General features: G+C 40.5%; 5 protein-coding genes and 1 pseudogene across 13 annotated transcripts in view; 3 read left to right on the forward strand and 3 right to left on the reverse strand.

Moving 5' to 3' along the window:
- Positions 1-1,194: 1,194 nt before the first annotated feature.
- On the reverse strand, positions 1,195-6,306 carry PIH1D2 (PIH1 domain containing 2). 2 transcript variants are annotated; one of them, XM_020989769.2, is made up of 6 exons: positions 5,876-6,306; positions 4,912-5,115; positions 3,620-3,743; positions 3,010-3,255; positions 2,519-2,784; positions 1,195-2,425 (listed from the first exon to the last, which is right to left on the reverse strand). In XM_020989769.2, exons 2-6 carry the CDS (start codon positions 5,086-5,088, stop codon positions 2,288-2,290), a joined length of 951 nt encoding a protein of 316 aa, XP_020845428.1. In that variant the 5' UTR covers positions 5,089-5,115; positions 5,876-6,306; the 3' UTR covers positions 1,195-2,287. The 2 variants fall into 2 exon arrangements, with proteins under 2 accessions (XP_020845428.1, XP_078012982.1); XM_078156856.1 differs by lacking the exon at positions 5,876-6,306 and having other exon boundaries at positions 4,912-5,136.
- On the forward strand, positions 6,212-16,265 carry NKAPD1 (NKAP domain containing 1). 4 transcript variants are annotated; one of them, XM_020989760.2, is made up of 6 exons: positions 6,212-6,299; positions 7,546-7,622; positions 10,692-10,792; positions 11,844-11,993; positions 12,737-12,790; positions 13,281-16,265. In XM_020989760.2, the coding sequence occupies exons 2-6, from the start codon at positions 7,554-7,556 to the stop codon at positions 13,786-13,788; spliced, it is 882 nt and encodes a 293-aa protein (XP_020845419.1). In that variant the 5' UTR covers positions 6,212-6,299; positions 7,546-7,553; the 3' UTR covers positions 13,789-16,265. The 4 variants fall into 4 exon arrangements, with proteins under 4 accessions (XP_020845419.1, XP_020845420.1, XP_020845421.1 ...); XM_020989761.2 differs by lacking the exon at positions 6,212-6,299 and adding an exon at positions 6,316-6,654; XM_020989762.2 differs by lacking the exon at positions 6,212-6,299 and adding an exon at positions 6,694-6,825.
- TIMM8B (translocase of inner mitochondrial membrane 8 homolog B) lies at positions 16,182-18,120 on the reverse strand. The gene is given in 3 exon segments (XM_020989766.2): positions 16,182-16,601; positions 17,952-18,068; positions 18,070-18,120. Coding segments are annotated over 3 exon segments (321 nt in total). The 5' UTR covers positions 18,106-18,120; the 3' UTR covers positions 16,182-16,433.
- A 15-nt stretch (positions 18,121-18,135) lies between these two features.
- Positions 18,136-25,064, forward strand: SDHD (succinate dehydrogenase complex subunit D). Of its 2 annotated transcripts, XM_020989764.2 has the most exons (5): positions 18,136-18,303; positions 18,614-18,780; positions 19,318-19,413; positions 20,711-20,855; positions 24,463-24,608. In XM_020989764.2, the coding sequence occupies exons 1-5, from the start codon at positions 18,240-18,242 to the stop codon at positions 24,510-24,512; spliced, it is 522 nt and encodes a 173-aa protein (XP_020845423.1). In that variant the 5' UTR covers positions 18,136-18,239; the 3' UTR covers positions 24,513-24,608. The 2 variants fall into 2 exon arrangements, with proteins under 2 accessions (XP_020845423.1, XP_020845424.1); XM_020989765.2 differs by lacking the exon at positions 19,318-19,413 and having other exon boundaries at positions 18,137-18,303; positions 18,614-18,721; positions 24,463-25,064.
- A 16,075-nt stretch (positions 25,065-41,139) lies between these two features.
- Positions 41,140-42,635, forward strand: LOC110210732 (glucose-6-phosphate exchanger SLC37A2 pseudogene; annotated as a pseudogene).
- Positions 42,636-61,353: 18,718 nt separating this feature from the next.
- Positions 61,354-70,246, reverse strand: part of LOC110210675 (interleukin-18) — a 12,689-nt gene continuing 3,796 nt past the window's right edge. For 2 of the 4 annotated variants that reach the window (XM_020989757.2, XM_020989759.2), the window contains exons 2-6: positions 67,282-67,380; positions 66,255-66,266; positions 64,758-64,898; positions 63,717-63,853; positions 61,354-63,244 (exon numbers count right to left, since the gene is read on the reverse strand). In XM_020989757.2, the coding sequence (XP_020845416.1) occupies positions 63,026-63,244; positions 63,717-63,853; positions 64,758-64,898; positions 66,255-66,266; positions 67,282-67,369 (597 nt within the window). In that variant the 5' untranslated portion in view covers positions 67,370-67,380 and the 3' untranslated portion in view covers positions 61,354-63,025. Of the gene's footprint in view, positions 63,245-63,716; positions 63,854-64,757; positions 64,899-66,254; positions 66,267-67,281; positions 67,381-68,023; positions 68,142-70,246 lie in introns of all 4 variants that reach the window. The other 2 variants (XM_020989758.2, XM_078156858.1) reach the window with 2 other exon arrangements.

Consider the following 70,246-nt stretch of genomic DNA (forward strand, 5'->3'; position numbering starts at 1 on the left):
ATACAAGTTCCCATTGTGCTTTTTGTTTGGCTTCTTAAAATAAATTCAACACACTTGGATTTGGTAAAGCAAAAACAATGCCCTGAATGCTCTTAGCATCACCGGTGTGGAAGGGATTTCAGAAGTCTCCTAGTCCAGCCCTTTCATTTTACAGATAAAGAAATAGGCTTGAGAAGTGACCTGCATTTGATCCCAGGACCTCTGAATGACTGTTCAAAAATGCATCTGGTCATGAACTTCAGGTTAAAGATGCTTGCTAAAGACATTGACTATTGTCAAAACAGCTGTCAAGTGCAGAGGATTCTCGGTGAATAGAATGGTCCTGTAGATCAGTGGTTATCAAACTCAAACAGAAATGACTATACATAAGGATCCCTCCCAGGCTACATACTGATTTAGAAAACTGCATATTAACACCTATGTTCTAATGTATCTTTATTTGGTTAAATAGTTCCCAAATGCATTTTAATCATGTTCTAGCCACATTTGGGCAATGGTTGCCTCAAGCTCTAGAACACTCCTGGAGGAGATAAAACACTAGAAAGACTTGGTCTATCCACATGCTCGCTGGATAAAACATGCCTATTAGCCAGACCAATATAAAGTTTGTTTATCAGCATCTATATCTTGGATAAGATAGTACTGAATTAATAACAAAAATGTATAAATGAATGAGTTTGGCTTAAAATTAAATAGAACGAATTGGATTGCCAAAGGGAAATTGCAGAGTTCCTTTTAATGTCCCTAAAGTCAGTGAAAGTAAGATCTATCTTTTTAGTACTCCTATCAATTGTATGGTTGTTAAGTCATAGAATACTATACAGTCTGAAGAATTAATCAAATAGATAGCAATGGAAGGAATTTGGTGTGTGTGAGCAGGCTGAAATACATGGTAAAGGATGTCATCAATGATATGTGTGATTAAAAAAGATGACCTGGTCATATGTCAAGAGTAAGGATAACTGAGAAATAGCTTGAGTGCTAAGTTGGTATCCACGTATGTCAAGAGAAAGCAAGAAAGAACCCTTTCCCACTCCTACCCCCCAGGTGGGTACAGCCTCTAGAGTTTCAGGGGGGTCTCAACTTGGATGGGACAAATAATTATATCTTTATTCTCACCTTTAGCTGAGATGTAGCATTTTTTCAATTATGAATTTAAAAAACATTTTGTAATCTTTATTGAACTACAAAACGGTTCCACGACAAAAAAGCTGAGAATCCTTACCAAGCACCAAACTTAGATGATGAGAGCATTGATAAATGTTGGATAGGATGGGTATTGTTGGAGGGAGGGATCATCCATATCAGTCAATTAAGGATGCATTTGAGTACTAATGCAAGGTATTATTTTATTTAGGAAAATATAATGAATTTGCATCAAAAGACCCAGTAAATATGTAGCAATATACTAACAGGTACAGATTAATAACAAATTGTATTTACAAGTGCCATGAAAATGCAGAGTAAAGGTATAATCTAATTGTGTATAATTAGGAAAAGTTTCTAAAAGGAGGTGAATTTTGAGCAATATTTGAAGGAGAAGAATGAAGACAGAAGGGCATTGTGGATTTTTTTTAAATTGGCAACTGGGGTTAAGTGACTTGCCCAGGGTCACACAGCTAGTAAATGTCAAGTGTTTGGTCTGAGGCCGGATTTGAACTCAGGTCCTCCTGACTTCAGGGCCAGTGCTCTATCCACTGAGCCACCAAGCTGCCCCAGCATTGTGGATTTTAAGCTTAAGCAGAGTGCAGGTATTTATAAATCACACTTAAAAGCAAATATATTGGAGTTAAAAGCTTGTTGATTCAAGCTGAACAAATTCCTTATACATTTATCCACAAAGAATTATCATTTTCAATTCTGTGAGAAACCCAGATGAGAACATAAAATATGGCTAGCACAACTGAAGTGTTTGGTCTGAGGCCGAATTTGAACTCAGGTCTTCCTGACTTAAGGGCTCATGCTCTATCCACTGCACCACCTAGCTGCCCCTCATTTTATTTTCCCAACTAGTATTTGTACTTGTGATTGCTGTCAATGTCAAAGGAAACATGCTATAGCATCTAAGGTTTCAGTTGTCTAAAATAGGGGCCAGGCCATTTGTGGGTAAAGGAACAACAGAGTAGAGGAAATATGTTAAAATCTGAAGAGAGATGCAAATGCTATAAAAACTTATGAAATCTGAAATTAGTATTTAATATCACCCCTTCTTACCTATGATACAAAAGCCTTTAATGTCTTCATGGGAGCTCAGTGGTAGAACAATAAAAGCCTAACACCTGCTCTTTTACTGCAGGACTGGCATGGTGATGATTAATGTAGCTTTCCCTGTGACAAATTTTGCTGTAGTTGTTGCAGTGTCAACCGCTTCTGGAAGATCTACCTGTAATCGGTACTTCTCAGAGACCTCAATCACTAAGTCATCCTAAGAGAGAATCACATCAATTGAATACATTTGTTTTTGCAATCTAGAAATAGAATCTATTTCTGTTTTTGCATTGTTATTTCTTCATCTTACCTTAGAAACACTAAGGTCACAGTCACAGACAGAGCTAAGACCAGGAAGTTCAACTTTCATCTCAATTCTCAGTGGTCTTCCATTCTGATCCTCCACAACTGTCAGCTTATAATTTGGAGTCTTCAGCTCAACTTGGAGCTCACTACTGGAAATTTCCTCAATCAGACACCCTTGTTTGCTTGGAATATGGTCCTTTGGCAGTAAAAGTTGTGGAATGTCATCTTGGTTATTCACACTACAGTTTCTCAACTGCTCAAGTGTTAGTTCTTGATGCACAAAAGGGATATATTTCAGATTATAATAATTAAAATGCAGTAAAGTACTGTAAAAAAACCTGCATGTAGGCTGCATGTCAACATTATCTATGTTGTATTTTTATTTGTTTTGTTCAACCTGCTCTTTTCCATCTGTTCTTGTTTTACAAATACAATTTAAGTCTAATTTTCACTTGTCAACTTGCATACATTAGTGTTTACTAAAAATTTCCTTACCTTTCTTCATTTTCTCACTTAAATCTGTTGAGTCAGTTTGGATTCCCATCAAATTCTTTTTCATCCTTTGGAGGCTTCCTTTCTTCCTGGTTTTTGTAATGTGATAGGAATGGGAAAGAGTAAATTGATATCGATCCTCAATGCATTTCATTGTAAGGTGAATCAGTTGATCAATTTCCATTTCATCATCTTTTGCTGCTTTGAGAACAGCAGGGTTGTAGGCAACATCGATAACTGTGTATGATTCTAGGCAGTTCAAACAGTGTTGAATTAACAAAGAGTTATTTCTCTAATGGTACTGTCAGGTAACAGTGTTAACCCAATAGCCTGAATTAAGCTACATCGCCCCAAAAGTAGAATTTCCACCATAGTACTACTGCATTAAAAAATTCCCACTAGAACTTATTGTCAGAACAGTAATTGCCCGAGTATGTAAGAAAATTAAACTAACAGCTTACGTATATTCAGTTAACACTGGAGATAACTCTCCAGTATGTTTGTTAGAAGTACAAAAATTATACCTTAAATACACTTTTGCTGCTAAAATCTATTGAGTGTTAGTTGCTTGCTAAGAAAATAATAAAAAGCCTAGCTGTGAGACTTTATATACCTGACGTCTCAGATGCATCTTCTGGCTTGCCAACACTCAAAGGTACAGGCTCTGCCTTTGACTGGGGTGCTGGGATCCTTGTCCACTGACAAAGGTTGATGAATAAAACTTTTTCTTCTGGTTTCTAGGAAACAAAACATTTCCTTATTACTTTTATTATTTTGCACACTGCTGAAGAGGCTGCGGTCAACTAGCATTTATCAAGCCCCTCTGAAGTGTTCCTCATATTGTCTTGGTAGTGCTTGGGGCTGATTCTGTGTAGTTGATTTGCATGATGTGCCCCTATAATTCATGAGAATGAAGGGAGAACAAATTGAGTTGGCTTAGTGGCCCTTAGAAAACTTGAGTGTGATCAACTGAGGAAGGAAACCTTACTTTTCCCTCGAGATTGGAAGTACTACAAATATGAAGTGAAGGATCTCTAAACTAAATCAGAATATTTTCACTCTTTCTCCAAGATTGGGTAAGAAGAAAGTTTCTAGAAGAAAGGGTTATTCTATTTTTTGATAAGGAGCCTTCTTTTTCTTTGAATTTCTGTAATCTGGGTGCAGAAACAGGTGAGAACTTCAGAGTGTAGACAAGAAAAGTCATAGAGGAGAGCTGAATGTAAAGCAGAAGACAATAAGAGAAGAAGTCCAGTGGATAATACTGTCACAATAGGCATAGTGCAAGAGAATCCTAGCTTTTGTGCAAGTTGGTATACTGGAAAGAGGATTGGACTTGAATTCATTGAGATTGGGTTCAAACCCTTCCTCTGACTCTTCTGAGCTGTTATGTGGGAAAGTTACCTAGCCCTGCTGAGCTTCATTTTCCTTATCTGTAAAATGGGGGTGTCAGGAGTATGTTTGACTTACTTAGACCTTAGACCAATGGAAATGTTCAAACAGACTGGATATTGTACAAATACTTGTACATACTTAAGGTGGGAGTTAGATAATCTAGTATTCTGGAATTCTGTGGTTCAGTGTGTCTTGTTCCAAATGAGAATAAAGTATCTGGTTTCTTCCCCATATGTAGGAACCAATCCTACTTATGGTTCTTTCCCAGATATTTAATGGAATTTGACTTGGATAAAAGGAACTACATGGAGAAAATCCCCTGGATGCACTTGCTTTTTTCCATTCAATTATTTGGGAACTCCTGATCAGTACCATCTTTGGCATCAACATTTAGTTTCTTATTCTGGAGCTATAGTTCCCTTGAAATACTACTTTGTGGTAGAAATAAACATGTGAGCCACAGAAACATTTCATCTGAAACCTCCCCATCCTCAGCCTCCCCTTTCTACGAACCAAGATCTTGGTCTGCAAACAGAGCTGTGGCTCAGGGGCAGCACAGTGTTTCTCCCCTTCTTTCAGCTGCTGTTGAATGAACTTCTCATAACTTTCAGGGTCACTTTCAGCTAGGTCGTCTAGGAGGTTCCAGAGTTGAGTCACTTGGGTAAGCAAACCTTTTGGTGATGATTCCATGACCTGGAAGCGAGTGGGCTTACCAAACTGCGGAAAAGACATACCCTCCCTGAGGAAAGGTTACTTGGAAGATGCTAATTCATTTGTATGGGTTAGGCAAGGTTTTAAAATGGAACCCTTGTCCATTTGAAAACTGCACAGCACATTCCCCTTGTGTTACTATATACCACAAGTTGTGAGCCTTTAACTGTAACATTTTATTTCCCTGATACGGAGCTGAGTGAAATTTCCTAGCGTTAAAAAAGGTGCATTTATAAAAATGAATATTAAAAAAGTATTCATTGCAATTCCCCCTTCTCAGTCACCTCGATACTCCCTACAGCGCCTATCTTGCCTACTCCTAGTCCCATCTGTGACTGTCATTTGATTCCAAGGAACAGCAAGTCCCTGCTACCACCTCCTTCTCTCTTGGTCTGGGGGAGGAGTAGGGCAGGGACTGACCATTTGGCACGACCAGCATTCTCCGTAACGCCCCTCCACCCTTTCTCAACTCCGCCCCGCCTCCGCCCTAAGTTCTTCTTATGGTCCCCTCTATGCGGGGGTCTCCTCATCCTGAGGCCCCACCCCCCAAGTCCAAAGTCAGAGGGGACACTCGCTCCCATCATCTCTATGCCCGCCCTAATGGAGTCAGAGCTGTCTCCAGCTCCTGCCTCAGTTTCTCTTACCCCCCCCCCACCGCTCCCTCATTTCTGCCTCCCCTTTCTTGTCAAGACTTCCTGGAAAGAGAGAAAGGGAAGGGTTTGGAGCGCCTGACCCACCACCTCGTCTAACTCCTGGGGAAACAGACCTCCAGCCTGCTCAGACCCACTCACGGTCCGATGCCAGTGCCCCCGCGGCCGCGGTTACCAGGGCAACCTGCCGCGGTGCGACGCCTAACTGGGCCCGGAGACCTCCCAGCGTCCCCGAGCTCCTCGCACTCGGTTCCGGGGCCAACTTCGGCCCATACTAGGTTGGGGACCTCTCCGATTAGCACCGGCTTTGCTTCTCTGGGGTAGCTATCATACCGATGCCCCTAGAGCAATATTTTCTCGCCCTTGGCCCGGGGAGAGTCCCGGGAACTCTCGTGGGCGGGGTGGAGGGGGGGTTACAGCGCTTCCGAAGGGGAAGTATTTCTCGGTACACTCGGGAAGCACTTCCTACTTCCGGCAAGGACTGGAAGGTGGCCCAAGGCTTTTCCCTCCCCTGTCTGCCCCGGGACGCCGGAGCTCACGGTACGGGGGCGGGTGTGGGCGCGGGCCGGCGTTGCCCGGATCCCGGCCACTGAGCTGCGGTGTACCAGCCGCTTTTCGACGGAGGGATCTCAAAGCATCCTACGGAGCTCGGCGGAGTTTGGGGGGAAAAGGAAGGGGTCGGAGCTCCGGTGGGGGAGGGACCCCGTGAGTGGGCGGTGACCCTCTCCCCCACGCCCCCAAGGCTGCCGAGGGAGGGGCGACGCGTTTGGAGAGTAGGGCCGGCATTCGGGCAGCTGGGGTGGACTGTCGACCCCTGGGCGTCTCCGGGGCTGCCAGGCCCTGACCCCATTGTGTAGACGCACTAACTGAGGCCCAGAGGAGGGAAGTCGTTAAGGTCTGAAGTGCGGGTGGGGTCGTAAGTGGTGGGGTCGTAAGTGGAAGGGTCGGGATTCGAACCAGGTCCCAGATTAGAGAGGCTTAGCTCTTGCTGCTGCCTCTGACCCCGGGTACTCTTCACGTGTTTTCGGAAAGTTTTCAGGACCGAGATTCTGCGTTTCCTCCAAGTGTAGGAGTGATTTCTTCGGGGTTGGCGGGTTGGAAGGGAGGAGGAGCGGTGTGTGGTGGTGGAATCGGGCCTCAAGGCCCTACTATCCTTTGCGAACTTTGAACTTGTCCGTTAGTGTTTTGGGGTCTGCTTATACCATAGGCAATGAAAATTTTCCTGAAGGGAAAACAGTGGGCTCCAGCTGATTGATATGCTTAAGGGGTGTCAGATGTTACAGCTGCTGTTGACCACTTACCCCAACTCTTGCTGATTAGAGTATTTGGTGCCCAGCAAGACCAGATGGCAAGTAAGAAGGAGTGGGTTCTGGTCTTGGCGTTGGCGCTGATTTATTTACCTTGGGCAGACAATTAAATCTGTGGAATCCACATTCTTGAATTGTCAGATGGAATATCTGTTCCTTATTTCACGGACTTGCAGTTTGTTAGAACTAAAAACTTTAAAGGTTAAATCAGTTCCTCCAACTGTAAAATGAGGCGGTTGGACTAGAAAATATATATGTTTCCTTTCAGTTCTAAATCTTGTGATCTTAATTTGAATCTAATCCAATTCCCTCATCATAGATGAGGAAACTGAGGCCCAGAAAGGGAAAGTTACTTGCCCACCTCAGAGAGTTGTTGTGAGACTCAGGTGAAATGATGGATGTGATACATTTGAAAAACATGCAAGTGTAATGTATTGCAGGAGATATTATTCTTATGATGGTATTTCTACACATTTCAGGTTAAAGAATGTCCCGGATCCCTCTGGGGAAAGTCCTTTTGAGAAATGTTATTCGGCACACAGATGCTCACAATAAGGTAGGAAGACAGTGTTGCAGTCCCTGACAGGGCTTCCTTTAGGACTCTGTGTTTTGATTTAATGTAGGACTCTTAGATTCGTGATATATTGTTTTATAATCTAAAAGGCTGTTAAAAGAGGTATATAAGCAACAGCAGGGAATGTGACTGTGTGACTAGCCTGAGAGTAGGAGTAAATCTGGCGTCATGCCAGCCCTGATCCTCTTGGGGGCTGAATTTAGAGCCTTCCTCTCCTAAGAAACTGCTTTAACAATGACACTCAGGCATTTATTTTGGCACCTCCTCCTCCCTGCTCTGTGACCAAAGCTTTCATTATCATGAGCCTGGCATCGGTGAAGGCAGAAGCAGGTTGCCTCTGACACCAGGGCTCTCTCTTTCTCAAGGACTTACTATTCCCTTCTTCACCATTACATGTGGAGAGCACCATCTAATCAGCCCTGCATAGCAAGTGCCTGAACTCCAGGTCTTTGTCATTATAGTCATATCCAGAACCAAAACCTTAGATACCAGGCATGACCAGGAGTCATGTGCATGCTGTATATGCAGGGTATCTTCTGGGTGTGCATCATGGCCTGACATGTTGGGATGAGGCAAAGAAACTGGTGCTGATTGTGGTTACATAGTCAGGCCCCTTGGGACCTCATCACCAGGTATTTACCAGCCCAGTTTCCTTACTGTCTTCTTTTATGATTTTTGAAAGAATAAAGCCCGTAGTTATCTTCCATAATCAAAGGACCATAGTGGAAGAGAGCCCTAGTCATTTGTTTCCCCCAGCCTATGGCTAGCAAAACTCCCTAATAGCTGTAATTTCTGCCAAGTTGAAAAGCCCTTTGTCTTCTGCCATTCATTTCAGTCTCATCACTATCCAGCTGAGCCTGATCCTTCCCCAGTTCCTGTCATTCTCTGCCTTTCTCTTCCATACAATTATTAGCCAACTTCCCTTCATTCCAGACTTCTCTCTTCACTCTCTTCCCATATTCTTGCACTTAGAGAATTTGGGCGTCTTCTGGAAGACACTACACCCCTGGTAACTTCCAGGACTGGTGCTCTTTCTCTTGTGCCCCTCAGTACACGAGGCTATGAGGAGGATGGGCACACTACTTGTTCTTTGTGACTACTTTGTCTTTCTTTCACCATCATTCAGTAGGTTCTCTCCTTTCAGGGTCACTCCCTCCAGTTACAAGATACAATGTGAGGTAGCAGCATGATTCAATGGAAAGAATACTGGATTTGTAGTCACCTGAATTCAAATCCTAACTCTGCTACACTTCCCATCTTACCCTGGGCAATCACTTCATTTCTCTCCCTTAGGCTCCTCATTTGTAAAATGATGGGGTGAGGCTCAGCCTCTGAGGTTCACACTAGCCCTAAATTTATGATCCTGTGATCTCTAATAGAGACCTAATTAAGGTCTCTTCAACTTTAAAGCTGTGATCCTGAATTCTGAAGATCTGTTTCAGATCTTTGTTGCAGTTATCTGCTAGTCTCCAGTTATTTTCCCATTTTTTAAAGTTGTCACTCCATCTAGTTATGACACACTGGATAACGTGACGCAGTGCTGTACAATGGAAAGAATGCTGGATTTGGAGTCAAGAAGACCTGCCTAGCTATATGACCCCAGACAAGTCACTTTACCTCTGGGCCCCAGTTTATTCATCTGTAAAATGAGGGAGTTGGATTCTGTGGCCTTTAAGGTGTCTTCCAGCTCTAAATCTATCATCATTGTTTACTATGATCATACATTACATTCAATATAAGTTCATTATTTGGCTCAAATTCTAGTTCTCTTCCTCAAAGTCTTCACTATATACGTATAGATATTTATATATCACTATATCCTCAAATACCATGGCTTCTTAGTTCATCAGTTTCCTCAGTTCCTGTGACCTGTATTTTTACTTCACCTCAGAATGATTAAAGCTCTTGTCGTCATCCATAAATGTACAATATTAACGATCTTGAACTCTTGCATTCTACCTCAGTCTAACGACGTGTTCTTCTATTCTCCCCTTCTTTCATTCCTCCTAAATCTCTTGTAAGATACCATCATGACCTCCATTCCTTTCATTCCTCCCTGATCTCCCAGCCTGTCACTCTTCTCTCACATTCTTGACCTGTAATTAACTATACACTATCCTTTCCCCTTTCACCTTTTGCTTTTTTGTCTGATTGCTGCTCCCATTTTGCCAGGCCCTGTGCCTGGGTTGTCTCCATCTTCTGCTGAATGTTGCTGGGGAAAGTCATGCAAATGTAAGTTTGAAAATTTCTTCAAGGTTCTTAATCCTGAGTCAGGATACTTTTCTTCTTCCCTGATTAACTCTGTATCTCTTGTGTCATCTTAGAGGCTTCCTACACTTGCCTTCCTTTGTCTATGGAGAGAGGGCCTTAACTCCTACTTAACTGAGAAAATTAAAGCCATTTGCTGTGAATTTCCTTTTGTCTTTTCCAAGTCTCACAACTTCACTGTATCACCTTTAGCCCATCCTCCTTTACTCTCATCTCGAAGGAAGAAAGGCTTCTTCTCACCAAAGCCATTACCTTTATAGGTACCCTTGATCCCATCCCTTTCCCCCTCTCTTTGGCAACTTGTCCATTTAGTCGTTCTCTCTCTCTGTGCAGTTTTTTGGGGGAGGCTGTCTCTGGCAGCCATTTTTATTTTCTAGAAGCAGCATAGCATAGGAATCAGGTGCAGGACTTATAACCATAACTCCCTGTGTTCAAATCCTGTCTCTGACACCAGCTCTGAAGCTTGTTAGCTGTGTGATCCTGGCAAGTCACCTTACCTCCGTGCCTTAGGCAATACATATTCTACTGCAGGGTCAAAAGGTCTCACTAGGCCTTTGGTCTTTCTCTGTCTGTAGTTGACCAGCTGCCCTGGAAGTAAGCCAGGCTATATATTATAGCGTAATACACTATAATTGTGGTGTTTTTCACTAACATTTGTCTTCATAAGAGAAAATAACAGATATTCTCTCTTGGTGTATCTGTTCCCTTTAATTATAACACTGTGTTATAGTGTTGTTTCTGTCAGTAACATTTTTATTTGCTGCTTTTCTGGATCATTTTCAGATTCAGGAGGAGACAGATATGTGGAAGATAAGAGAACTGGAGAAACAGATGGAAGATGCTTATCGAGGGACACAAAGGAGAATATTACCCAGGAGTTCGAGGTGGATTTACAGCTTCAAGAACTAAAATAATGCTCAAGAAGGTTTTGAAAATCACCCACTTGTGTTTGAAAACATCTTAGTTTCCTCAGGCTAGTAGGCAGAATTCCATAGGCAGTTCTTTTTAGTCACTGAGCATTCTGTATGTTATGAATCCAGACACATGCATAGATTTAGTGACTTGTAACTATGGCTTCATTTACCTGCAGAATCCTTAACATCTTTGTATGTTGGAAAAGTTGAGAATTTCTCCATAAACATGGGCAGAGTCTTAGGGTTCTGCAGTCTTCATCTTTATATTTGTATCTTTAGTTGGCTCATCACTAACAATTTGTAATTGTCTCTTATGGGCCCCTTCTTTCATCTGCTTCATCTATTCTTGAATCATCAAGTCATACATGGTCTCAGCCTTATTCACTTAGAATACGATTGTATAGAGTTGTGTGAATGTAGGGGGTCCACCAATCCTTAATTGTTTGGCTGTGTGGGAATGGTGATTAATCCCATAGATAAGTTATCCACTTACTAAAATTATGTACAGGAAGTCCACACTAGAACCAGGCTTTAATAAATATAAAAAACAAATTGCTTTGGCTTGTTTATTAAAAGAGATTCTGTTTAAATTTGGCAGTCTACTAGTTACACATTTAGTAGTACTGTCCTTTTTCCTTTTTTTATTTAATTACTCAATTCAAAATGGCATTTCTAGTTACATAATATATTATGTCTCTTTTAAATGTGAGCACTCTATATTGATATTGATCACTAGTGAAAGAGGTCTGTATTCTGACTGGTTGTTAGCGAAGGTTGGGTGAAACTGGCAGTAGTCCAGAAGTGACCCAATTTCTTGTTCCTGGGCTCTGGAATAGAGTAGAACAAGTAATAATAACCCAGAGAGATAAAACAGATGATGCCTTTCACAAAAATAATTCTTAACAAATACTAGGTCAGTGAGGGCTTCTCTCTGCTTGTTCTGTAAACCCTGTATCCTGTCCCCTAAAGGAGCTATATAAATTATTTCTAAATCTAAATGTGGGCCTGTTTTCTACCCTAGCCGAATGCGAAGTGATGGTTTCGATGAAGAAAGCCATCGAGTCTACTGGAGGACAAAGCAAGAAATTCCAGGGACATTTGAAGACGATTTGCTTAGGACCCGATCCTGGAACAGAAAGCTATATAATTATGAGGCCAGCATGCCAGACAGGTTTGTGACCAAAGTACTGTCTCAATAATTTTGCTCTTAAAGTTCCATTGTGCCATTGTAGTTGTTGTAGATCCACAAGAGGTCATCTAGGTCACTCATTTCATTTGAGAGATGAGGAAATTTCAGGCAATAGAGGTGATTTGTGACTTGTCAGAGGTCACACAGCCATTAAATGCAAGATGTGGAGCCCAAATGCAGAGGTTTTGATTTCTAAGGTGATGTTACTTTTACTTCATGAGACAGAGTTCCATTTTTGAAAGCATCCTTTATGTCTTGTGAACTTACTGAATCACTCCAAGGTTCTGTCCCTGAGTTGGTGCTATCAAAGAGTCATTTAATGTTCTTTTGGCTTGAGGACTGGACAAAGGGACAAAAGAGCCCAGCATCTGTAAATGTTTTCTCCTGGTGCTTCAAAAAAAATGCAGCTAATTTACTAATAAGCATGGCATGGTAGAGTGGAAAGCTCACTAGATTGGGAATTAGGAGACCTAAGTTTTAGTCCCAGCTTTACCACTAATTTGCTGTAAGACTTTGAGGAACTTCTTCCCCAACTCTAGACTTCTTATATCTTCATTTTTGTGTTTGACTGTCTCTCTTAAATTCCTTCCATCTCTGTAGTCTGTGATTCCATGAATCGGTACTATCAAACTTTATTTTTTCTTTTAATCTCAGTGTTCTTTTGTTATTTCATTTCTGAACATCTAGTGCATTTCTCTAACAGATTTCACTCTATTATTTTACAGATGGGGTCACAGTGGATATAAAGAACTATATCCCGAGGAATTTGACACAGATAGGTAAGGCCTGTAGGTTTACTAAGAAAAAAAAGAAAAGCAAGTCAGCCTATGTTGACTTATAAATTGTGTTGCGGATGTGGTTTTGTTTTTTGAATAAAGGATATATGAAATCATTTGTCTTTGTCCCCGTGACCGGAAACACTGGTGACTACTTCAGGAGGAGGAAGGCAATGTGTTTTACTGGCTACTGCTTTTTGGTGTTTCCAAATGGCTCTGCAATTATTATGACTTATTCCTTATAATAGTCAGTGAAATAGGGTAGTTATTATTACCCTTATTTTATAGGTGATAAAACTAAAGGCCTCAAAGGGAAAGTATATCACTGTCACTTAGCAACCCTTTGGCAAGTTGGAATTGAAAGCTAAGCCTTAGGCTCAACTCTCACTTAGGCTATTAACCAGTGCTATTTCTCAAGTCTCAAACAGGCTATTAAAAGCATAAATAAAATGCTCTTTCTATGACCTTTATCCTTTCTTTGCTGTGTTCATAGTGATCAGCAAGAGGCTATTAATGGAAGAAACACACCTCCCCAGGAAAAGTCATCTGCTCATGAGTCCCATAAACGTAAGAGGTCAAAGAAATCCCACAAAAAAAAGCAAAAAAAACGATCACACAAAAAACAAAAGAAAAGCAAGAAAGAAGCCACAGATAGAGCTGCAGATTCCTCCAGTGAATGCTCAGGAGAAACTCAGGTTTCCAGTGCTAGGAAAGGCAAACAATCACATAAGCGAAAGAAAAAATCAAGGAAAAAGGCTCCCAAGAAACCTGCTTCTTTCTCAGAGTCAGAAAGTGATTCTTCTCACCCAGATGATTCAGCATCCAGTAGTTCTGAGGAAAGCGAGGAAAAAGATGCCAAGAAAACCAAAAGGAAAAAGGATCAGAAAGGTCACATCACCCCAACGAAGAGGAAGAGTGAGGTACAAGAGAGGACCAGCAAGCGGAAGAACTGGAAGGTGGCTACAGATGAAAAGACGGATGAGAGCTCCGATGAGGATTAAATCGAGGGAGGCTTCACCCTCCATTTTCCAGGTGACCCCTTGGACTCAACGGGTGTGGCAGAGACTCTCTCTTGTTAGAATAAGTGGTCCAAGTGGTGAGAGCTGTCTTGTGCCATCCAAATCCTAACTGATGGGATTTTCTCCTATTTGAGCCTGTTAAACTTGATCCCCTTTTATTGGTAATGGGGAAACTGTTGTTAGTTTTTGTAATGAAGGTTTCTTGAAGAGATTATTTTTTGCAATTAGCCACACTGTCTCATGCACACTATTCCCCAAATCAGAGGAAACAGAAGCCAGTAATCTGGGAACTCCCACTAAAGTGCTCAGTTTGGGGAAAGCAAGCGTTAGGCCCAAGAGGACAGTGTGGAGAGATGACTTTCCTTTGTTGACTATCCCCATGTGCAGGTGGTATGACCCCAAAGAACTCAACAAGGAAATCATTGTGGGGCCTTATTATTTAAACACTCCAGATCATCTTCCTCTGACCTTCTTACAGCAGGTGTCATACCTGGCTTTTCATTCTCAGCCTTGGTGCCTTTGATCATTAGATATGTATATCTAGACCCCAGTTTGATTTAATATTGAACTTTTTAGTCCTATTCTGGCTGGCCCAGTGTACTTGAGGAAATGGGCACAGGAACAAGCCTTTTTTCCCTTGCAATAAGAACTACAGGCAGCTGTTACCAGAAGGGAGTGGGGCTTTCTTGGTATGTTTTCCCCACTGGGTAGGGTCCATAAACATGTATTCTTTATAGCCCCTGAGCCTAAGTCTGAATCAGGCAGTAGAAGTCTCCCAGCATACTGCTAAATTTTGCCTGAGTTTAATTGTATGTGAAATTTTTTTTTTGTTTTTTTAAGATGGTCCTAGTTGATATGGGGTCAAATTAGAATCTGACCATGCTGTCCATTTGTGTGCCCTGAACTGGATTCAGGACACTGGTTACAGATATCATTTAAATAGTCTGTCTTTCCTTGTTTTTGTCTCCAAGTCTGTAAATGAATTCCAGATTCCACCTCTAACTAGAGAGTCAGGTCAGCTCCAAAATAATACAGGTCTCTCAGGGACATATTTGCCTCTTCCCAGCCTTCATGGGACTCAAAATATACCCCCACCCCAGCAAAGAAAGTTGGGTTATTTAATTTTGTTCAATTGGGACCTAGGGGTATTTCAAATAGGGTCCCAAGGTTTCCTTGGAGGTATGGTTAGGAGCAGGGGTCATGTGGAATATAGTTTCCATCCCCAAAATTCTGTGATTTAATGGATATAGCTAAACTTTGCCCCACTTAGAAGAGAACAAATACTTCAGACTTACAGTGTTACATATAATTATGTAGCTGTTACTTGATGGTCTGAGAACTAAAAACAGCCTAATTCTGGCTCTGCCATTATTGACTATATTTGTGAGGTCCTAAACAAGTCATTTAACCTCATGCCTCATTTTCCCCATCCCTAAAATGGGAATAACACTGACCTCATTGGGAGTATCATAGACAACAAAGGGCAAAGTAATGGGAGACACCTTATAACAATGGAATATAATTAGGTTTACACATAAATACCTAAGATTCTGTAGTTATGAATTACTTCTCAAGGCCTCTGTACAACAGAGGGATTCTACAGTCTACAGAATTAACCTTCAAATACATCTTTGGGCAAAGGCCCTCCATCCACTGGTTAACCAGTAGGTGCTACCCTTTTTTGGACATCTATATGACTTACTAACTCTTCTGGCTCCGGTTTATGTACTCTTAGCCAACTACCACTAAATGCCAGTTTTTACCAGGAATTTTTTTGAAGAGAAGGCCTCTTACTTGGTAGAGATTTTAGAGATAGAAGAGATTCTAAAATGACAATCCCCTAACTTAAAGCAAACAGTATTTTCTGTGGTCCTCTAGGAAATAGGATCCTAACTGGATTGTTTTTCATTTTTCTTTCAACATTGTCTTTTGCACCAAGTTTCTTCTAGGCACTTGACAGGTTAGGGGAGTCTCTAGAAGTTTGTACTGTTATGTGAGCCAAGAGCCTTTTCTCATACTAGCAGCTCTGCCTCCTTTTCTAGTCAATGTGTCTTTGCTGCAGCCAGGTTTTTATTTTTGGTCATGTTTACTCTAATTACTTGTATGTGGTCATATGGGAGCAAAAGGACTGTCCGCTCTCAACTGCCTTCTAAACTCCAAACTTTAGTTTTCTAAGCCTTATTTGGCTTCTAAAGTTCTTCCAGTTCCTGAGTGAAAGGCTCAGGGTGGCTTTTAAATCCAGTGTCTCCCATTTGCACTACCAGCATTGGAACCCATTTTTTTCTTTGATTAGTGTTTTAGGATTTTCAAACAGTCAGGGATCTCTAAACCCTGAGGTAGGATTTTTTTTTTTAATAAAGTAATAAAGACCAGGGTTGGGGGAGTCATATTTATCAAATAAATGATGTAATACAATCTGGAATTCCAAAATTCCAAATAAAGAAATTTCACTTTTTGAATATCTCTTGTTATTTTTTAAATAGGTTTGGCCATAGCCCATAGTTGATTTGGTCATAGTTTCTTCACCCTTTCACGAAGACCTTAGCCACGGTATATCAACTGTCCAGTTACAGATCTTTTTGTTCTTCCATTCATTTCCCTCACTTAGGATGGGGATAAGGGTTAGCCTACTGGCTCCCTTTCTGCACAATCTGAGCAAATCGGCTTGTGATGGTAAGAGTGGTATCGATGAATCGGTCCACACAACTGGTAAGGCAATTTTCAGTTCGAGAATCTAGACGGCTTCCTGGTTTTTCAACACATTTATCCCAGCACAAATCCATGAAGTGGTGTACCTAAGGAGGAAGATAGTCATTATAGAGAGGGGTAGAGGGGCAGGTAGTACTTTTCTTTCCTCTCTGGTTTTCCCTTTTCCTATCATTTGCCCCCCCTTTACCAGACTGAACTTTAAGTCATCTTTGATACTTCCCTCTCCTTTGCCTTCTGTATTTCCTATCAGTTCTTCAAAATATCTCAGACTCATATCTGTGTTTACATAGCCACTTATCTTGCCTATAATAGGTGGCTATGAAAATGCAGGTATGAGTCTGAGATCCTTGTCACTTTAAGCTTAAATTACTAATACAGGTTTATATCTCCCTACTCACAATGTCTTTTTCACACTCATGCCAGATTATTCCAAGATCTTGTTTCTCTCTTCACCCTTTGTTCAAGTATCTCTAAGGGCAATTACCCACTGGAAGCATGATGTAGATATATAGCATCTGGGAAGGAAACTTGGTTTTGAATCCAAGCTTTGGCACTTACTATTATGTGACCTTGGGTGGTTACAACTTTTCTGGGCTTTAGTTCAGGTCCATAAAAGAAGAAGCTAGTCATTTCTAGTTCTAAATCTGTGAACCTAAGTCCAAATTCCCTGGCTCTCCTGTACCTATCCAGCCCACGTCCACTACTTCCAACATTTATTAAACGGCACGTTAATGCCCCATACCTACGCTATCCTTGTGATAATTATCATTCTTTCTGCTCGCCTATCCAAATCATTCGAGTCTCAATTTAAGTGTCAGCCTCATGAAAGCTTTCTTGGTTACAGTCATTGACCGGCTACCTAGTGTCTCTACTATTATCTTAACTCCAAAAATACCTAAGGTCTGCACCACAGACCACACAGCTCAACAGTTTTGCCACAGGGTTTTGGGGGTGGGCTGCAGGTAGGAATATCTCTTCTCCCCCTGGACCCCCCCCATCCCCCGCCAGCAGCCAGCACACCGTGGTGGCAGCACCGTGAGCTCTTCTCAACTGATTCTCCAAGAAACCAGAGACCTCTTTCCTCTCTTTTAAAATATCTAACCTTTACGGGGTTGTGAAAGACGTCCCTTTCGACTCCAAATCTTAAAATGACAGTTCTACTTATTACCTGTGTGACCCTGGACAAGACACTGCCCCTCTCGGGCCTCATCTCAGCGGAGCTGGGGTTGGGTTGGATTAGATCACCTCTAAAACGCCTACAGAGAGAGGGGTGAGCTACGACTCCCACCTCCTCCCTCCCCCATTCCGGAGGGCCCCTTTCTCCCGCCCTTAGACGCGGCAGTCTGTCGGCCGGTAGCCCGGACACTGCAGCATTTGCACCTCCCCCCTCCCCCCGCCGGAGCCCTCCTTTATTCCCTAGTCCTAAATCTCGGCACCTGGGCAGTGAACTGCGCCTTCTGCTGTTCCGCCGCCACCAGGCGCTGCAGTTCGGCCTCATCGGCCTCGGCCAATTCCGCCATGTCCGCCCTTCCGATGGCAGTCCCACTTCCTTCCCCGAGCAGGGTACGCCGACACCAGCTTCCGGTTCATCCGGGTTCTCCTTCCCGACTCCCTCGTTCTTACTCTCCCAGGTTCCGGTTCACACCGGCTTCCGGAGCCGGGGCGCGGGAGGTGGTCCTAACCGCACCCGGGTCACCGAGTGACCTTGAGAGCTTTGGGCGGACATGGCGCTGGCGGCGGCTGCGGCGCTGCGGCGCCTGAACCTTCTGAGCTGTGCCCGGGGCCGAGGTGAGGGGGCGGGCCGGGGGGGCTCCGACCGTTATCTCTCCCGCCATGGGGCGGAGGGGTCAGCACGCCAGCGCTCTTTGGGGCCCCAACGCCCCGAGGTGACGGGCTTCCGCCCCTCGGTGGCACTGGGCTAGTGACCCTAGTGAGGACCCAGGGCAGCCGCTCGGCCCCTTCTCCTCCCCCCTGGGCATGCCGGGCCCGGAGCCGTTCCTGGGGCTGGGGCACCGAGGCGACTGGCCCAGAGCCAACGGGACAGGGGCCCCGCGCCGCAGCCTGCCCCCCAGCAGTGACCGTCTGCCTTTCTCCCCAGCTCTGCTCCTGGGCGCCCGCGTGATCAGACCCGGCTTCGCTTCAGCATCTCTGCCGGATCGGCCTGCCCCGGGAGGACGGCACATCCACCTGTCTGCCCGCCGCAGCTGTACGTCCTGCCCCCGGCCCCGCTGCCGGACCCCTGTGTTCATTACACTTCGTCCTCTGGTCGGCCAGGCTTCGATCCCCGTAGAGACAGGCCCTCGACGGTCCCGGACAAATCATCTAGTTAGGCCCCTTCATTTATGAATGAGAGAGGAGACTGAGGCATAAAGCTATGAAGTGACATGTTCAAAAATGACTTAGGTAGTTTGGGGTAGACCCACAGGTCTTCAAACTCTCAGACTCTTCCTGTTACCGTTTTGCCTCCCCTAGTGTCAACATAGGGAAACGTCTGATTTTGAAAAATTAAATATCGAAGCCTAAGGCTTTCTTTTTCAGAGACTCATTCTTTGCAGAGGAGTCATCCTTTAATATTAGGTAATACAGAGGAGTCAAAACGGTAATAATCCAAAACAGCAGATAATTTAAAACTATTTTGGGTGCATGGTGTACCATAATTTAGGTTGCTATTGAAATCATTTGGCAGTTTCTAATAAGCAATTACATTTTTTTAATTTTACATAATCAATACATTGATAATTGAGGTTTTTTTTCATGTTACCATCTCCACATGTGGAAAGATTTAATGTCTTGTTTTTACAGAAGTTCAAGTCAACAAGTCAGCAAACATTAAGTGCCTCCTATGTGCCAAGCACTACTAAGTGCTGGAGATATCCAGAGAACCATTTCTGCTCTCAGGTATCTCACAGCAGATAACTATGTACAAGCAACTATATACAAACTATATACAGAATAAGTAAAAGGTAATCAACAGAGAGGAAGGCGCTAGCATTAAAGTTCAGATTTCAGGTTATAAGTTTAGAGCCAAAAGAGACTGTAGATCTAGGCCAACCACTGTATTTTATCGGTGAGAAATTGAAGATGGGGTGGAGTGTTAACTTGCCCAAGCTCACACAGGTAGTAAATGCCAGAGCCAGGACTCAATTCAGATGCTTTTAATTCAAACTTTGAGCTGCCTCCATTCTACCACCTTTAGGCTTTTTGCTCTTAGGCCAATGTCTTATTAGATCTGGATTGCTTTGAGCCCTCTGTGAGACTACAGAAGTAGAGTGAGACTAGTTGTAGTATAGTAGAAAAGGTGTTTGGCTTTGAATGAAAAGACTTGAGTTTGAGTCCTGGCTCACCACTGTATAACTAAGCTGTATAACTAAGCAAATCATTTAGTTTCTCTAGTCTTTAGTTTTCTCATAGCATATCACATCCTTCCAGTGACTGTGGGCAGGTCACTTAACCTTGAATCCAGTTTCCTAATCTAAAATAGGTACAATATTTACTTGTTTTTAAGAACCGCACTTTGTAAATTGTGAAGTACTCTACAAACATATGAACTGTTGGGTTTTTTTTAAGCTTTTTTTCCCCTCCAAATTGAAGTTTAGACCTGATTTTGAGTCTTGATTAAACTGAGATGGTTATGGTGCCCCTCAAAAAATACTTAAGCCAAAAGTATTTGTAGCTTGTTTTAAAGTTGTTTACAAGTCATAGGATATAAAGTAGACCACAAAGTCTGCAAGTGGTATATAGACTTTGCTAGTCTCTTTGAGTTGGTTGGTTTTGAAAGAAAATTTTGTTTAAGACCTTTGGGGAGGAGGGGAGTGTGAATAATGCATGTGGTTTCTTTTCTGGGCTGCAGAAGTATATCAATAGAAAAGAGATGTTTAAAATGAGCATGCCAAATATTCATCTCCATTTACAAGGTCTGCAACAACTGGTCTCTTCTCCAGTGATCGTTTCATACCTTGCAAATACATAGGATGTTCTCTCCCCAAAAAGCAGGAGTCTTTTCTTTTGTGAGAAAATGAAAAAACCTCCAGTTTCTGTCATTTATTTCTAAGCTCCCGTTCTTCTCATGTTCTTTGTTAAATCTTCTATGCCTTTTGTTAGCTTCATAAATTGACTACTTGTGTTAACAGATTCATGTTGAGAATGTGTCCTAAACCCCCTCCCTCATGTCACATGGTTCTGGTCCTTTTTGTAGCAACCTCTAAGGCTGCGTCTCTGCACTGGACTAGTGAGAGAGCCGTCAGTGTCTTGCTGCTGGGCCTGCTCCCAGCTGCCTATCTGTACCCGAGTTCTGTGGTGGACTACTCACTGGCTGCAGTCCTTACCCTCCACAGTCACTGGTAAGCACAGTATTCCTTCTGTATTATGGGTGTACTCTGAGCCTGCTGTGTTTCAGTTGGGGGTGCACTGATTCCCCACGCATTGAAATGGTTCAGCTATTCATCCCAGTAAAATGGAATTACAAAAGCTAGACTTGGGCAATTCCCCTGCTCATATGCTGTCCTTCCCTTTTTCTCCCCTCTGTCCCATAAGAGATGGGTGGTAGAATTGTTTCTTTAATGACAAAATGGGGAGAAATTCAGAAGCTCTGTCAGTTGTGGAAAAGGGGTTGCCCTACCACTTCCTTCCTTTGTCATTGGAAACTTCATTCCTCACTTCCTTCTGCTTTTAAGTTTCACTTTTCCTGCCTGGATTTTGAGAACGATGGCCATCTAGTCAAGAAAACTTGTTTTTAATCTCATCTCAAACACGGAATAGCTATTTCACCAAGGCAGATTCATGTGACCTGAGTCTCTGCATCCTTATCTATAAAATCAGAATAATAATCTGTTTTGTCAGGCCCAACTGAGAAAATGTACACGAAGTGTTTTAAGTGTGCTATATTTATCGGTTTTTACTATTGGGAAAGACTTGTTTAAATTAACATGAAGTCAGCTATAAAATGTTTAAAGAAATGCAACTTTATTACTTTGAAATATGTAGGTTAATTAGAATATAGCTATCAAAGGTTTGGGATTTGCTTTAATTATTGGATAAAAATGAATTGCAATGAACATAACATTTGTTTGTAAATGGGTGCTTTTGAAGTGCTTGAATTAGTACATTTTGGGGGAATTTAAACTTTTTTGTCCTGGTCTCTTGTTCTACCCTTAACAAATATTTCTTCATTTACTATAAAATAGTGACAAAGCTAATAAATGGCAAAGGTAATGAGAATAGATCTAAAATTTCTACTCTAGCAGTTCTTCATCTTCTTGAAAAATGCCTACTAAAGCATTAGAGAGGCTATAAAAAGCTATGTTTTTGAGAGAAATTCTGAGAGAAAATGGTTTGCAAGTGGTTGAAAGCTGGAGTTTGGCTATAGGAATTTATTTGTTTTCATTTTGGGTTTAAGATGTGGGGCTCAAGAACACTTTATTCCTGGGGAATGAGGGTCCCCTCCCTCCTCTTCCCTAACACGCAACTACTCCCTGGTTGATGCTGCTGCTGTCTTTTCTGGTTTGGAGGTTTACTAGGAGAATCAACAATTCTATAGTTTTAGTTTGGGGTAGAAGGATAAGAAGGGATTGAGAAGTGGGAAGATTAAGGTTGAAAAATGGATAGCAGAAGGGGCAGCTAGGTGGTGTGGTGGAAAGAGCACTGGCTCTGGAGTCAGGAGGACCTGAGTTCAAATCCAACCTCAGACACATAACACTCACTAGCTGTGTGACCTTGGACAGGTCACTTAACCCCATTGCCTAGCGCCCCCCCCAAAAAAAAATAAAAAAAGAATAGTAGAAATGGGAGGAGTATTATTTAATTATTTTTCCCCCTGCATTAACCAGTTGTAAATGGCTGACTATGCAATTCATATTGTTGGTTCTGAGATTTAGAATTCTTTTACACTGAGTCTTGTTTGGTCACAGCATTCCTCTCCTTGGAACTCTTCATTGACTCTGTTGCTGAATAAAGTTAGATTCCTTAGCCAGGAATACAAATACAGTATGCACAGTATGGTGCCATCCAACTTTTTCCTGTTTGTGCCCCAGCCAAACCTGATAGCTCACTGCTCTCTGTACATGTCCTGCCTTCTTGCCTTTTTTTACATTATACTTTGTATGCCCTTCTCTGCCTGCTGAGTTCCTGCCTATGCCATTTCTTTCATGAAAACTTTCTCGACCTCCCTAGTTAGCAATGTTCTCACCTAACCCTGAGATCTCCTCTGACATTTTGTTTGTACCTCTTAGGTATTTATCCTGTATTATCGCTACATTTATATGTGTTATATACCTTTCCTAAACAGTGAGGGCAAGGAAACATCTTTGAATCCAGCCTGCTTCAATATTCTGCACACAAAAGAGGTGCTTAGTAAATGTGTATTGATTGAATAGTCCACATTTCCTGTGGCTCGTGGAGTATATTAACTGAAATAGTTAGAAACGCTATTGGTGCCTGCTGGTTTAGTTTCCCTACTATTGACTGGCATTTTAAAATGCAGTAAAAGCATAATTATGATTTTAATAATTTATTCAACCCTTTTGTTACATAAATGAGGAAACTGAACTGTGAAAAGTTAAATAAGTCCTTTAATTTAAAATTGTGTATTCTGGTAAGGAATTTCTTCCACTTAGAAAAGCCTCTGTTTAGCAGCATAACTGCTATTTCAAAATAAGTGTAAAAAAATAGGAGGAAGCAGGAGTTTGGAGCTTTTTTTTGGTTGGGGGGTGTCTAGACCTTCGATTTCCCTGGTGTAGGGAGTGCTTGGGTGCAGCAACTCCTGCTTGAGCAGATCTGCACCTGCTTTGTAATTGAGAATCTCAGAAAATAGTCTGGGTCACTGAGAGGTTTGAGGGGCCTGCCAAAGGTTACTACATAGTCAGAATGTTGCAAGAGGTTTCAGAACTTAAACCCAGATTATACTGCCTGGGAGACAGCCATCTATCTGATATACCTTGTAGCTTCTCAATGATCAGTTATTCAGGGCAAACAGTTTTTCTTGATTTTCTTTTCAAAATGTTAGGGGAAATATAGAAGGGGAAAATATATAGATAAATGCTAATATTTGCCAGAGAATAGACCCTTAGTAAATGTATGTTGATTGACTAAGTAGTTGCTAAAATATTTTCGTTTACATTCTGGTTTACTCCTTTATGCAATTTTTTGTAATACAACCATTTCTAAATAAATAACCAATCAAATGCTGTCTGAATTGTCATAAATACAAAATTACTGAATTTCATTTAGGTTTGCTGTGTTTTCAAATGCCAGCCAACAGGAAGAGAGTAAACAATGTGGAACCAATAAGATTTCTGATAAATGCTCCAATTACTATCTACCTCCATGATCCTATGTAGAAGTCTGACTCTTATTTATGTTTTACTCCAAAGAGGGCAGGATGGTGGGGTGGTGGAGAATAGGTCTTCTTTTAGCACATCACCTGAAGGGTATGCACTCCAGTCATGGACTGATGGTTCTCTCTACTGACCTGAATTATTTTAATGATTGTCTGGTTTGTACATAGTCTCTCTTGGGCTTTTCCTGTTTGATATATTAACTAATCCAAGTAGATTGGTAGTTATCAGGGCTTGTGGCCATTTCCTCCAATATAAGTCTCCCTGGGGATTGTAATCCTGAGAGTGTAGGTATCAGTCTAGTTTCATTTAGAACGTCTTGCTTCCTTCTTCCTTAGTTATAGTCCTTGTTACCATGAATTGGGTTTTTTAAACTTCTTCTCAAAACAGGATAAGAATATTACCTCCTAATTGTAAAAATTACCATGTACAAAAGTTGAAGTCACTGAAGAGATGGAAAAGATTAATCTAGGGGTAGGAACTGAGGAAGGTTATGAAATACTCCATTTGAAACTTGACTGGTTCTTGTGAGTAGCAAGCCAACATTCAAATGCCCTCTTAATATCACTTGTCATTTTTAGTTTGTACTATGGTAGAATTTTCTTTTTCTCTTCAGGGGTCTTGGACAGGTTATTACTGACTATGTTCATGAAGACAAGTTGGTGAAAGGAGCCAATGCAGGTCTCTTGATGCTCTCAGCCGTGACCTTTGCAGGACTCTGCTATTTCAACTATCATGATGTGGGCATCTGCAAAGCTGTCGCCATGCTGTGGAGCCTCTGACTTTCCTGGAAACAGAAATGATTGTACACCCATTGCCTCTGCTCTATCACATTATTAACCAATGAAAATAGCAATGAGCTCCACTGATGAGACCTCACCCGTTCTCCAGTCAGGCACAGTTAATTTCAATAATTGGTTTCTATGAGGAATGTAATCCAAGAAGGATTAGATTAAGGAAATTGTGAGATTAGCTTGTGTTCCAAGTTCTGAGAGTTACTAAGTTGTCTCAGGATCTCACTAGGTTTATATCTTGCTTAACCTTGTAAGCTGCCGCATTTCAATTTACTGATCTCTTAATTCAGTTATTCATCATCCTTTTGTGACTGGATTTGTCCAGTAGCCCTGTCCCTCTTAAAATGCTTCTTGTTCTTGGGAATACGGAGCAAAAGAAGACATTTTGTTAATTCATATAATAAAAGATTTGTAAGAAAGGAAACCATGTGTTTTATTTTGAGAACCTTTCATCTCTTTATACACAGCTCACATGTCTTCCCTGTTACATGGTTTAAGGAAAGCTTGATGTTGAGGGAGTGCTGATGCCTATGTTCTTCTTATTGTTAATCTCCTTGGTTGTACTAGGACTAGGGTTCCATTTCCCATTTGCCAAAATGGAGATTAATTTTCCCAGAAAAGCATAAAAGCTTGGCCTCTGCCTCTCTTGATGTAGATCCCTGGTCACTAAGGGTGTAAATAAGCCCTCCTCACATGGAGTCAGGGCTTTTCCCACTTGGTGGATTTCTGAAGACTATGCAAGTTACCATATCTTGTCATGCTGACTAGACAGTTACCGTATGGATTTGAGGGACGTAAGTGCTGTGGTTGCCCTGTTGCATATTCTTGCTATACTAGGATTGAATAAACCTTTTGTTAACTGTTCAGTGCCGTATGAATGTTTCCTATCATCTCAACATCCAAACTCAGTAAAGTGCTGGTGTTAAGTTCCCCCCTAACGCCAGTTTGCAAGTCTTAAGAGAGGTGGGAGAGGAGCAGATTGTACGAGCTGGAGGCAGCCGAGTGCCTGGAGCCCAGATTGGGGACGAAAGGATTTCTAAAGGTAAGACTGGCCAAGTGTTAGGAACAAAATTGTGGAGGTGCAAACTGGTCCAAACATTTTTGGAAAGCAGTTTGGAATTATGCCATGAAAGTGACTACAATGTTTTGACCCAGAGGTTCTCCTTTGAGGTGTGTAACCCAAGGAAGCCAGTGGGTAAAGGGAAGATGCCTGTATACACTGCAAATGACGGGAATCAAAGCAAATAATCATCAGTTGGAAAATGGCTAAACAGATATGAGTGTAATGTACGATGGTAGCCCGAGTCTGGAAACATAACCCTGATGCTCCGCAGAGAACGTAAGCTACCTTGAATAAATGTGAACAGCAAAAGAGTCTGTAACTGTCCCATGGGAAAACTTGCATGTGACCCTGGCCCCTCCCTGGCACTGTGCTTTCTTTGTTCTTTTTCTATATAATACGACTTGGCCTGAGGTTGGGTGTGGAAATCCACCATTCTGTCCTCTTGCCAGCAAGGACGGGGCCTCTTTGAGTAAACTCCCCCAATCAACCCTAATAAAACCTATTAAGAACTAAGTTGGTATGGGCCATCCTTTCTTCGGCATCTCAGTGTTCTCTCAGAGGGTATGCCACCCTATAATTGGCATAATTATAATGGCAGAACAGATTCTGCCCCTTACAGATAGAATGCTAGTTACTGTGTTGTAAGAAACAATAAATATGAATATAGAGAAGCATGTAAAGCATTACAAAGCAATTAATAACTAGTAAAGTGTTAGGATATAAAATAAATCCACTAAAATTATTAGCCTTTACATTACAAACAAAACTCAAACAAAACTCAGCAGAAAGATAAAAATAAATTGTGTCCAAAATAACTATAAAATATCCGGGAGCCTACCTATCAAGAATTCCTGCTACCTGGGAATTATATGAATACAGTTACAAAACACTTTGCAGAAAAAAGACAAATAATTGGAGAAATTAATAGCTCACAGTTGGGCTGTCAATAAAAATGACTGTACTACTTAGGTTAATCAACAGGTTCAGTGGTATACATTGGTGAAAGGAACTAGTGTAGGCTTCTTGGTAATCTCAGCCATGACTGCCAATCAAACCACCAGAGGATTACCTTATATAGGTAAAACAGTGAATTGGGATCTTGGCAGCAAATTTCCCAGCTAACAATACCCAAGATTGGAAACTGATACAAGTATATAAAGACAAGTCATTCCCTAATAGATAATATGGTCAAGGTATTTGAACAGCTTGTTTTCAAAAGAAATGATCAACCACATGAAAAAGTGCTCCAAATCGCTAGTAATAAATGCAAATTAGAACAAATTGGTTTTCCCTCATACCCATGGATTGCTAAAAGTGACAAAAAAGGAAAATGACAATTGGAGTTTCTCTGAGGGCATAGATAGGCACACTAATGTTCTATTGGTAAAGCTATGAGTTGGTCTGATCGTTCTAGAACATAATTTGGAATTACATTCCAAAAGTTATTAAGCTGTGTTTACCTCTTGACCCAGTGATATCACTGTAGGATTATCTCCTAAAGGGATTAGAGACAAGAGGAAAGAACTTGAATCTACAAAAATAGTGGTATAACAAAGAGCTAGAAACAAAGTGTATCCAACAATTGGGAGGAAAGGCTGAATAAATTATGGTATAGGAATGTAATGGAATATTATTTTTCTGTAAGGAATGAAGGGATGGAAAGACTTGTTTGAACTGATAAAAAGTGAAGGGTACAGAACCAGAACAATTTATAAAATGACTACAGCATTGAAAGGGAAAACAGCTTTAAAAGATTTGAGAACTTGATAAATGCAACAACTAACCATGACTCAAGAAGACTGATGATGAAGCATGTTTCCAAACTCTTGATAGAGAATTGCTGGATTGTAGTAGATACAGAATAAGACATACCAATCAAATTATCGAGTGGATACTTTATGGAACTTTTAAAAATAACATTCATTTGGAAAAATGAAAGATCAACAAAAAAAATAATAAAAAGAGGTAGGAATGAAGGAGGAACAACAGCACTTGTAGACCTCAAACTACATAAAATAATAGTCATCAAAGCCATCTGGTGTTTAAAAAATAAAACAGTAGATCAGTGGAACAGATTAGACAAGGGAGAATCAGAAACAATGTGAATCAATAAATCAGTGGTCAATAAACGGAAACAAATAGGAAAGAATTCACTATTTGCTAAAAATTTCTGGGAAAACTAGAAAGCAGTCTGGCAGAAATTAGGCTTAGAGCAACACCTTACACCATATTCTGTAATACAACCTAAATGGTCATGTTGCCTTAATATTAAAGATTATACTATAAAATAATTAGAAGAGAAGCTGATCGTAGACATTTGACAACCATGGGTAGAAGATATATTCTTAAACTATGGATAGAGAGAATTACAAAAAATAAAATACTAGTAAGTCCTAATTAATACAAATAATGAATCCCTTGAAGTTGTGTTATTGGAATTTGCATTTCATATTTCCATTGGGCTGGAACTGAAAAACTTATGCACTAACAAAATCAATACCCCTAGGTTGAGAAGGGAAGAGGTAAAATGGGGGTGGGGGAAATCATTGTGTCAAATTTCTCTGATATGGGTTTGGATATAAGATATATAAACAAGTAAGAAATATACACATACACGTAACACATGACCAAAAGGCCTTTCCCAATAGAAAAGTCAAAGGATATCAGTGGCTGTCCATTCTTGAAGAGGACCAACATGGCATCACTGTGTTGGAGACTGTGGCAGGTCAGACCAATATGAGCTCAGAGCACTTTACCACAGGTCAGGCACAAATAGTCCATAAGAACATTTGGGGTGGAGATGTCTCTGAATTTGTGCATCTCCCATTTCTTTTGAGTGACTGTGAATCTGCTTTGCTCGTAGAGCACATCACCTCGTTCTATGTGAGTGAACTATGCTTGGGTGGTCCTTTGACAGCGTCTCCTCTTGACCTAGTGATACCACATATTACGCAATCAGTTCCGAAGTTCTTCAGAGAGACCTTGGGAGTATCCTTGCAATGCTTCTTCTGATTACCGTATGAGGCTCTTTCTTGCGTGAATTCTCCATAAAATATTCTTTTAGGCAAATGTGCATTTGGTATCCGAATAATGTGGCCAGTCCATTGGAGTTGTGCTCTTTGCAGTAGAGTTTGAATGCTTGGCAGTTCAGCTTAAGAAAAGACCTTAGTATATGGTACCTTATCTTGCCAGGTGATCTTCAGAATCTTCCTAGAATTCAGATGAAAGCGATTCAGTTTCCTGACATGGTGCCAGTATAGTCTAGGTTTGCAGGATATGAATAAATAGTTCCCACTTTCCACATCATTATGTCTGGGGCCGTATTTGAATTAGATCATGCTGTCTCCAAGCCTGGTTCTCTATCCACTCTACCACATAGCTGCTCCTTTAACAACAAGGCTTTCCTTTCTAATGGATCTGAATGGATCTTTAAATGCCAGGGTACAAAGTATAATCCTTCCTGACTCACCTACCTGCTTTTACTGGCATCTCATTTACCAAGGTACATTGGGGTTGATTTCCTCATGAGATGTTTTGAAGAAGTGAAACAAATTATTAGTCCATATTTCAGGTCCTTTGTGAAGAATTTTTTTTGAAAGGTTGGGAGGCAGAATGGTGCAGAGGAAAGATGTGCTCTGCTACTCTGCATAACCCAAAATTTGTGATTCAAACTAACTCCTTTCACACAAGAATAAGTGGCCTTTTGATTTGCTCTTCACTCAGTCTCCTCAAATATATCACATCTCCTTGATAACAATAACATTGTTAATAGTAATACTTAAGGTATCCGTAGGCATACTGAAGTCAGCTGGTACCTGTTCTTCAGAGCTAATTGTTAAAATTTCTGCTGTGAGCATTTACACCTTGGAAATTGGCAAACACTACACATCAGGAAGAGCAGCTGGGTGGTACCACCACCCGACTTCAGATTCAGTATGAACTCACTGCTTCCCTTCATCCAGATTTGAATTCAGGTCTTCCTGACTCCAAGCCTGCTACCCTATCCGCTGTACCATGTAGCTGCTCCTCTGGGTTTCCTTGTTAATGGGAGAGATTTGAACCCTGGCTCTGCTATCTACTTTCTATGCAGCTTTGGCCAAGTCTCATAGCTCAACCAACTAACCAAGCAAGTATTGATTAGGTGCCTGCTGTGTGCCAAGCACTCTGCTTAGAGATGAAGTTATAAGTACAAAGAATGAAACATTCCCTACTCCCAGAGAGCTTATTTTCAGATGGGTGACCCTCAGTTTTTCTATCTAAAAAGGAAGGGTTGGATTAGATGATATCTAAGGTCTGTCTTACCTCTAAACCTGTGATCCTATCATCAGACCTCATCCACAGCTACCACAATACCCTCAAAATTACCTTGCATGATCCAGAATTTGTGATTTAAACTAACATAAAAACAAGTGGTCTTTTAATTTGCTCTTCATTCCGTGTCCTCAAGTATACCACATCTCCTTGGTAACAATAACATTGCTAATAATAATACTTAATGTATCCATGTTTTCCTTGATGTGAGATACAATCAGGAACATACTGGAGTCAGCTGATATCTGTTCCTGAGAGCTGATTGTTAAATTTTCAGTGTGAGCATTTACACCTTGCATAAGGAAGGGCAGCTAGGTGGTGCATTGGATAGCGTTCTAGACCTGCAGTCAGTAAGGCTCATCTTTGTGAGTTCAAATCTTGCCTCAGACTCTTTTACTTGCTTGGTGACCCTGGGCAAGTCACTTAACCTTGTTTGCCTCAGTTTCCTCATCTATAAAATGAGCTAGAGAAGGAAATGGTAAACTACTCCAATATCTTTGCCAAGAAAACCCTGCAGGGTTTCCTGACAAAGAGTCAGACATGACTGAAAAATGACTGGACATATTAGGACTTGATTTATTGTTATGATGATTGTCTAGAGTAGACATAAGAAAATCATGGAGAAAATGTTTAAATTGAAAAGTGTGTCATGCATACTTTTTCCCCTGGAGAAACAATTGTTAAACATTTAGAAACATATCCCAGACACACGGGTCCACCACTGCCAATCTCAAACCTTCTATTAGTTGATGTTCTAGGTGAAATTCTAGGTCCAAAAAAATTTAACACCTGTTGGCCAGCCTGATCCATGGGCCTTTCAGAACTTAACTGGCTCTTTCTTGGATGATACCTGAAGAAACCCTCACCAAAGCCCAGTCAGAGCTAGCAATCCATTTGTGTAGTCTTGGAGAATCCAAGTCTGCCTTCGTGTTACAATGAGATATTGGAGGAATGCCCTAATGGGCAGCAGGGTGGCTCAGTAGATAGAGCAGCAGGCCTGAAATTAGGAAGATCCAGCCTTAGACACTTGCTAGTTGTGTGACCCCGGGCAAGTCATTTAACCCTGTGTGCCTCAGTTTTCTCATCAGTAAAATGAGCTAGAGAAGGAAATGGCAAACCACTCTAGTATCTCTGCCAAGAAAACTCCAAAGGGCTTTCTGACAAAGAGTCATACACAGCTGAAAAATAATTGAACAACAACAAAAGCCCTAATATCTTATAGAGTGGGGGTAGGATTGGGTTATATGTTTGTTTTTCACCCTATCACATAAGATATTGGGTTTAGAATTGAAAGGAATTTTTGAAGTTATCTCGTCCAGTCTCTTCCTTTTCTGGATGAGGAAACTGAAGTCTACAGAAGCAAGATACTTTATACAAGGTAATAAATGAAGGGTCAGGATTTGAATCCAGAACATCTGATTCTATATCCAGTACTCTTTCTGCTGTACCACAAAGCCTAAATGTCTGTGTCATTATTAAATGTGTTGAATAACAATTTTTTCAGCATCCTCTAAATATTACCAGTCTCCCTAACTGACAAAATGCATGACCCTGTCTTTGTGAATTTGACGGTCATACAATTTTCCCACTAATTTAATTTTGTTTTTAGATGTCATGGGTACAAGGAGCACCTTTCATTGGATAGTATTTACCTAGGACTTCATAGTGGGGCTAGGGTCAGGACCATTAAGTTCTTTCATGGTGTAGGTGTCCAAGGTTCTGACTGAAGCTCCCCAGTTTGGGGAATGGGGTCGGAATGGGTCTGTGACTGAGAAATCATTGCTCAGTTAGGGGTCAGATTTTCAGCTTACACAAGCTAAGTCCTAGAATTAGATAATAACAAAGCTAAAAGGGTAGGATGTGTGTGTGTGTGTGCGTGCATCTGAAGAAGTTGGCTTGAATCCAAAAATCAAAACAAAATTCAAGGGAAGAAAGACAGCGGTGGCAGAAGATTATCTCTGAGGTTTGGGCTTCAGGAGTTCCATACCAGTGGCTCCAAGAAGCTGTAGCATGCTCAGTGGCCACACTCCAATAAAACTGTCTTGGCAGATGGGTTAGACCAGGTTGAGGATAATTAGCAGGTCCATAGTGAGTTAGGGGGGTGTCTACCCTAAGTGTATGAAGACTTACCTCAGGGGAATGGGCAGATGAGAACAATTTATTCCAACAGCCATGAAGGAGGCTGAAGCAGGTGCCTTGGAATGTGTTGAGCAGCACTTCTTGAACTGTGGGTCATGACCCCATATGAGGTCGTGAAAAATTTGGTAATAGCAAAAGGTTTCTTGAACACGCAACAACCAAAAATTAACTCAAAATCAAATGCGTAATGAATCTGAGGTGTTTCTGGCAGCACATACCCGTGTAGCGTCCTGTGACTTCACTGCAGCCTTGGTTCTGAACACACAACATGCGCACTTGGCACTGCACATGCCATCTTGCAATGAAACGTCACTGAACACTGCCAGAAACACCTTGGCTCAGATTTGAGACTATTGTATGTTATGAATTGCAGTGTTTTTACTGTACATACAAAGTTTTCTGCTCTTACAGAAACATAATAGTTTAATTACAGAAGATACTTTAAATATTTTCCTACCATCATTCCTCAGCATGTAAGTATCAAATTAGTATGTCTTTGGATTGTATTACGTTAGAATGTTTGATTTTTAAAATTGCTGTTATCTCCTTTTACAGAAACATAAGTGTTTAATTGCAGCAAGTAAAGACAAAAACCTTTTAATAACATTTCTCCACCATCACTGCTGTATGTGTAAGTGTGAACATCAATTTTAAAAATTAAGCACAAATGTAATTTCATAAACTAAAGCTAATATTCATTTGAGAAATTATTAGCAATATATGTTTATATTTTAGGACAAAAATTATTTTTGTTATGGATAAGTGGCTAAATTTTGACAGAAGAGGTAAAAATGCTGATGACAATGTGGTAGAGTCTTCACTACCAGGTTGTGGTACAACTAAATTGACAAGAAAAAGAAAATATGTCAAATGATTTTTGCATTATGGATTTACTTCTAATAATGATGATGGTGTGGAAAAACCTCTTTTGCTTAATTTGTAATGAAGTTTTGGCTGTGAAGAGCATGAAACCAGCCAAACTAAAATGTCATCTTAATACCAAGCATGCAGCATACTGCAATAAATCAAAGGAATATTTTGAACGACTTTTAAAATCTTCAAATAAAGAAAAACAATATTTTCAGAAATTTGTTACTGTCAATGGAAAGTATTTACTTGCATCTTATGAAACTTCTTATTTAATTGCAAAGACTAAAAAGGCCTATGCAATAAGAGATTTCGTATTACCTGCTGCTATTAAAATGTCATAAATAGTTCATGGGGGAAAATATGGGGATGAAATTTGTAAAATTCCTTTATTGAAACTACTGTTTCCAAAAGAATTTCAGAAATTGGTAATGACCAATTCCAGTAGCTTATTACCAGGCTTAAGAGCAGCCCAAAGTTTTCAATTCAGTTAGATGAAACAACTGATATTTCTAACACACCACAGTAGTTACTTTATCTAAGATATGTTTATGAAGGAAGCATACATGAGGAATTATTGCTTTATTGCCCTTTGGAAGGGCACACAAGAGGGGAAGACAGATATCTTAAAGTTGATACATTTTTCACAAGTGAAGGTATACAGCGGAAAAATTACATTGGAGTCTATATAGATGGTGCTGGAACAATGATATAGCAAAAGTTAAAGCTCGTAGCAATGAACATATCAGTTTTACTCACTGCATGATCCATTGGGAGGCACTTGTAGCCAAAAAAAAAAAATCACCAGAGTTAGATGTTGTGCTTTGTGATACTATCAAAATCATTAACTTCATTAAAAGCCATGCCCTTAACAGTCGTTTGTTTTCAAACCTTTGGAAAGACAAGGACTCCAATTATAAAAGCTTATTACTACGTGCAGAGGTAAGGTGGCTCACAAGAGGGTGAAGTTTAAATAGATTATTGAAATTGAAAGATGAAGTTGTTATATTTTTGACTGAGCAGAAATCCGATTTGGTTAATTTCTTTCATAATGACTCATGGCTTTCAAAACAAAATTAAAATTTGTCAGATATTTTCTAAAAACTCAATTATTTAAACATGTTGCTTCAAGGAAAAAATTGTAACATATTTATGTTAAAAGATAAAATTAAAAATTTTATTGAAAAACTGCACATATGGAAGAATAGAGTGGAAAATGGGTCTTTAGAAATGCTTATAGCTACAGACAATTTTGTAATTGAAAATAACCTTCCCAAAGATTTAATTGTAGCAGTTATAATTGATCATTTGAAGTGCCTGGAGATACAGTTTCAGAAATACTTCCCTTCAAATTTTGATTCTAAAAAACGAAGTTGGGCTCATAAACCATACTCAACTGAAACAAAAAGCATCAGTCATCTGCCATAAAAGATCAAGAAGAATTTGTTGAGTTATCAAGCGACACAGGTTTAAAAAACTTGAGTTTCCTGAAAAATAATTAAATAAATTTTGCCTTGGAATTAGGACAGAATTTCCAACAATTTCTGAAATGGCTCTAAACATACTTCTGTGATTTGTACCACCTATTTAAGCGAAGCCATGTTCTCAGCATTGATGATTATAAAATCAAAATACTGGTCGACTCTGAAAAACGTTGAAGATGCTCTACATCCTGCAGTATCAAATATTCTGCCAAGATTTAATTCTCTGTGTAAAAATAAATAAGCACATCCATTTCATTATCAAATATGCTTCCATCTTTAATAAGTGGTAAAATTATATTTATACCAAACAATTGTTTTAAAATAAATTTCTTTATGATTATTATCAGTTAATGTTTGATTTGTATTCTATTTTATATACCTATATGGAGTTGCATAAAAATTTCTCAGGGAAAAAGGGGTCACAAATGGAAAAAGTTTAAGAAGCCCTGGCTTAGAGCTTGGTCATTTACTGTATCTCAGGCCATTGCCAGTTGTCCTGACTCTTGTCTAGCCACTGGACTTCAGTGAGAGGAAGTACCTGCTCTCAAGAAGCTCACATTCTAATTAAGGGATATGACACATACAGGAAAGTCCAGCTTCAGGGCAGATGGAAAGGTCCGGCACCCAGCACGAGTTGTGAAGCCTGATAGACTTTAGAGAACAATGACAGAGCAGGGATCCTTGACCAGTCACAGTCATGAAGGAGACAATGGGTCTGAAATTTGGAGTGGCGCTCTGGGTATTACCTCAGGAAGGAACAGGAACAGGCAGGGGTGGGCTTGGGTGAGGAGCCAGTGTGTATATTGAAGAAGGGGCCTCCAGTTCCTGGTGGGAGCTGGGCAATGGGAGCTAGTATTGAGGAAGAAATGCCTGCTGGGCTCTTTGATACTCTTTAACATGTGAGGGGTAGGTGGGTTGGAGAGGGAAGAGGAAAGGTGATCGGCTCCTCATAGGAATCCCTCTTGCTTTGCCCTTCTGCTATGGCTTGTTTTCATAAATCCTTCCATTGATCCTTAGGATAACCCCATGATATAGGTAATTTTGAGGGGTAGGAAAGGAGTAGCTGTGATTTTATTCGTGATTTAAAAAAAAACAACTCCCTTTGCCAGTGCAAGTCAGCAAAACCGACCGTTTTGTTGTCCAGTGATGTCTGACTTTTCATGACCCTGTCTAGAGTTTTCTTGGCAAAGACACTGGAGTGGTTTGCCATTTCCTTCTCCAGCTCATTTGACAAATGAGGAAACTGAAGCAAACAAGGTTAATTGAGTTGCCCAGGATCACAGAGCCAGTATGTCAGAGGATTTGAACCCAGTTCTTTCTCACTGTGAAGTCAGTGGTAGATCCACTATAGTATGCTGCCTCTTAGGTAACAATAATGATTAAAATGTATATAGTACTTTAAAGTTTTCAAGGTACTTGATATACTAGACTCACAGCTCTGCGAAGTAGGTTCCATGGGTACAGTTATGTCCATTTTACAGATGAGAAACTGATACCTAGAGACATAGCTAGGAAGTGTCAGAGGCAGGAGATGAATCCAGGTCTTCCTGATTGCAAGTTCAGCAAACCCTCTACTATATTCACACGGCATTTCTAGGTCGCATGAGTACATTGCCCCTCTCTTAGAGATGAAGGACTGGGGCCCAGACTGGAGAAATATTTGACCAAAAATCACGTAGCCAGTAAGACTTGAATTCACATCTTCTTATTCTAAGTAAGGCTACCAAAATCAAACTTTTTTTTTTTAAAGTCCAGCATGATATGCCAATAAGAGGCAAACAGCTACTATGGTAAAATATCAATCAAGCTAGTGAAGTACTGTCTGGTTGCCAACTCTGAATCTAAGCCCAGTGCTGTTTCACCACATTTTGCTGCCTCTTAACGCTATGGAGCCTTTTCCTGTTGGGCTTGGTGCAGTGCAGAGAGAACCTTGGTTCTAATCCCAACTTCACCATTTATCTGTGTGATTTAGGCAAGTTCCTTCACCTATGTACCTCAGTTTCCTCATATGTAAAAAGAGAAGGTTAGGCTGAATGACCTCCATCGTGACTCCATGAGCCAATCACATGATTTGATGTTCACCATTGCTTAGGAAATACTGATGAAGCTGTGCAGGTAACCAGATGTGAAATGCATGGGCAGTCTATACTGCTAGGTCCCAATGAGTGCTAATAATGACTTCCATGAAATAGTCCCATGTATTTGAAGTTTTAATTATTATAACTATAATAATAAATATTATATTTCCTATATTATAACATTATATAAATATATTCTCTGTACTGTATGTAACTATATTTCAAAATTATTTGTCTTTACAGTATTGTTATTATATAAATTGTTCTCCTGATTCAGCTCACTTCCCTCTGTATCAGTTCCTAAAAATCTTTCCATGTCTTTTTGAAGTCATTGATTTCCTCATTTCTTATAGCACAACAGTGCTCCATCACATTCACATACTACAGCTTATTCCAACATTCCTCAAATGATGGGCATTCCTTTAGAGTCAAGTCTTTTGCCACCAAAACAACAATAACAATTTTTAGAAATTGATGCAGAGCAGAATCAGAAGAACAATTTATACTATAACATCAATATCATAAAGTTGGAGTAATCTGGAGGACTTTTATAAACTGATGAAGAAGGAAATGGGCAGAATCAGGAGAACAATTTATACTGTAACCATATTGTCAAGACAAACCACTTTGAAAGCTCCTTAGATTGTAAGCTCCTTGAGGGCAGGGCCTGTCTTTTGCCTCTTTCTGTATCCCCAGTACTTATCACAATGCCTAGATCATAGTAGGTGCTTAATAAATATTTATTGTATTGAACTGATTTGAAAGCTGTTTGAACTATGGTCATTACAGTGACTAGCCATGATTCCAAAGGATCAATGATATAACATGTAATGACAGAAAGGTGATGAGTTTAGGGTGCAGAAGAAAGCATTCATATTTTTGCATACAAACCACAAGGGTTTTGCTTGATTGAATATTTGTTGCAAGGAATTTATTTTTCTTTTCTTCCCCTCCTCTCGCTGAAACGGGGGTTGTTTTTAATTTTTTAAAAATGGAGAGGTTGGGGAGTGGAGGATTCTGCAGATAAAGGACATTGCATGAGCTTCTAGGTGAGGCCACTGTATTGTTAGTTTTGCTTCATTGTTTTAGTTGGTTATGAGACCACTCAGGGAGTAGGGAGATTTGTGACATAAAGACAGAACATACCAATAAAACCTTTTTTTTTTTAAGACTGTTTTCTATTCTCCATTGAGAATTCTTACAGACTTGAGTTCACATCCAATCTAACCAGAGTCTTTACAGCAGTGGCCAATAAGACACAGTAGGCTGAACTCCAATGAAAGGACAGTCAGTTTTGCTCCAGAAAGAACATTTAAGGAGGACTAGCAAACACTGGATTTTCAAGAAAGTTCATTGCTCTGTATAGACATATGATATCAAAATGACTTATATATTGAGAATAGAATCCTTAACCATAACCCTGAAGACACAAAATAAACAAGTATTCCTGGAGAGAGGGTGAAAATAGATTACCAGTAGCTTGACTTTGAAGGAGCTAAGGGGCCCAGTCAATAGAACATTGGAATTCAAATTAGGAAACCCTGGAGTTTGTCATCCTGCCTCAGTCACTTATTAGGTGTGGGCAAGTCACTTAACTTTTCTCAGCTTCAGTTTTCTCATCAGTAAAATGGGATAACAAAGTTGTTGTGAGGATCAAATGTGGTAATACATGTAAAGCGTGTTGCAAACATTAAAGCACAATATAAATGCCTACTGTGATGGTGATGATGATTTTAGGAGTCTTCTTTCCTTACCATCCTTATAAAAATCATGTTTATCAGTTGACGTGTTTTGGAATGTGGGATATAACGAATCTCCCTTCCTCCACTCATCTTCAAACAAAAATGTGGATCTAACAATTCTTGTTGACTAGTTTGAAAAGGTACCTTTGTTTATTTATTGTTGGAGCTTAGGAAAAGGAGTTGGGGGAGGCACTTTCACTGACATTCAGATTTGGCAGATGAGAGCCATTGGAAAAGACCCTGATTTTGAGAAAGATTGAAGGTAAAAGGAAAAGGGGATGGCAGAGGATGAGAGGGATAAATAGTGTCACAGAAGCAACAAACATGAGCTTGGACAGACTTCAAGCCATAGTGGAGGACAGAAGGACATGGCGTGCTATGGTTCATAGGGTCACAAAGAGTTGGACGCAACTGAATGACTGAACAATAACAACAACAAAGAAGTTGAAGATAAAATATTGCCTCAAGGGTAAAGAATTGATCCAAACTAGATCCTGGAATGTGACTTGACTGGAGGTAGTAGGTGAGGCTATTAAGCAAGTCTAGAAGATCATAGATTTTGATCTACAAAGGACTTTAGAGGTCATCTAGTCCAACCCTTTCCTGAGGTCACTGAATCCCAGAAACATTAGGTGACATTTCCAAGGTCACAGGAAATAATGAGGGAGCAAATTGTAAAGGAAGGATCTGAACCCAGATCTTCTAACTGCAAATCCATTGTAATTCCCTCCACTTTTCTTTTCAAATGGTGTAGGAGAGTAGAACATTCCTTGGCTCTTCCACCTTCTCAGAAGACAACATAGCAGCTTCATAGCTGACTCCTAGGACAGGTTTTGACTGTTAATTCACATCTATTCTTTTTAAAGGAACAATTGTACATCTTATATTTTTAGTGTAATTGTTAAGGATTCAGTTCTCATTGTATGAGTCATTTTTGGAAGCTTTGCACTTTTGTCCTAATAAACAAGCATCTCCCCTCCCATTCGTGTGCTTCACGTTCCATAATTAATTCCATTCATACTCAAAAACTGCGTGTGTTTATTGGGTAGAGTTCAGCCTACTAAGAGGCTTGTGCCTAAGATATTACTGAGAGTACTTAGGGTGAATTTAAGTGCCTAGAAAGTCTCCATATAATATCAGTTACTATGCTGGATAAGAAATAATGAAGATGATGACTACAGAGAGGCATGGAAAGAGCCACATGAACTGATACAGAGTGAAGGAAGCAGAGGCAAGAAAACAATATATAGATGACTACAATGTAAATGGAAAGAATGACCACAATAAAAAAAAAATTCATAAAATTATAAAGAAAAAAGAAAAAAAATTAAATAAAATTATAAAGAATAAATGTGATTCCAAAGAATGGCTGTGAGAAGACACCCCCATTCCATTATAGAAGTGGGAAGAAGGCAACAAATCATTTGTATAGCACCTTCTATGTGCCATGCATAACAACTCCGTGTGGTAGGTGCTATTATCATCTCCATTTTACAGCTGAGGAAACTGAGTCGAACAAGTTAAGTGACTTACCCAGGGTCCCACAGCTAGTAAGTGTCTGAGGCTGAATTTGAGATGTCTTCCTGACTCCAGGCCTGGCACTTTATCTACTGCACCATCTAGCTATGCCTAGATTGGCATATAGCAAGTCCTTAATAAATACTGTTTCATTTATTTATTTGTAATACAACTTGGAGAGTAATAAGAACAAAGAAAAGCAGACAAAATATTTCAGGAAAATTTGGTGAGGGGGTAAACATTTTCAGCCTGAGAAGTGGCATTTGGTATTCAATTGCATTTCAAATTTGGGAATAGTCATAGTAATAGTAATGTTTGACTGGACTATAGAGCACGTAAAAGGACAGATTTGTTTAAATATAGAAACTTTTTCTATATTTATGTAGGAAGTACTAGTATGAGTGTCAGTTAGTTGCATGTCTCCAGAAATCATCCTTATGTATTTTGTATTTAATTTTCTGTGTATGTCCGATGGAATAGAATGAAAATTCTCTGAAGATAGGAACTGGGGTTTTTTTCCCCTCCTTTATCTCTCCTATGACTAGAGAGTGTCTGGATACGTAGTAGGTACTTAAATTCTTTTTTTTTTCTTTTTGGTGAGGCAATTGGGGTTGAGTGACTTGTCCAGGGTCACACAGCTAGTAAGTGTCAAATGTCCGAAGCCGGATTTGAACTCAGGTCCTCCTGACTCCAAGGCCAGAGCTCTATCCACTGTGCCACCTCACTGCCCCTAGGCACTTAAATTCTTGACCACCACCTTCCCTCCGACCCTGATGGAGGATCCAGGATCCTGAATCCAAAAGCCTTGGGAATATCAGTGCCCCAAGACCACCAACCTTTTTTGCAGCCTGGGTTCCACAGCTGTCACTGAGGGGAACAGTCACTATGGAAAAGAGGCCCCATTTTCTTCATCAGCAGTGCCACCAACTGCTTCCCAACTGCCACAGTCAGGAAGGTAAGCCCAAGAACACCAAGAGTGACAGCATCCCCTTCTCCCAAACTATTGTTCCTATTTCTATTGCAGCCCCCACAGCCATCATCTCAAAAAGCAATCTCTGTGGAGATATAACCCAACTGCTTCTCCCAGGTGCTTGGGCCCCACCTCCTCAGCAGCCAGTTACAGAACACCTGAAAAATAAAGTTCTCACCACCAAAGTCCAAGTGATTCAGCATCAGATCAAATATGATTATCAGTTGAAATGACATTAAAGGAGATCTGTAAACTTTCCTGGATTCCCGGCACCTACAACTTCTTCCAATCTAGGGTAGTGGCTGATCCCCTTGGCTCTGCACCATATACTTCTCCCTGGCTCCCAGCGTCTGGCTCCCCTGTAGCATCTCCAGGGACAGCTGGAACCAGAGCTTTATTCTGCTGCTCACCTTTCTCTTTTACACCTGTTACCCCATGTCTAAGAAGCCAATCAGCATTGTCAAGAGTGAGCTGCATTGACACTGTACAGGGCTGGAAAAGCCCGAACACAACTCCAACAGCACCACGTGGTGTGCCTGGGCTCCATCTGATCAGGACATCTACAAAGAACTGCTGGGGCTGTGGACAATGTTCTTGTGGTTGCCTGTGCTGTTGGCATGTTCATCAGTGAGATGTTGGGGAGCAACTTCCTCTCTGCCATTACCTATTTGCTAGGATGTTACTAAATGGGATTTCGACTTCATTCTTTGGCCTGGGTTATTATTGGAGTGTCTATCAACTGGGGTACTACATGCTTGTCCAGATATTTAATGGACTGGCACAGACCACAGGCTGGCCATAGGTGATGACCTGTGTTGGCAACTGTTTTGGGAAGGAAAAGCTTAGATTTATCATGGGTATCTGGAACTCCCACACATCTGTGAGCAATATACTGGACTCCCTGATTGCAGGTATCTGGGTGGATTCAGCTTGGGGCCTGTCCTTCATGGTACCTGGTATTATCATCAGTGTCATGGGCCTTATCAGCTTCCTCTTCCTTGTTGAGTACCCTGAAGATGTCCGTACCCCACCTCAGCACCACAATGGGCCTGTTGAAGACCTAGGTATATTTGTGGATTTAGTGGTTGAGCACTGCCCTGAGAGGGAGAGTAGAACTGAAGGTTCTGGATGTTCCAAGGAGCCAATTGAAAGAGCTTTGGGGCATCAGTTTTCTAGGGGCCCTCAGCATTCCAGGTATAGTAGAGTTCTCCTTGTGCTATAAAATGGGGATGATAACAGCACCTACCACATGGAGTTCACCAAGCTGGTCAGTTATATCTTCTTATTTTGGGTTGCCCCTCTATGTCATTAATATGGCTCATTTATGATCCAATGCAGCTGGGCCTCCCTCTACCCTCTTTGATGTTGGTGGCATAATAGGTGGCATCCTTGCAGGTATTATCTCTGACTATACCAATGGCAGGGCCACCTGTTATGTCCTGCTGATTGTGGCTGCCCCTAGGCTATTCCAACAACCATGTTGGCCATCATAGGATTGGCAGTTCTATAGTGATGTTGATTATCTTTGGGACCTTGTTCAATAGGCCCTATGCTCTCATCACCTCTGCTGTCTCAGCTGAACTGGTTACACACAAGAGTCTTGGGGGCGCAATTCAAAGGCACTTTCCACTGTGACAGCCATTACTGATGGAACTGATTTCATAGGTGCTGCTTTAGGGCCCTTGTTAGTTGGATTCATCTCCCTTACAGGTTGGAGCAATATCTTCTATATGCTTATTTCTATAGATGTCTTGGCTTGCCTGTTCCTGCCTCACTTGGTGGACAGAGATCCAGGCCTAGAATGGATGTTTGAACAGAAATAGAGGCTTTGTTCTGGCCTCACCATACCCAAGGTAGTGTCTAGCAGGCTATGGTTTGTATTATATAAAGAGCTCTGAGGCCCCTATCTGAAGTATAGTAACCAAAGATCTCTTTTGGATTCCCAGAAAACTCCCCGTGGGAGAGACAATGGATACACCCATGGGCATAAACAAGCATTTGGGGCACCCAGAGTTGTCTCGCCCCAGGCCAGTCAGGGCACCCACTACAGGTCTTAATAGAATTTCCAATGGAAAGGGGCCTAAAAAGCCTTAGGGAATCATAGATTAAAGAAAATGATATAGGGACTTTGATGGCTGAAGCTAAGGTGGCATCCCAATCATAGCCTTTTGCCTATCCCAGGTCTGATTTTTTTTTTGGCAGTTGGGGTTAAGTGACTTGCCCAGGGTCACACAGCTAGTGTCAAGTGTTTGGTCTGAGGCCAGATTTGAACTCAGGTCCTTCTAACTTCAGGGCTGGTGCTCTATCCACTGCGCCACCTAGCTGCCCCTCCCAGGTCTGATTTCTTTGCTGAATTGGGTGACTTTCTTAAATTTTAAGTGCTAAGATAGAAGGTAGGGATTCTAAACACAATAATCCATACTGTTCCTCTCCTCTCTCCACTACCGTTAAATTTGAATTGACTCTGTAATCAATTGTTTCCCCCTGTAGCATGTTTTCAGATGAAGAGCTGCAGAGTTTGAGGTCAACTCTTTGTGCCCCTCCTCCATGACCTTCATATTTCTGTCCTGATTTTGATCTTTCCTCCTCTCCTGCCCTCCCCTGTCATCTCTGCCTCTGTCTATAAATGACAGCTCAACTTCTCCATCCTTGATTAAACTTTTAACCAAAAAGAAAAGAAAAGAAATGACATAAAAAAATATGCATTGCCCTCCACTTTGTGGCCGTGCCCCAAGGCCATGGGATTTTTCCATCTGACTTGTAGCTATCAGTCTCCTCCATTAGAATGTGAACTCCTTGCTTTTCTATTTGTATCTCCAGCACTTACCACAGTGCTTTGTACACAATAAATGCTTTTTTTTTTCATTTATGCATGCATTCATTCATTCATTCATTGGAGACTGGAGGAATATGAAAATTGTCTTTAAGAATATGAATAGTTCTTGTGTAGATTAAGTACTATATTTGCTCAGCTCTACAGGCAAGAAGTAGAGGTAATGAATGGAAGACACAGGGTCAGACTTTAGCTCTATGTAAGAAAAGACTTCTAATGATTAGAGCTGCCCAAAAGTGAAATGAAATTTCTTAGAAGCTTTTGAGTTCCCCTTCCTTGGGGTTCTTCAAGTAGCAGTTGGATGCTGTAGTAGTAGCAGCAATTCCTGCTCTGATAAGGTTTGGCCTAAATACTCTTTGAAGCCCCCTTCTGCTCAGACTCTGATTCTATCACATTCAAAGATAGACCATTTAGGGAAATTTTGAAGATCCCATTCAAGAAGTATACAAGTTGGGTTGGGATTGAAAGGATAAATACAAGCTGATAATAAATACAAGATGACAAATACATGTGTGGAGGAAAGAGCACTAAATTTGGAGTTAGAGGAATTGAGTTCAGATCCTGACACTTCTTTCTACTTGTGTGTCCTGTGGCCTTCAATTATTTAGCATCTCTAAGTTTCAAATTCCCCATCTGTGAAATGAGAGGCTAAGACTAGAATATTTTTGAGGTCCCTTTCAGATCTAAATTCTGTGATCTTTAGTTCATCTTACATATCCAAAAGAAACCATTTTTATACTTCCAATCTTGAGCTTTAACATACATTATCACATTTGATTCTCACAGTAATGCTGGAGGTAGGTGCTGATATTATTATCCTTTTCATAGAAGAGGAGGCTGAGGCTGACAGAAGTTAAGTTTGAAACCCTTCCAACTTTGTTGCTGGTTAGTCGTTCAGTCATGTCCAGCTCTTGGTGATCCAATTGACCATGGCATACCATGCCTTTCTATCCTCCATTATCTCTTTAAGTCTGTCCAAGTTCACATTCGTTGTTTCCATAACACTATCTATCCATCTCATCCTCTGCTGTCCCCTTTTCCTTTTGTCTTCAATCTTTCCCAACATCAGGGTCTTTTCCAGTGAGTCCCATCTTCTCAGTATGTGGCTAAAGTATTTCATCTTCAGCTTCAGTATTTGACCGTCCAGTGAATAGCCTGAATTAATTTCTTTAAGTATTAACTAATTTGATCTCTTTGTGGTCCACGGGACGTTCAAAAATCTTCTCCAGCACCACAATTTGAAAATGTTGCTTCTGTGGCACTCAGCTTTCCTTAGAGTCCAACTCTCAAAGCCATTGTCAGCAAGGCAATGTCTCTGATTTTTAGTAGGCTGTCCAGATTTGCCATAGCTTTCCTTCCAGGGAGTACGCATTTTTAAATTTCATGTGGCAGTTGTTGCCTGCAGTGATCTTTGAGCCCAAGAATGCAAAATCTGACATTACTTCCATTTCTTCTTCCTCTGCTGGGAAGTGATAGGATCGGTTGCCAAGATCTCAGTTTTTTTGATATTAAGCTTCAAGCCAGCTTTTACACTCTCCTCTTTCACTCTTGTCAAGAGACTTCTTAATTCCTCTTCACTTCCTGTCATCAGAGTGGTATCATCTTCATGTATGAGATTGTTGATATTTCTTCTGGCAACCTTACTTCCAGCTCTTGAGTCATATAGCTTGACATTTCACATGATGTACTCTGCATATTGGGGCAGCTAGATGGCACAATGGATAGAGCAAGGAGCTTGGAGTCAGGGAGACTCATCTTCCTGAGTTCAAATCTGGCCTCAGACACTTACTAGTTGTGTGACTCTGGGAAGACACTTAACCTTGTTTACCTCAGTTCTTCATCTGTAAAAATGAGCTAAAGAAGGAAATGGCAAACCACTCCAGTATTTCTTCCAAGGGAATGCCAAATGGGTTCACGAAGAGTTGGACATTATTAACTCAACAACAACAACTCTGCATATAAGTTAAATAAGATGACAACATACAACCGTGTCATACTCCTTTTCCAATCTAAAACCAATCAGTTGTTCTATGTTTGGTTCTAACTGTTGCTTCTTGGCCCCCATACAGGTTCCTTAGGAGGCAAGTAAGATAATCTGGTACTTCCATCTCACCTTCAAACTACAAGTGCATTATTTTGTCCACTGTGCAGCTACATGGCACAAGGGATAGAGCACTAGACCTGGATTCGGGAAGATCTGCATTCAAATGCAGCCTCAGATAATTCCTAGCTGTGACCCTGGGCAAGTCACTGAATCTCTTCTGCCTCAGTTTTGTTATCTGTAAGTGGAGATAATAACAGTACCTATCTCCAAGGACTCTTAGGAGGTTATAATGAGATATTACTTGTAGAGTTCTTTGTAAGCCTTAAAGAGCTGTATATAAATGCTAGCTATTATTATCATTAACGGTATCCAGATTATTGCTCTGGGCTCTTAAGGACACAGTTTTTGTAGTTAATTGAAGATTCAAACACCTCAGCCTTAGTACTAGTTGGATGCAATATAGCCAACATTACAAAAACTGGGCAGGGCATTTCCTTCAAAATCTAATCTCAATAACAAAGTGCCCAACACTAGTTCATGACATCAACACAGATTGTTTTTTTTGGGTTTTTTTACATTTTCCTTTTTAAAAAAAAGTGCACCAGTGCTCTTTGTTCCATAGGTTGCAAAAAGATAGGCGTGGAGGTGGGGGCACAGCCTTGGTACTTCCTTGGCATCCTCTCACTGTCAGTAGAAGTTGAGGAAGGCCTCTCCTATGGCAAACGAATGGGAGGCCACGGACAAGGAATGGGCAGGGAGCTGTACTGGTGAAGGGAACGTTCACATGGGTGGGCTCACAGAACAGCTTGAGCATAGGAACGGTGGTGTTCTTGGTGGCCCTGTGTGGTCTGGGGTCACCTCATCCTGCTGCGCGGCAGATCATAGGTGTAGGTTAGAGGAAGATCCCAATCTTTGTTTCCTAACATCCCTGGCTACTGACAGATCCCTCTTACTTTGACTCTAAGAGAGGAGAACCAAGACCCACCGATGTGGTTTTCCTGGCCAGTAAACACTGATATCTTCCAGCCCCAGCCCCACCTCCAATCCTAGCCACATGCACAGGTGGCAGGAGCCTAACTCACATGTCTTAAGTAAGCTTCCATCCCCTTCTACCTAACCCACTATTTCATGAATTTGTTTTTAAATGTTCTTTCTTATTATGAACTTTATGAATATCACCAAACATGAACATTTCAATATACAAAGACTAGGAAAGAGGACTGTATATGAAACACTGACATTTTGTTTTTTTGAAGAATATTTTAAATTCAACACAAATGTAACAAAAGTCCCTTGATTGTTTGTGTCCTCTTCTGAACTTTCTTCTGTGTATTTTAAAAAAATGTTTCATTAAGAAAAAAAAAGGGGCAGCTAGGTGGCGCAGTGGATAAAGCTCCAGCCTTGGAGTCAGGAAGACCTGAGTCCAAATCTGGCCTCAGACACTTCACACTAGCTGTGTGACCCTGGACAAGTCATTTGACCCCAACTGCCTCATCAAAAAGAAAAAAAATGTTTCATTGATGTTCTTTTCTTCTTTTATCCACACTCTCACTCTCCACCCTCTCCCTCCAGTAGCCTAACCTACTCTTCTGGGTTAGACTGTAAAGGCAGGGGTGTGGTTTCCAGAAGGCTTACCCGCCTCACAGAAATAACTTCTCTTACGGAAAGGTATGATGACATTACAGGCTTTGATGTATGTAAAGTGCTCTACAAGTTTAAGAAATTGTTTGGCTATAAGACCGTTGGGATATAAAAGCTAGGCATGATGGATAGAAGGGAGGAAGGAAACAAGCATTTATGAAGCACCTACTGTGTGCCGGGCACTGTGCTAAGCATTTTACAAATATTATCTCATTTGATCTTCACAGCAACCCTGGGAGGTGGGTGCTATTGTTATCCCCGTTTTACAGTTGAGGAAACTGAGGCACAGAGCTAGAAAGTATCTGAAAGCAGATTTGAACTCTAGTCTTTCTCACTCAAGGCTCAGCGCACTCTAACCACTGACCACCTAACTGCCTAAAGAGCAGACCCTGAAGCCAGGAAGCTCTGAGTTCAAATGTCACCTCGGACACTTGCCAGCTGTGTGATCCTGGATTAGTTACATCATATCTCAATGCCCCCATACAACCCTCTTAAGACTGTAAAGTGGCAGCACAGTTGCAGATCTACATGGATAAGAGGAGTACCCTGGGAGTGTCCCAGTGAAATAACAAGTGAATGACATTCCTCCCCCACCCCTAACACTCACACAAAAGGCCATTGTTAAAAATTATAGGTAGGTTAGCTTACCATTTTACCTATCTGTAATTGACACCCTGGAAAACAGCCCTGAGGGGATGAAACCGTGTGAACACATATTTTTTTTTCAGAGCTGACCCATCTTTCTCTTGAGCTCCAGTGTCATATCATTGCATCAGACATCTTGAACTGGATGTCCCACGGTCATCTCAAACATGTCCAAAACAGAGCTCATCATCTCCCCCTCCAGACCCGCCCTTCTTCCAGACTTCCTTGTTTCTGCCAAGGGCATCTTTCTTTGTGAAGCCTGTCACCTACAGTTGTGACCTTAGTGTCACTCTTAACTCTTCACTCTCCATCACCCTGCATTGACATCAATTGCCAGGTCTTGCTGTTTCTACTTTCCAAAATTCCATTACCTTCTTTGTACTCACAAAGCCACCACCCTACTTCATTAAATCTTGCCTAGATCATTGAAATAACGTCCTATCTGCAATAATATCTCTGCTTCAAGTCTCTCCTCATTCTAGTCCATTTTCCATCCTGTTGCCAAAGACATTTTCCTAAAGCATAGGTCTGACCATATCCTTTGATAGGCCAACCTTTCTAACCTTATTCATCACTACTCTTCCTGCACTCTATGGTCTTGCAAATTGATCTTACTATTCATAAGATAATAGATTTAGAGCCAGAAGGAACCTTAGAGGTTGTCAAGTCTAACCCCCCTCTTTTACAGGTGAGGAAGCTGAGGCACAGAGCAGTGGCCAGGGTCATTCATCTAGTAAGTGTCTGGGGTGGGATTTGAATCCAAGCCTTCTAGATTCAAAGTTCAGGACTTTATACACTACTCTATGCTGTCTCCTCATGCATGATACTCCTTCTCCCATCTCTATGCCTTTGCCTTTGTCTCTTATGTCTGGAATGCACTTTCTCCTCACTTCTGGTTCTTAGAATCCCTAATTAGCTTCCAAGCTTAGTTCAAACCTCATATTCTGCAGGAGGCTTATCTTAATCCTTTCTCCCCCAGGGGATTCTGTCTTCCCCACCGACATTGTCTTATAATTTTGTATTTATTTTGTGTCTCTATATACATATATATATATATATATAATATATATATATATATATATATATATATATATATAAACACACATACATGTTGTCTCCCATGTAAGCTCCTTGAAGGCAGGGATTGTTTCATTTTTTCCTTCATATCCCCAGGGCCTAACATAGTGCTTGGCACAAAATAGGTCCTTAATGAATATTTGTTGATTGATTGATAGGAAAAGTATGGCTATTAATTGTTATGGAAAGGCTCAGGTGGGACTACATATTAGGAAAAGCATGAGAGCACTATGGCCTGGAGGAAAGCGAGGCTGTATTAGTTGGAATTTGTTCATGCTATTTTCTATGTCCTGCGTGCCCTCAGTAGCCTGCTACCATCTTTACCTGTCAAAATCCTCACTTCCAAGATGCAAGTCAAATGCCACCTCCATCATGAAGTCCTGATTCCTCCAGCTGGAGAGAATCTTTCCTCAGATCTCAAACAGCACTTTTTTGGGAGCTAAGTAGTATTTTTCCAATTACATGTAAAGATAGTTTTGAACATTCATTTTTGTGAGATTTTGAGTTCCAGATTTTTCTCCTGCCTCCCTTCCCTCCCTCCTCCCCAAGAAGGCAAGGAACCTGATATAAGTTGTACATGGGCAATTATGGAAACATATTTCCACATTGGTCATGTTGTGAAAGAAGAAACAGAACAAAAGGGAAAAACCACAAAAACCAGAAAAACAGCGGAAGCAATGTGCTTCGATCTGCATTCAGAGTCCATAGTTCTTTCTCTGGATGTGAATAGCATTTTCCATCATGCGTCTTTTGGAATTGTCTTGGATCATTGTATTGCTGAGAAGAGCTAAGTCTATCAAAGTTGATCATTGCACAATGTTACTGTTGTTATGCACCATGAATGTTCTCCTTGTTCTGCTCACTTCACTCAGCATTAGACAGGTCTTTTGACACCTATTTTGCAAGCGGAAGGGATACAGACAGCAGCAACAGCGACAGCCAGCAGCCAATACAGCTAGCAGTGCGGTGATGATGGAGGAAGCAAACGCACAGGAAGGCCAGATCCCCAGACTCCTAGTGCAGTGGTGTGTGGTCACATCATTTAAGAGCCAGCAGACCTATTCCCCTCAGTAACCCCAGGCCGTTGGCAGCCTTTGCTTTACAATCCTAAAGTGCTATATACATATCTTCTAGTATTTATTATTTTTATTGTTATTATTGTTGTTATGACAGCTATCATGACTCATGTTCAAAATGATACTGCTCAGAAAAGAAACTTAAAATATGTTTACTATCCTCTGCATAGGACAGGGAAATAGAGAAACCATTTTACAAAAATTTCTATAAACATGGTTAAAATTTTCTATTTTTTGAGCATTTAAGAGGGGATCCTCTAGGCATTTGGAAATTAAATTCTGTGAAATACATCATTCATATCATTGTATTATATGTTTTGATTTTGAAGGGACCTTAAGAGCCATTAAGTTCAACCTAATAATAATGGAAGAGGAAACTGAGACCCAGAGACATTTTTTTTCTAGGCAATGAAGTTCAGAGACTTGCCCAGGGTCACACAGCTAGTAAGTGTCAAGTGTCTGAGGCCAGATTTGAACTCAGATCCTGCTGACTTCAGGCATATCGGGGAGGTAAAGTGTTCAGGGAGACAGAGGGTCTCTCAAACTGTTTGCAGACGGGTTCCTCAGGAAACACTTCCCAGGATCAATGCTTTTTGTAGGTTTGTTTCCATATGAAACTATAGCTCATGAATCCCTACTGATGCCTTTGTCTTTACTAGTCAGCCAGAAGGCACCATTACTAAATCTGGGACACACTCTCATACAAATATACATCTGATTGGTTCTTCTGTATTGTGATCTCATTAAGAGGGTGGGATGAGTGGGAAAGATCGTAATTAATCACTCCACACTACACAAAAGAGCACATTCAAACACAACAAAGGAACATATTGGCTATATGAAAACATACACCTCATTGAAAACCTATAGTCTACCACCTTTCTTCTGAGAAGGGAGAGGCATGTTTCACCATCATTCTTCTGGTCATAGCTGGTTGTTGCATCAGAGTTCTGAAATCTTTCGGTCGTTTTTCCATGCAATGCATTATTGTGGTGACCATGTAAATTATTCTCTAGTTCTACTTAATTCATTCTGCATCAGTTCATATAAGTCTTCCTATGTTTCTTTGAATGCTTTGTAATTGTTGTTTTTTATGGAATAGTAACACATATTACATTTATTTACCATAATTTGTTCAGTCGCTCCCCATTTGTTAGGAATTAACTTTTTGGGTCTTTGTTTCTACAAAAAGTGCATGTATAAACCTTTTGCATACATGGGACCTTTCCCTCTGGCTTTGACAGCCTTCAGAGATATGCCTAAGAGGAATAATATTCTTTCTGAGTCAAAGAGCACATACAGTTTAGTGACTTTTTTAGTAGAATTTGAAAGTGTTTTATAGAATTATCAAATGTATTCACAGCTCTAATAACAGTGTATCCATCTTCCCACAGCTCCTCCAATGTTTACCATTTTTGTCTTTTGTCATCTTCATTGATGTGAAGTTTGTAAGGTAAATCCTCAAAATTGTTTTATTTTGAATTTATCTTATCAGTGATTCACAGCATTCTTTCTTTTTCTTTTTTTTTTTTTAGGCAGTTGGGGTTAAGTGACTTGCCCAGGGTCACACAGCTAGTAAGAGTCAAGTGTCTGAGGCCAGATTTGAACTCAGGTCCTCCTGACTCTAAGGCCAGAGCTCTAACCACTGTGCCATCTAGCTGCCCCACAGCATTCTTTCAAAAAGGCTATTGATAGGGGTAGCTAGATGGCGCAATGGATAGAGCATCAGCCCTGAAGTCGGGAGGACCCAAGTTCAAATCCAGCCTTAGACCAAACACTTGATACTTACTAGCTGTGTGACCCTAGGCAAGTCACTTAACCCCAATTGCCTAAAAGAAAAAAAAAACACCTGCAAAAAGGTTGTTGATAGCTTGCCTTTCTTCTTTTGAGAATTTCCTTGAGGGGCAGCTAGGTGGTGCAGTGAATAGAGAATCAGCCCTGGAGTCAGGAGGACCTGAGTTCAAATGTGGCTCAGACACTTGATACTCACTAGCTGTGTGACCTTGGGCAAGTCACTTAACCCCAATTGCCTCACCCCCCCCTCCCCCTCCAAAAAAGAAAGGAGTGCAGAGAATTTCTTTCAAATATCCTTTCCTCATTTAATGATGGATTTTGCTCTTTTATTTGTATCAATTCCCTATATATCTTGGATATCAGACCTTTATCAGAAATATTTGCTGCAAATGTTTTTCCCAGTTAGCTATTTGTCTCCTAATTCTAGCTACATTCATTTTGTTCTTGCAAAAGTTTTTCAATTTATGTAATTCAAATTGTTCATTTTGTCTTCTGTGATCATGTCTACCCCTTGTTTAGTTAAGAATCTGCCCCCAGCCAGAATTGTGCAAGATAACTTCTTCCATTCCTCTCTATTTTTTAAAATACCAAAACTTTAGATACATATGCATATATATGTGTGTGTGTGTATGTGTGTGTGTGTGTGTGTATGTATGTATGTATGTTTAGGTTATGAAGTTTACTGTGGCATATAGTAGGTGATGTTGTTTTAACCTCCTAAATTTTGCCAAACTACTTCTCAGTTTCCCCAGTTTTTGTAGAGCAGGGTGTCCCCTACCCCGGAAATTGGTGTCCTTTGGTTTAGCGAACAGGTTTTCCAGGTCTTTCTTACCTACCATCAACTTTTGCATTTTTCAAAAACTATCAAATAGCTTTGATAATTATTTATTATCTATATGTGGCAGAAAAAAACCTTTTCATACTTTGAGCTCACCCTGATGCCTGTCAATATTAGATTAATAAGGCGTTGTGTTATAAGAGAAATACTGTATTTCCTTCTTCCATCATTTATATTGTACTAAGAAGCAATGTGGTTTTATGGATAAAATGCTGGACTTGGAGTCAAGAAGGCCTGAGTTCAAATTCTGCCTCTGACACCTATGTGCGACCGTAGGCAAATCATCTATTCTTTATGAGTTTCCAGCAACTCTCTTAAACTATAATTTATAAATCGTTTGTCAGCTGACAAATCACAGGTCCCTGAAATATGTTGTACTAACAAAGAAGGTAGGCGGCTAGGTAAGTAACCCATTCATATTCTGCCTTGTGAGTTCTACATCACCCAGATATGAAATTAAGCTCGATAATAATGATTTTCAACAAAGGGAAGCAAATGGAGCCTGACAAATCTAGGTCAGTGATCTTGATTTCAGTTCCTGGCCAAATTCTAGAATGTTTTATTTAAAGGAAGGTTAATGAATCTGTAGGAAAGGAAATTTTGATGACAAATCACCAATGCAGGTTTTAAGGAGGTCATGTAAGACTAATCTTATTTCTTTTTTTGATGTCCGATCATGTCATTTGTTCAGTTGTTTTCAGTCCCCATTTGGAGTTTTTTTGGTAGAGATGTAGAGATACTGGAATGGTTTGCCATTTTCTTCTCCAGTTCATTTTATAGATAAAGAAACTGAAGCCAACAGGGTTAAGTGACTTGCCCAGGGTCACACGGCTAGTAAATGTCTGAGGCCATATTTGAACTCAGGTCTTCCTGACCCCAAGCCTGGCACTTTCTCCTCTGTGCCACCTAGTTACCCTGCTAAATAAATTCCAATGGTTCTCTATTACTTCCAGGATCAAATATCAGATTCTATGTTTGGCTTTTAAAATCCTTCATAATCTGGGTCCTTCCTATCTTTCCAGTGTTTTAACATTTTGCTCCCATCCCCATACTCTACCATCCAACAGCACCGGCTCCTTGCTGTTCCTGGTATGTTTCATCGATGGATTCTGGACCTTTTCACTGACTGTCCCCCATGCCTGGAATGTTTTTCTTTCTCATTTTTGCCTTTTGGCTTCCCTGGCTTCCTGCAAGTTTCAGCCAGATCCCACCTTCAACAAGAAGCCTTTCTGATCCCTCTTTATGCTAGTCCCTACCCTCTGAGATTACTTCTAGTTTACCCCATATATGTACCTGGTATGTACATAGCTGCATGTTGTCTCTGCCATAAGAATATGAGCTCCTTGAGGGTAGGGACTATGTTTTTTGCCTTTTTTTGTATCTCCAATCCAGTGCTTGGCACATAGTAAGTACTTAATAAATGCTTATTGATTTGGCTTGACAGATTTAAGAATTTGGTAGGTTGGGGAAATGTGGAAGATGTAGTTTACATAGATTTTACTTAAGCATTTGATAAAATCTCTCACCCTATTCTTGTAGAATAGATGGAGAGATATAGGATAGATTATGGTATCAATCAATCAAATTAACAAGTATTTATTAAGCATCTACTATGTGCCAGGCTTGATGCTGGGTGGTAGGAATACAAACACAAAGAATGAAACCCTCCCTTGTAACGGGCTTGTATTCTGATGGGTAAACAGTAAGTATTTGTATGAAAATATATACAGCATCCATATAAAGTTAATACACACACAAAGTAGTTAAATACAAAGTGATTTGGGAGGGAGGGCACTACCAGTTGAGGGGATCAGGAAAGGCTTTATATAGAATTTGGTACCTAAGTCACACTTAAAGGAGGTGAAGACCCTCCGTCTCTGAGGCAAAGGGAAGGAGGGAGTGCATTCTGGCCATTGGAGACAGTGAAGAAGCAAGGAGGCTGGAGATGGAGAATCATATGGAAAGATCAGAAAGAAGGCCAGTCTGGCTGGACTGTAGAATTTGAAAGGGAGAATATTGTCCAATAAGGCTGGAAAGATAGGTTGGGCTCAGGTTGTATAGGACTTTACAAACTAGATAGAGGAGTTTATATCTAATCCTAGAGGCAATAGGGAAGTCACTTGAGTTGGTTCAATAGGGGAGCCACATAGATCTGCTCTTAAGAAAAAGAACTTCTGGTCACTTAATCCCAATTGCCTAAAAAAAAAAACTTTTGGCCTCAGTGAATGGGAAGGACTGGAGTGGGGAAATTTTTGAGGCAGGGAGACCTATTGCAACAGGAAGCTGATGCAATGGTGTAGGCAAGAGGTGATGACAGCCTTTACTGAGGTGGCAGCTGTATGAATGGATAGGAAGCATTGGATTCAGGAAATATTGTGAAGGTAGAAATAGCAAGATTTGGCATTTGATTGGATATGTGGGGTGAAGGAGAATGAGGAGTCTAGGATAATGATGAGATTACAAACCTGAAGCCTTGGAGGGATGGTGGTGCCTTTGACAGAAATAGAGAAATTTGGAGGAGCTGAGGGTTTAAGAAGAAGGATAATGAGATTAATTTTAGACGTGTTGAGCCTAAAATGTCTGTGGGACATCTGGCTTGAAATGTCCCATGGGTAATTGGAGATCTGGGACTGAAGCTAAGGGGAGAGATTGAGGCTGAAAATATATGTATCTGGAAGACATCTACACAAAGATGATAATTAAACCCAAATGAGCTGATGAGAAAGCGTAAGGGGAAAAGTGAAGAACCAGGACAAAATCTTAGGGAACATCCACAGTTAGGGAGTATGATGTGGATAGCTATCTAGCAATGAAGACTGAGGAGTGGTCAAGCAAGTAAGAAAATAATGTCATGAAAACCCTGAAAGAAGAGAGTATCTAGGAGGAGAGGGTGGTCAACAGTGTCAAAAACAGCAGATAGGTTGAAAAGGATTAAAACTGAGAAAAGACCACCAGATTCAGTAACTAAAGGATCACTGGAAACTCTGGAGGGAATAGTAAAGTTAAATGATAATGCCAGAAGTCAGATTACAAAAAATTAAAGAGTAAAAGGAGTAGTAGAGACAGCTGGTATGGACAGCTTTTTCTTCCTTTTTTTTTTTTTTGAGGCCAGATTTGAAGGGAGGTCCTCCTGATTCCGGGGTTAGTGCTCTATCCACTGAGCCACTTAGCTGCCCTGTACACATTTTTTTCAAGGAGTTTGATTGAAAAGGGGAGTAGAGATATAAGGCGATATCTTAATGGTATGGTAGAGTTTATTTTTTCAAATGATGGGGGATATTTGGGCATGTTTGAAGGCAGTAGAGAAAGAATAATTTTGTAGGGGAGAAGTTGAAAATTAGGGAGAGAAGTATGATTTAGGAAGAGGCATTGTCCTTGGCAAGGAAAAGGGCCACCTCCCAGTCACAAGCTGGGAAAAACTGGGAGAGAACAAAAGATGATACCCAAGACTTTTTATGAGAAGAGAACAGCAGAAGAGAGAACTCACACTGAATGAACTCATTTTTTTTCAGTCAAGTAAGAGACAAGGTCCTTTTCTTGTGGAAAAGATGGGGTAATGTGGACTTGCGGAAAAGATGGATTGAGTGTGACTACAGGGTATTTAGCTGAATTTGGAGCTAATTGAATATCAGGATCCAAAGAATGTTTGTGAGTACCTTGTGGTAGAAGGTCTCTAGTGGAGTACCCAAGGGATCTATATCTGACCTCTGTCACTTAACATTGACTTAGACAAAGGCATAGAGGGCATGACTATGAAATTTTCAAATGACACACAATTAGGAGGAATGGCTAACAAATTGGAGAACGGAGTCAGGATCAGAATGATCTTGACAAAACAATCCATTAGCTTGTGAGGTCCTTGAGGACAGATATGGTCTTTTGCCTCTTTCTGTAACCCTAAGCTTAGCATAGTGCCTGGCATATAGAAGGCACTTAATATTGCTTAAATGATAACATGAAATTTAATATGTAATAAATGTAAAGTCTTACACTTGGGTGGAAAAAAAATCCTTCCAAGTACAGGATGAAAGAAACGTGGTTAGATAGCAGATGTTTTAGAAAAAGTCTCAGGGAGTTTTAGCGGACTACAAGCTTAATTCAAGTCAGTAATGTGATATGGCAGCTCCAAAAGCTATGCCTTCATTGAGAAACATAATATATAGAATGAGGGAAGTGACAAGATCCCTGTCCTGTACTCTGGTTAGACCACTTCTGGACTACTTCCTTTTATACTTTTTCTCTACTAACAACATTCATCTCAATTCTTAGCAAACTATATGAATCACTTTAGATATTTTATTCCCCCCTCCCAATTACATGTAAAAAAACCCAATTTTTAACATGCTTTTAAAAAAAAGTTTTGAGTCCAAATTCTTTCCCTAACCCTCCCCTCTCTCCAAGACAGTAAGCAATTTGATACGTTACAACATGTGCAATGTGATTCATAAAGAAAAGGAACAAAATGTATATTCTTTTACCTGGATGACTAGTTTTGGATGCCGCATTTTAGGAAGAATATTGACAAGAGGGAGAGTTTCCAGAGGAGGGCCAACAAGGATAGTTAAAGACCTTGAGATAATGCCATGTGAGGATTAATTGAAGAAAAGGGGAATCTTTAGCTTGGAGAAGACTCAGGAGAAAATGATAGCTATCTTTAGAGACTGGAAGGAATGTCATAGTGGGAAGAGATAAGATGAGGTCTATTTGGCCCCAGGAGACAAAACTAGAAAAATGAGTAGAAAGTACAAAGAAGCAAATTTAATATTATGGAAAAGAAAAACTTCTTAACTTCCACAAAAATAGAGTGGACCACCTCAGGAGATAAGGGTCAGAGCCCTTCAGACATAGGGTAGGTGACCAGTTGGGTAATATACAGGGGATTATTGGTTAGATAAGATTAGACTTTATGACTTCTGAGGTTTCCTCTATTCTGAGATTCTGTTATTTTATAATTGTCTGGTATTTCTGGTGGGGTCAACATCATAATGAGAGAGGCAGGAATGTGTTCAAACATAATAAGAGAACAGTAAAGTCTCGTCGTCTGTAGTTCTCTCTACTGTGTGAGATATGAGGAACCTCAAAACCCCACTCTTAGACAAGAGTCTAGGCAGAGTAGTTTTATGCTAGTTCACAGAATTTTAGATTCGAATATCCATCTGGTCCAAGCCCAATCCCTAAAAGAATCCCCATTACAACTTTCACTTAGCAATCTCTAGTGAGGGGGCCCCCTTCCTACCTCCAGAAGTAGCACCTTGCACTGATAGTTGGGGAGTTTTCCTGGACTCGAGTATGAAACTGCCCTTTGCAACTTGTGTGCATTGTTCCAGGTTCTGCCTTCCTAGTCCTTCCATGAGATAGCCCTCCAAATATTTGCTGATATCTATGCTAGCTCCTCTGGGTCTTCTCTCACTGAATCTAAACTTCCCCAGTTCTTCCAGATGATCCGGATGTGACACAGACTCAAGGTCCATCCTGATCAGGCAGCTAGTGGTGTAGCAGATAGAGCACTGGGATCAGGTCAGGAAGACCTGAGTTCAAACCTGGTCTCAGACATGTATTAACTATGTGACACTGGGCAAGTCACTTTACCTTTTCTCAACTATAAAATGGGGATTTTAATAGTGCCTTCTTCACCATGTAAGAATCAAATGAGAAAATATCTGGCAAGTTCTTACTGCAGTGACTGGCACATAGTAGGCACTTAACAAATGCTTGTTTTTCCTTTCCTGATTGTGTTTCTCTAGTTTATCTCCAGCGTATCAATGTCCTTCCCAAACGACGATCTGAATGCCCAGAACTTAACCCAGCTCTTCAGATGTGATTTCACCAGCGTAGGGTAGAGAGGGACTGTCACCTCTTTATTCTGGAATCTCTCTTAATGTAGTCAAGGATCACATTAGCTCTGTCATGCTGAGTCAATAAAAACTCCCAGATCTTTTTCAGACAAACTGATTTCAAACCTACCTCCCACATTTTGTATTTATGAAGTTAGTGTTTTCAACATGTGTCAATTTGATAAATTTGCCGTTTATCGTTTTATGCAAGTTACTGATAGAAATACTCATTACCACAGATTCTAGGCCACTCCACTCTGGATTTCTTCCAAGTAGTCATTCAAAAAGTTCTGATTTTATCTAACTGCATTACTGTCTAGCCCACATTTCTTTATCTTTTCCGCAAGGCTTTACTAAATGCTTCTCTAAAATCTAGGTAAACTCTATCTAAAGTATTCTCCTGATCTTCCAGTTTAACAACCCTATCAAAAAAAGGAAGATTAGCCTGGTATGACCAAATCTTGATAAAACCTCTCTGGCAATTTGTTTAAAAAAACTTACTTTTTTTCCTAGGTGTTATCACTACTTATTTCTCTTTAGTAATCCAGTGTTGATTTTCACCCCCAGGTGTGTAATTTTCATTTTACTTCCTTCTCTTTTTTGAGAAGCAAATCAGCATTGCTCTTTCTCCAGGCCTCCTGTGCTTCACTTCTAAATTTTAAAAATTTTAAAAGATCCTTTTTAATTCTAAATCGTTTGGTGAGTCTTTTGTGAAAACAACTTTTTTTCCTCCTCATCAGAATTGTTTCCCTTTGTGCCTGCAGAGTCTCATTCTTAAGAGTTTCTTATACTCATGGGGTGGTTTTCTCTATAGAATTTTAGACTATGGAATCTTATTTATTATTTGTTACATTTAGTCTGTGGAATCCTACTGTCCTTCTGAACTCTGTGAAATCCATTCTTCCCAGATCTAGGAGGGTTTCATCTCCTCTATCACAAACTCAAAGAGAGATAGTGATCACTTCCCCCCACAAAGTTCCCATCATTTCTGCCTCAGAATGCAGTTCCTCCTTTAAGTGAGAATCAGATTCAGGAGGGAATTTCCCCTTGTCAGTTCCTCTCCCAGCAGTTCCCCCTCATTTCCCAACTTCATCAAACTTTTATTAAATACATGTTATGTGCAGGACTGTGGGGTATATACAAAGATAAATAACATATAGTCTCTGTCCTTGGGGGGTTACAATCTAGTAGGGGAATAGGACGCATATGTAAATACTGATGATGAGTTAAAAATTTCGTAAGAGAAGCACAAAGTACTTTTTTAGGTTCAAGAAGGAAGAAGCATCATTGACTGAATAGGTTATGGAAGGGTTAGTAGAAGCAGTGGTGGTCAAAGTCGGTCATAAAGAATAGGTAAGGGGTGGCTAGGTGGCACAGTGGATAGAGCACCGGTCCTGGAGTCAGCAGGACCTGAGTTCAAATTCGGTCTCAGACATATAACACTTACTAACTGCGTGACCCTGGGCAAATCATTTAACCCCAACTGCCTCACCAAAAAAAAAAAAAAAAAAAGAATAGGCAGGATTTTGACTTGAAAGGTAGAAATGAGGGAGAGGGTGAGGACACTCTAGGTGTAACAAACGATGTCAGCAAAAGTGCAGAAAAAGGATATGTACAGTGAACACACTAATTTAACCACAGCAAAGAGTATGCTGCATGTAGTGAGCATTTAGTAAATGTTGAACTATATAGGGGAATCAAGTGAGATGAGGCTGTAAAGGCAGGATGAGGTTTGGTGGGGAGATGGCCTTGAATGCCAGTCTGAGGAGTGTGTTGGCAAAGGGTGCTGAGGCAGAGGAACATAGCCAGGGCCCCACACTAGGGGTGGACTTCAGAGGCTACACCCACACCTGAATCCGATGAGACAAGGTAATAGACTAGATTGGAGCTTCATTCAATGGGGCTGTCTTCCTGCCATGCCAGAAGGGTCATGGCAAAGTCAGAGTTTGGGAGAATGAATGGCCTAGGAAGGTTCAGCAAAGCTGGCAGCCAATTAGCTGATGCGATCTGGATTTTTGTTTTGTTTTGGTTCATTTCATCCATTTCCCTTTGGTGTTTGACGTGGCTCTGGCTGTCACCAGGAGGCCTCATGGTATGTCTGTATCTGCCTTGTCCTCTCTCCGCCAGGGTGTGCCTAGGGCACATGCTGCTTCAGGACTATACAGTGTCCCTTGTCCATGTCCTATACATTTTTTCTATGGAAGGTACAATAGCAATGATGACATGTCTGGATGGTATGTCTGACTTAATGTAATAACAACCACTAGTATTTGTATAGTTATTCAAGGTTTATGTATGCTATCTTTATATGTGTTATCTTATTTGATCTTCACAACGATCCTGTAAGGCAGATGCTGATATTATCCCCACTTATTGATGAGAAAACTCAACAAACAAGGAGGTTCATTGGTTTACCTAACGTCACACAAAGTACATATCTGAGGTAGGATTTGAACTCGGGTCTTCTTGACACTAAATGTAGTGTTCTATCCACCTTACACTCAATCTCTTGTTATCTGAAGAATGCCAAACAGTGAGAATTTTACTTGAGAAGTGAATAGGGATCCATTTAAATATTTGGGGAAAGGGAGTAACATATCTGTGCATACCATAGATTAATCTGACAGTGATGTGAAGACAGTTTGGATGGGGAGTGGAGACAGACTATTTAGGAGGCTACCACAATAGTGGTAGATAAGGAGAGCCTAGACTAGGGTGGTGGGTAACGTTGACATAGAAGAGATGGCTGCAAGAGATGCTACAGAGGCCAAATTGATTATTTATTATTGTTCAGTTGTATTTGACTTCTCATGACCCCATTTAGGGTTTTCTTAGCAAAGATACTAGAATGGTTTGCTATTTCCTTCTCCAGCTCATTTTATAGACAAGGAAACTGAGGCAAACAGGGTTAAGTGACTGGCCCAGGGTCACACAGCTAGTAAGTGTCTGAGACTGGATTTGAACTCAGGTCTTCTTGATTCCTGGCCTGGCATTTTATCCACTGGGCCACTTAACTGCCCCCCCAATTGATGGGATGTGACAACTGATTGGATATGGGAGGTGAGAAAGGGAAGAACTCAAATACTGGTGACTAAGTGAATGATAGTGCAACCAGCATCAATATGGAAGTCAGAGAGGAGCTTTGGGCAAAAGAACACTTGATTCCAGAAATAATGGATTTGAAGTGCTGGTGGGAAATCCAGGTGCTGATGGACCGCAGGCAGGTGATGTGGCTTTGGAGCCAGGTAGATAAGGCAGGACCAGAGATTCTGGTTAGTTATGCTTCTTGCCATCTATCCATCCCTTCCTGCCCATTTCTGCTGTCACAACCCAAGTGCAGACTTGGGATTCATATTTGTTAAGTGATAATTAATGTTGTGGGAATAACATTACCAAGGGGTGGGATACAAAGACAGATGAGAAAAATGTCAAGAATGGAGCCTTTGCACAATTCTCCGGATCTGCTTCTGGATTCCTCTAGTCCAGGGGTGGAAAACCTGCAGTCTCGAGGCCACATGCGGCCCTCTAGGTCCTCAAGTGCAGCCCTTTGACTGAATCCAAACTTCACAGGACAAACCCCCTTAATAAAAAGACTTATTCTGTAAAACTTGGACTCAAAGGGCTGACATATCCCACCTCAACATGAGGTAATGAAGGTATGGGCAATAGGAATAGGAATGGAAGGGGAATCAAAAATATAGGAGCTGTTACAAGGGGGAAAATGGTTAGAACTTGGTGATTGAATATCCAAGGATAAAGGAGCTGAGGGCCTTACAGATGATGACCACGCAGTAAATAGTTACTGAATAAACAAAGGTTGAAGAAGACAGCAAGCTCTTGAGTCTGTTGATCCAGGAGACTAAAGGCAAAGGAGAAAGCAGTGAAGTGCTCTGAGAATATTTGAGAAGGGAGAGAGAACTACATTGGGAGGGCTCAGAGGAGGCTCCGTGTAGGCACTTGAAAGGAGCCGAGATGGACAAAAAGCCCAGATGCACCAAAGTGGAGATTTTAGCCCTGGGGGATGGCTTGTGTACTTACGTGGCACATAGGTAAGAAACAGCATGTCAGGAAACGACAATTCTGTTTGCTTGGAACACAGAGTTTGTGAAGAGGGAAGAGTAAGAAAAACTGAGGCCCAGAAAGATTAATTGAATTGGCCTTGTCCAAAGTCGTACTGGGAGAGTGACCAGCTGTGATAAAATAGTCACATGTGCCTGTATTTTGTTTATATCATTGTGTTCATTGTACTGGGTCTTTATTTCTTGATTTTACCATTTTAATTAAGTGGATGAATTTTAAGTGGATGAATTGTTTTTTAGAACTTTCAGGTCACTAAGAATTTTTTTGTGTATGTAGCTATATTTTCTACTCGTACTTTTTTTCTCTGTTGTCCCAAGCAATTTTTTCAAAGTAGATTTATGTGTCTTTTTTCTAGCAATACTGAACAATAAACATCATAAATTTATCCACTTCTTCACAGCCTTCTTTTAAAACAAGCTTAAAATAGCCCTGCTGTTCCTTCTCACAAGCCAGAAAATATCCTGGGTACAATGAAGACTCAAATTGCATCTTCTCGTGGCCTATAACCTTCTTTTGGTAGAATATAAAATCACTTGTTGTAGATGCAATATGATTTGGAGCAGCACCTTCCTATGGAGAAAGAAAAAAAAAGATGTTACACATTACACAAGGCCTCAGATAGCCTGAGTGTGTATGATTGATGTACAAATACCACAGTGGTTCAGAGCTAAGGCAAAGCGTCTACTGAAGAGAACTATTTCTGGGCATGGGAATGCTGCTGTCTGGAAGATGCCCCTCCACCAATTTATTCTTCAGAGAGCTGCTAAACTGATATTCTCAAGCACAAGCCTGACCATGTCACTGCCCTCCTCAAAAATTTCCAGTGACTTCCTCTTCCTAGAGGATAAAATGCGAACTTCTCTGGCTTTTAAGACCCGTCACAATCTGGATTCAGTCTCCTTCCAGGCTTATCCACATTTATCTCCTTCATATACTCCTTTTTCTGGCTGTTCTTTCACCTGGCATTGTGTTTAGACTCTCGAACAAGTATATTTGTCACAATTATCCATCAATAAGACAAGTATATGAGATTCAGTCTTACCTTAAATTGAAGTTCTTTGTTCTGGCAGGACAGACTGTAAATCTGGTTTTTACTTCTCACCAAGATGGCTATTGCCAAGCCTTTGGGTACAGTCTCTTTATAGGCTTGCATTATAAATACAGTTTGGGGTGCATTTGCTGAGGGCAAATATTCATATATAAATTAGAATCCTATTTAGAAAAAATTGTTTTTAACGAATACTTAAGGGAAGTTCCTACAAAGACCCTTAACCAATCTTATACTATGTTATTTCAGCAACCAGTATTCTCCATACAGTTGGTAAGAGTTACAAAATGTGTTTTGCCATGCTAATACTCAGAGCTTCTGTGAAAGACTGTCCTCAACCTGAAGAATCTGACTGTAGCCTTCAGGTGACCCTCAGTTTCATTTCTAAACCCAGAGCTATTCTGCAGGGCTCAATGTTACTTAGTATTGGATTTCTGAGGGTCAAGCCGCTGCATAGATTGGGAGTAGTTAATGCACCCATCAGCTCTCTATGAAATTCCCAGATGTGGGAACTGATGAATGGAAAAAATAGGAAGCTTACTTAACTTTATGAGGTGTTAGGTTCTAGTTAAAAGTAAGACTATCTGAGATGTTGCTGTACTTCTCTCTGACTTTGGTTTGTAGCCACTATAGAAAATATCATGGGAAGGCATTAAGAACTATGTTTTACCTCTCAGGTAAAATCCTATTGTAGTGAATAGCATTATCAATAAAGTCTCAGCATGACAAAAAGAAGGCTAATAAGAGCAGTTTTTGTTGAGAGTAACTAGCTAAACTCTATAATAGGTAAGGTAAGGACTGAGTGAGGCACACTAGATTGTGACATGAAGATTCAATACTTTTGCTCAATCCAATGAAACTGGATAACAAGAAAAACATGTATTTCTGGAGAAGTTTGTCTTTGATATATGTGACTTATTCTCCATTAGTTTTAGTGAAGGTATTAGTCTCAGGGAGAAAAGCTTAAGCAGCCAAATAGAGCAGGAAGAACCAAGGCAATGATTTTAGCAGTGATAATTCAAATAAAAAGAATACCTTGAATCTCACAATCAGTCATATCCTCGAGTACAGCTATGTCCATCCCACTTTTTTTCATGAGAACTTGATTGTTCAAGTTTCTTAAGATTGCATTTTTGGGGCCTCCGAGCTTGCGGAAATCATCTGATTCCAGGTGATCTACAGTATGCATTGAATACCCATCATAGAAACATAAGCTTTTCTTATTGAAAAAATTAACAGGCTGTCATAACAATCATCAGTGTTAATGCCACCTATTGTTTTTAATTGCTCTAAACAAGAGACCTAAAGATATAGAAAGAAGTGCAGTTATTAAGAAATGCAAAGGGCTACTATATAAATACAAGGGAAGAGGAAAATTTCCCATAGATTGTGACTCTTTGGCATCCAGTATAGAGTGGTGATGGGGGTGGGGTGAGTGATGTGGCTAAAGGGAGAAGGGAGACTGCTTCTCTAAAGAAGGTGATAAGAGGCACTTCCAATCTGCCGGATTAGGGCACCACTTGTTTAGCTGGCCATGTACTCTGGCTTCTTTCTGAAGTACTGGACCCTTGCTGATAGTTCAAGGGAGAGGAATCTGTGGACCTATCCCAAACAAGAAGCCAGAAGCTGTTTCTTTCTTTCTTTTTTTTCTTCTTATATACCACTGAGTGGACGGCACCATCTGATTCAGTTGCCAATTATCTTTGTTGCAACCAGCATCATTGGTGACCAATCAGGAATTGTTTCATCATTCCAAAGTAAGAGGCCATCACACGTTTCACAGAAAGGGGTCAGAACTCTTGCATCATGCTATGAGAGGTAACCCGGAGCCAGAAACTGGGGAGTTTCCCTGATTACCCATGTTAAATTACTTTAAGAAAGAGAAGTCAGTGTCTAGAGGAATCAATGTCTAGTTGGGGAACTAGAGCTAGATAGGGGAGGGGTTCTTCCCTTTATCCACAGGGGCCATCTGTTATATATACTGCTTATTTATGGAAGTTTACTGTCTAAAGACCAACAGCCCAGCAATATTGGGCTGGTTCTTTGTCTCCCCTAGGCCACTTTCTTTAGGGCACCAATGAGAGTGGGGGTAGAAGCAGCAGCATGGGGAATCTTCTTTCTTGGGTCCCAGATGACCATACATTACTCCTTGGTGCCCTGTCCTGTTTCCTAAGAGGGCTCTATCATCCCTTGCTCCATTTTCATGTGCTCTCCAGTTAGAATAAGCGTTGCTTAGTAGTACATATTCTCTTCACACAGAATGTTTTTTTTAAGAGTTGCACAATTTCCAAGGCATTAGAGAACCTACTTAGTAATAGTCTTCTCTCTTTTTCACTTTATGGGGGAAATACTGAACCTACAGAGTTTACACCCATTTCAGAAAGAATATTGGCTTCCCAAATCAAATCTGAATCATGTCAAGTCAGTCTCTTTCCATGCCGAGCATGTTGGTAAAGATGGAATATGTGGGTATGCATTCTCATGCAACTCCCTGTAGATATGATCCAAAGCAGAGAAACAATCATACATTACCATCATCTTCAGCTTAAGGAAAAAGAGAGAGAGAGAGAGAAAAAAGAATATAACATTACATTTTGCTTCAAAGGAAAAACATTTTTATTTTCACCTAGAATTTACTTATTCACTCCAAATTTATTTAGAATGTGCACTCTCTCCTCTCCTCCATTCCCAGTTGCCTCTGGGAAATGCAGATAGCCAAAAATATTATACCAAACGAGATATTTTAGGTTGGCATCTTAGAAAACTGAGACATAAAAATTTAAAAATAGGTTTTATAAGTTCAAAAGCTCAGATTTCTCACAGTCAAATGCCTATAAAATAATTATGTTTATTCTTAAGGTAAAGATATTTTATTGGGCGCATGGAATTAAAGGCTTCCCACAGAGCCTGAAATAAAAGCTGTTTTTACAATATTTTTAATAAGAATACCTCTTCATTTATACATGTAGTCCTTCCTTAGTTGAAATTACTTAAAATTTAAAACTTAAGGGATTCATGCTACAATTTTACTTTAAGGAATAACACCACCCTGCAAACTTCCTAAATTTGGGCTTCTACAGGTCTGTCAATTTACTCAACTTAGATGCTACTAAGAAGGCTTTCCCAAATTTCCTCTCACTTTTCACCGACCTGCTGGAAGTGATCTTTCCCACCTTTGAGCTCCACTAGCACTTTGTAACTCTCTTACTGTCCAGATGATAATTTTTAATTTTAATTACATTTGCACCTATCATATCAGTTATAAGCTCCTTAATGGAAGTGACTATCTTCTTTACCTTTTAATCTACCTTAGCACCTGGAGAGTGCATTTCACATAGTATGTGCTCAGTAAATGTTTACTGAATGGAATTTGACGTCACATATACTTATGCTATACTATCAAGGCAAATCTAAAGGGGCCAACTCTTTTTTTTAATGGAGTAAACGTTCTCAAATATTAGAATGGAAGTCAAAGAGAAAATGGGATTTACTCAGTGGGATACCTCACAACAACTTTTTTTGGATGAGCATATGATAAACCCTTATGCTGTAGATTTACCTTTGAAGTAAAGTGTACCATCTCGAAACTCTATCTCTACAAGGTCGATAGCATTGTCATCCGGCTCACAGTACATTTCATCAGTCATCTTTCTACCTACTGAAAGTATAGAATAGATTGTTGAGGGACAATTGCAATTCCTTGCACATTTTGTATTACCTCCTTATTCACAAGCCAGAAAGTACATTAAGGAGTACACTGGCCAAGACCAGGGACAGGCAGTCAAGTTCCTTAACTTCCATTGTTAGTTGATAAGCTAATCTAACACTGTCATTGGTTAGTGGTTTGTGGGGGAGGGAAGAACAGCATTTTAGGAGAGGTCAGGAAGAACTGAGAAAATTGAGAGAAAAGAAGAAATAGAGAAAAGAAAAAAAAGCAATGGGGTTCCCATGAGAAAAGATCATAAATAATTGGGATTTTTAAAAAAACTCAAAGAAGAGAGAGGAGATTAATAATAGCCCTTTGTCATCATTTTTTTTTCTTTTGGTCCAGAGCCACATTTTCATAGGCATAGGGAATTCATGGTGAGGATCCTACAGCAAGTGCAGATCAGTGTCTTATAGTCCCACAGAGTCAGCACTGATGGTTTGAGGGACTTGCCTAGCATGAGAGAGCCTATGTGTCAGAGGTGGGTCTTGAAACCAGATCTTTCTGACTTCCTAGCTAATATGCCATGCAGCTTCTCAGTTATGAGAAAGTGGTAGAAAAACTTGGTTAACACTGCAAAGTTCAAAGGTCTTACCTGTGGTTATCTTTTTTGGAAGAAATCACAAGCAGAAGAGCAGAAGGGAGGTTTAGAAATAGCACTCTAAACAAAGAGGGGTAGTATGGACTTGATCTCTTGGATCCTTTGGTGACAGCTGGATTGAGAAATGTGATTAAAACACCTAGTTAACTTCCCCGTACACCTAACAGTGTTACCTTGCTGATTGAAATCATCCCTTTGTTTTAGAAATAGTTTCTAGCCAGAATAGGCTAGTTGGAATTTTGTAGGAGAAAAATAGTGGCTTCCAGACATATATTTATTCTGCCAGCTGATAACTCACTGATAAGTGAGTGCTTTTATCCTATTCCGAATTTGGTGTATTGGGCTCCAGAGTGGGTTGTCACTGAAAGGTTAAGTCCATTGCTCTCTGGGGACACTAACATGCTAAATTGTATGCTACTAATCAAATATGGAGATAACCAGTTGACCTGCCTAACTCTGAGTTCAGTGAATCAGGAAGTCTAGCAGATTGGGAAGAAGCAGCATGAACACATCTGCCCTGTCTCATAGACCTCATTCATCAGAAACTACAGAAATTCCTGAGGAGCCAGAAAAGCAAGTTGTAAAAGGAGTGGTCCCTTTGTTGAGAAAGTATGGCAGAGAGTGAGAAGAGCACTCTCTGGAACTTTCCTTAACAGTATTAGTGTGATATAGCAAAAAAGATTACTGCATTTAGAGTCAAAGGGGTGCTGGGCCTGAAGTCAGGAAGACTCAGCTTCCTGAGTACAAATCTGGCCTCAGACACTGTGTGATCCTGGGCAAGTCACTTAACCCTGTTTGCTTCAGTTTCCTCATCTGTAAAATGAGCTGGAAAAAGAAATGGCAAACCATTCCAGTATCTTTGCCAAGAAAACCCCAAATGGGGACAAAGAGTCAGATATGATTGAATATGGGACATCAAGTTTGAGATGGCCAATGGGGGTCACATGGTTACTCGTGCTGTAGGAAAAATCATTTTAGTAGTTGAGTGAAAGAGAGATTGGAGTAGAGAAAGACTTAAAGCAGGGAGACCAAGTGGGGGACTACTGCAATAGCCCAGGTTAGAAGTGATGACAGCCTGAACTAGGGTGGTGACTGTGTGGGTAGAGTGGAGAGAATGTACACAAGAGATGCTGTGGAGAAGATTTAACTAAACCTATAGGTCAAAAATAGTTGCTGTCACCCTTTGTATTCTTCCTTTGTTCCAGTTTCTGATGAAGAGGTGATCCTTTGACTTACCCAGGACCAACTCCTCTAGGAGTAGTATCCTTGATCCTATCCCCTCCCATTTCCTTTGGCACACTGCTCTGCCATTGTCTCTCTCCTACCCAATCTTCAGTGCTCCCTTTTTCCTAGCTCAATCACTGCTACTTATGAACATTCTCAAGTGTTTCTGGAAGGGCCTTTAAATAAAAAAAAAATTTCTTCTGCCATTAAATAAAAAATTTCTTGACCCTGCCATCCCTTTCAGTTATCTCCTATCACCCTCTTGTGTACTGCCAAACTCCTAGGGAAAAAAATGTCTTTTCTCATTGCTTCTACTTCTCCTCTCAAATACTTCCCAGCCCTTGCACTCTAGCTCCCACTTCAATTGACATCATCGCCTCCAAAATTAAAATGATCTATTAATTGCCTTTTCTCAGACATCCTTCTTGACCTCTTTGTAGCACTTGACACTCTTGACTATCCTACCCTCTCCTCCTGGGTGTGCTCTCCTTTCTGGGTTTTCATGCTACAGCTGTTTCTTGGTTATTTTCCTGTTTGTCTGACTCCTTATTCTCCTTTGCTGAATCATCTCAGGTACACTTCATCCTAAATATGAGTGTACCCTAAAGTTCGGTCCTGGGTCTTCTCTCTTCTCTTCTCTTCTTTTCCCTTCCCTTTTCTCCTCTCCTCTTCTCTCTCATCTTTTTTTTTTGGTGACTTCATTGATTTAATTATTATCTCTGTAGAGATAACGCCAAGAGCTATATACCCATCCACAGTTTCTCTCTTTACCAGTTGTCTGCTGGACATTTTAAATTGGGTTTCCCATAGGCATCTCAAACTCAACATGTCCAAAGTAGAACTTGACATCTTTCTTTCTTTCCCATATCTATTTTAAGTACCACCAACTTTCTAGGACACAGGTTCCAACCTTGGAGTCATCCTAGACACCTTACTCTTCCTCACCCTTACCCCACACATCCAAACAGTTGTCAAGTATTGTTGATTCCTATT

Source organism: Phascolarctos cinereus, unplaced genomic scaffold (assembly GCF_003287225.1).
Source record: "Phascolarctos cinereus isolate Bilbo 61053 unplaced genomic scaffold, phaCin_HiC Scaffold_726;HRSCAF=1367, whole genome shotgun sequence".
Taxonomy (NCBI): Eukaryota; Metazoa; Chordata; class Mammalia; order Diprotodontia; family Phascolarctidae; genus Phascolarctos; species Phascolarctos cinereus.

Excerpts from the sequence above, each read along its gene's own strand:
- PIH1D2 (XM_078156856.1), bottom strand. The coding sequence starts at position 5,130 with ATGTCTTTTCCGCAGTTTGGTAAGCCCACTCGCTTCCAGGTCATGGAA. Across the intron at positions 3,744-4,911 it reads GTTTGCAGACCAAGATCTTG|AAACCAGAAGAAAAAGTTTT; the intron begins GTTCGTAGAAAG and ends TTTGTTTCCTAG. Across the intron at positions 2,785-3,009 it reads AAGTGAGAAAATGAAGAAAG|AACTAACACTTGAGCAGTTG; the intron begins GTAAGGAAATTT and ends TTGTGCATCAAG.
- NKAPD1 (XM_020989760.2), top strand. The coding sequence starts at position 7,554 with ATGTCCCGGATCCCTCTGGGGAAAGTCCTTTTGAGAAATGTTATTCGG. Across the intron at positions 11,994-12,736 it reads GAGGCCAGCATGCCAGACAG|ATGGGGTCACAGTGGATATA; the intron begins GTTTGTGACCAA and ends ATTATTTTACAG. Across the intron at positions 12,791-13,280 it reads GAGGAATTTGACACAGATAG|TGATCAGCAAGAGGCTATTA; the intron begins GTAAGGCCTGTA and ends CTGTGTTCATAG.
- SDHD (XM_020989764.2), top strand. The coding sequence starts at position 18,240 with ATGGCGCTGGCGGCGGCTGCGGCGCTGCGGCGCCTGAACCTTCTGAGC. Across the intron at positions 19,414-20,710 it reads AGAACCATTTCTGCTCTCAG|CAACCTCTAAGGCTGCGTCT; the intron begins GTATCTCACAGC and ends TCCTTTTTGTAG. Across the intron at positions 20,856-24,462 it reads CTTACCCTCCACAGTCACTG|GGGTCTTGGACAGGTTATTA; the intron begins GTAAGCACAGTA and ends TTTTCTCTTCAG.